General features: G+C 34.7%; 1 protein-coding gene across 1 annotated transcript; it reads right to left on the bottom strand.

Annotated features, from left to right (window-relative positions):
- Positions 1-4,099: 4,099 nt before the first annotated feature.
- Positions 4,100-40,825, bottom strand: LOC143224029 (pseudouridine-5'-phosphate glycosidase-like). The gene is made up of 10 exons (XM_076452492.1): positions 40,730-40,825; positions 39,733-39,853; positions 38,861-38,972; positions 38,622-38,707; positions 20,707-20,795; positions 16,252-16,363; positions 8,679-8,786; positions 5,510-5,553; positions 4,925-4,987; positions 4,100-4,270 (listed from the first exon to the last, which is right to left on the bottom strand). Exons 3-10 carry the CDS (start codon positions 38,881-38,883, stop codon positions 4,100-4,102), a joined length of 696 nt encoding a protein of 231 aa, XP_076308607.1. The 5' UTR covers positions 38,884-38,972; positions 39,733-39,853; positions 40,730-40,825.
- Between the last annotated feature and the right edge of the window lie 22,900 nt (positions 40,826-63,725).

Here is a 63,725-nt window from a genome sequence, read left to right as displayed (position 1 = left end):
TCTCCCATTATTCCATTTTTCATGGAGGGTTGACAATAATCCACAAGGCAGAGATCATTTCCCTATACTTTGAGAGATACTGTCCATGGTCGATGCCACCAAATCCACGCGTCTCGGTGGAAGCTGGATCAGGCAGACTGGTCCACTTTACTGCTCTTCCAGAACTTGATCCTGTCATCATCTGTCAGCCATCAATAGATGAGTGTGTGGCAGCAGAAACTGACTGTATTATACAAGGAGCTGTTCGATGTTTTCCAAAAACCTTGACACATTTTCCACTATATCCTTGTCCGTAGTGGAATCCTACCTGCTACATGGCATGGAAGGCTCAAAATGGGCCTGGGATACTTTCTGTAGATATCTCACACTTTCAAACCACATTGCTTTCCAGCAGGCCCGTGCACATGCTAGGTGGTTAAGACATCAAAGCCAAAAGGAATCTCAGATCAAGTTCACAACTGGCATATCTTCTAACACCAGTTCCAAAGTCATATGGAACAGGGTTCCAAAGGTCAGTGGGTACTACAATTTTGTCCACCTCTTGATCTTACTCTCTGATGGCCAATAAGTAACTGATATCTGGAGCATCGCCGATACTATAAATGAGAGCTTTTGCTGGGTATCTAGCACTTCTGCTTGTTCCTCCACCTTCTTGGCCATGAAGACTCGAGCAAAGCATTCACCTCTTCTCTTTCAAACTGACTCTCTCTCTGACTATAATCTTCCCTTTACACTGGTGGAACTGAAACTGGCCCTTCATCAGGCTGGCAGTACATCTGTTGGACCAGATGATGTACACTATGACATTCTGCACCACCTCTCTCCTGATTCTCTTGATATTCTTCAAATTGTTTTTAACCAGATCTGGCAGGAGAATGATTTTCCTAATGCTTGGCACCAGGCTATTATCTTACCTTTCTTTAAGCCTGAGAAAGATCCCAAAATTCCTTCAAACTACCATCTAATTGCTTTGATGAGCTGTCTCTGTAAAACCTTAGAAAGAATAGTAAATGCTCATCTTGTTTGGTTCCTCAAATCAAACAACCTCCTCTCACCCATCCAGTGTGGGTTCTAATGATAGGACTTTACCACGGACCACTTGATTCAACTTAAAACGTCAATCAGAGAAGCCTCTCTCATACAACAACATCTTGTATCAATATTCTTTCACATTGAGAAGGCTTATGACACAACATGGACGTATAGCATTTACCCATTTTTATTAAACTTATTTTAATGGACAAGGAATTCCAAGTTCGTGTCAGTTCGACACTTTCCCGTACTTTTCTACATGAACATGGCATTCCTCAGGGCTGTGTTTTGAGTGTCACACATTTCAGTATAAAGATTAATGCCATCACTGAACAATTCTCTCTCACTGTTGCAAACGGGCTCTATGTCGATGACTTTCACATCTCATGTCAGTCGTCGAACATGAGATATATTGAGTGGCAACTACAAACTGCCCTCAATCGTATACTGAAGTGGACCATAACAAACGGCTTTAATTTCTCTCTCTCTAAAATTTTTTACATGCACCTTGCTGCCAAATGAGGTATTCACCCTGATCCTGAACTGTATCAGTGAAGTTTTGCTGCATGTGGTCCATGAGACCAAGTTCTTGGGGCTTATCTTTGGCAAGCTGACCTTTATACCACACATTAAGCAGCTACAGGTCAAATGCAGAAGAGCACTGAACATCCTCCGTGTCCTCTCTACCACCAGTTGGGGAGCAGATCGATGTTCTGTGTTAAAGATATATTGTTCTCTAATTCAATCAAAATTGACTATGGATCACTGGTCTATGGCTCTGCCAGACCCTTGGTCTTAAAAAATGTTGGACCCTATTCATCATCAAGGACTTTGACTCTGCACTGGGGCTTTTTGCACCTCCCCAGTTCAGAGCTTATATGTAGAATCTCATGAACCTTCTTTGCACCTTCGCCATTTACAATTGTCTTTACTGTATTCTTCGAAACTTCGTTCCTTACTAAAGCATCCCACCTGGGTTGTGTTTTCCTTCCTCAGTGGGCCATGCTTTTCCCGAACATACAGTCTGCCATTGCTCCTTTTGGCCTTTGTATCCAGGCACAGTTGGATGAATTTAGTCTGTCCTTGGATAACATTGCTGAATCCACTGGTCAGCCCATCCCACCATGACTTCCTACAGTCCCCAAATGTGACTTTTCTTCAAGTCATTTGAGAAAAGAAGATACTCCTGATTGGAAGTACTGTCTTTTATTTACTGAACATTTTTCTAAGGATCTTTCCATTCCAATTTATATGGATGGTTCCAAACCCAGTGACTCTGTGGGCTCTGCCATGGTTTGTTGTGGTACAGCAGTTGCGCACAGAATCCCCTCTGCAGATTCTGTGTTCACTGCTGAACTGTATGCAATTTCGCTTGCCCTGGATCATATTGAAGCTAAGCAGTACTCCAACTGCACTATTTATACTAACTTGCTTAGTTCTCTACTGGACCTGGAATTGCTTCACATTGGTTCACACCCTGTTTTTACTGATATTCAAAACCAACTGGCCCGTTTCTCATTAACATCTACTTATATCCAGTTTTTCTGGATACCAGGTCATGTTGGTATTCACGTGAACGAGCTCGCGGACACTGCAGCTAAGTCTATCTGCTCTGGCACTATCGCAACTATGTCTATTCCATACATGGACTACAGTCCTGTATTTAAGGTTCGGCTCCATGCCAGCTGGCAGTCGACTTGGAGTTAGCAACGCAAAAACAAGCTTTTCCAAATAAAAACCCTATATTGGATTTTGGCTGTCTTGCTTCCGTAAGGATCAGAAGGAGGAAGTTGTTCTAACTAGTCTATGCATTAGTCACAGTTTTTTAACTCATTGTTTTCTTTTATCTGAAACTGATGCACCAATGTGTAGTCTATGTAACACTCGGATCACTATAAGTCACATATTACTTTCCTGCCATCATTGAGAGTCGCATCGACGGGACCATTTTAAATACGTTCTGTCCCAAGGTTTGTCCATAACGTTAGACAGTGTTATTGGTGATCGTGACACTGTCTCCCTTGATAAAGTTTTAGTTTCTTAAAGGCCATTAATCTTTTTAATGTCATTTAAGTGTTTTAAATTTATATATTAAACCTTTTTTTAATGTAGTTCCCTTGTAAGAATCACAATCCCTCTAGTTTGATTTGAAATTAGAAAATGGCCGTAACATTAAATAACTGAACACCAGTACTGTAAAGGCCAAGTTCAAGTGATTCATACTGGTATTTAAACTATCCGTTTGAACTACCCTTTAGTCATCCTGAGAGTTATTATTACAATTTTGCTGCATATCTTTTAAAACTTTTATTGCTTTACTTTTAGAAAATGGCCACAATGACACATAACCTGGAACCAGGAGTGGAAAGGCCAACTTGTAGTGACTAAGGATGGTTCTTGTACTTACCTGTTAGTCTTCCTGGTGGGTTATGATAGTTACCATTATGTTACAGAAAGTTCTTTACAACTTTTCTTGCTGTGGTTTCTCTCTTAACATTGTAGACTGGATGTCAACATTGGTTTTATGCGATTTAGGTTTTTAAATGCTGTTTTGTTTCACCTTCATTTCCTTTTATGAATTTCACTACATTTACTTTTACCTTTTTACTGGATGTTTGGTGCAGATAGCCTAGCTGCAAGTGTGCCATTAAACACTAAATAAACCACCCAACCAACTTATTTTCAGGCTTTGAAAGTGGATGCATTCATTTCATCATGATAGGATATGATTACAACTTTATGCCTTCCCTTGGTCCAGGACTCCTTGTATTTGAATTTTGATGAGAAACACAAGACACCACCATAGAATTGTCAGAGTGAAGCCTGAAAATATTCTCCTTAATAATCCCACATCATGAGGAATTGTCTGCTGAAAAGGAAGAAGGACCAAAACTTAATTATCTGTGCACATACCCTGGAAATCCCGACTACTGGTTTATGCACTTGTGAAAAGATGGATGAGGTGTCAGTAGAAAAAACCCATACACAGTAGCATCCATACTTAAACTCTCAAGATATTGAAGAATAATCCTGACTATGGAAACTAAGGAATTCAATAAATCTATGCTTATGGTTCCTTGATCACATAAAAACCATTGAGAGGATCTCTTGCACCCTCATCCCAAAGACATGAGGGATTCAGATGATGTCTGCATTCCAAGAAGAAAAAGAAGAGGTGAGTAGAAGTTGGAGGTCCCAGTCCACAGCATTGAGCTGGATGGGAATCAGCTGAGCCCAACTGAGAGATGACAGGAAAAATAAAAAATATCCAAATTGATTATACACTGAACTGGAGCAAGAATAGATGTTTCAGCCCTGAAAATGAAGCCTGCCTTGATTGTTACTGAAAGTAGATGATGACAACTGATGAGATGGTGCCAACAGAAATCAGTTATCCATAGAATGGTATGTGCATAAAGCAATGGAAGCAACACAACCCTCTCGCTACCTCAAAACCAACAATGGAAGTAAAACAGCCCTCTCACTACCTCAAAACCATTATAAGGTATTATATAGCCTTAAAACTAAGTTCTAAATCCCAATTATCTGCAGGAGGTGGAAAACCTTCAAGTGCATACTAACAATAGATCCAACTTGTCATAAAGGAAGCTGATGATCCTGAGAGTCTTTTAACAAACTGAGGTGAATGGAAAACAAAATGATGTATTTTAAGAGTTGTAAATCCATAAATTTATCCTGTTCCATTAGAAGACATTCATCTAGTAAGGTTATCTTCACCCCACCTCAGAAATCTGAAAATCTAGAAGTAATTGTATTATTTTAGAGTCAAAAAATGCCTACATTTGGAAGCAGTAGGCTAAATCATGAAGTTCTGACAACATCTCAGACAAGATATAACTATCCCTTCAGGTAACTGAGTAATAAACCTTACAGCATGAACCATGATATCTCTGGATGGAGTGAAAACTAAAACATTCATTCCCAGACCTTTCAACTATCAAGTAAGGTGCAGAATCAAAATCAACCAAGGAAAGGCCAAAAACATTACACACTCTTGATGAACCAGGCCTGGCATGGCCAAGCATGTTAAGGTGTGAGACTCGTAATCTGAGGGTCATGGGTTCGCATCCCCATCGCACCAAACATACTTGCCCTCCCAGCCATGGGGGCGTTATAATTGACGGTCAATCCCACTATTCGTTGGTAAAAGAGTAGCCCAAGAGTTGGTGGTGGGTGGTGATGACTAGCTGCCTTCCCTCTAGTCTTACACTACTAAATTAGGGACGGCTAGCACAGATAGCCCTCAAGTAGCTTTGTGCAAAATTCAAAAACAAACAAACAAATGAACCAACAGAAAAGGTATTAACCCAAAGTGGCTTCTCTCTTTTTTTTTTTTATAGGTCATTTAAAAATTGTTAATTACTGTTGACTGGAGCAATGTTTTGTTAAATAAATTTGTTTTGTTAGAGCAAAGCAACATTTGGTCATCTGCCACGTCCACCAGAAATAAACAAACTCTGGACCACAGTACTGCAAATTCACCATTATCCCACAGAGATACTGAAAAGCCAAAAGACATTAAAAAAGCACAGGAAAAGGTGAAACTAAATTATCTTCAGATTGTCTAGGTTCAATTTCAATTACAGCTTCAGAACCCCCCCAGAGAACCACCACAAAACCAAATATGTGGCTCCACTTTAACTAAGAATAAAATCACTGATTGTCTCAACTTAGAATAATTTCCTCTCCCCTGTTATTGTGCAATATTAGATATCAGAGGTAGGATAGATGATTTGTTACTGCACTGAAAATAATCATCCATGGATTTATACACTAAATTGGCTTGCCAATTGGAATTAAAAAAAAATCTTTTAATTATTACGAAAATCAACCACATAACACCGATAACCTTTAAAGTATCTCTGAACAACTGTAATACTGTGAAACACATCAGTGATACTTTATGGAAAAATCTGAATAAGAAGCTTGTATATAGTACCACAAAAGAAGGCATTCCAACATAGTGTACCACAAGATGAATATCACTGTGGGTAATTGAGTGGGGTATAAAAGATTGGAGCGAGCAAGGAAAAAACCAGACCAATACTCAATGTGGCAAAAGAGAAAAAAAAATCCTTGTAATAAAGTAAAAGCTATCAGTATGAGAAGAGATAAGCATGTTTTGGAATATCCTTACATTTCATTTTTTTATATTCATTACTGGGTACGTGACAGAAATATGAGATATAAACATTAATCTAGTTTTTATTATTACTAGCTTTGGAATAATATGACAAGACCACTGCAACTGCCACAGCTATGAACATGAAAATGTCATAGAATATCTACCCAGTTGTTTGGTTTTTTTTTTAACAGCAAAATTCTAAATATAAACTCAGAGAATTACAACTCACAAGTATAGCAATCTACACTGGCAGAGTTCAGACTTTGCCTCATTTAGTCAACCTGTTTAAACTTTTAACATGTTTGCTGCCACCAATCACACTAATAATTCTTTTCCCAGTGTTGAACAAACATTTTTTTTACTTAACCAAGGTGTATAATATATATGGGTAACTATACTAAGTTTAATTGGTTCATTGAAGCCACTTGTAATATGTGATTCTTTCGTGTTGCATGGTCCAAATCTTAAAGTCGGTTGTGAATCACTTGCAGGACACATGGAAGCCAACGTGTTCAGCATTTTTCCCACTTTACCAAGTCATCAACATGCATTTCTATACATGTTTTCATCTTTCACAAAAGTACTTTCTGTACTTCAACCTTCCAAACTGAACATTGTTTTTCTGGTGATCCATGGCCTATTTTTAATCATTATGGGAAATTCCTATAATTTTTAAAATGATGTTCAACAATGCATCTGTGTGCATTTTAATCCAATTCAGTTTATGTTTGTTTGTCATTGTCTTAACTTGCTGTTCATTCAAACTGTTTGTATAATGCTAAGTAACACACAAGACACTAAATAAAGTTATATGAAAACCCTGAATTATCTGAAGCATGTGAATAGCAGGGGTGATTACCAAAGTGCAACAAATATTCACATCTCAATGAACAAATGATACAACTTTGGGTCACATTATTTTTGTGTTTATTCAAATTAATATAAAAAGATTATGCACATTCCAAGAGTATCATCTATTCCAAAGTTTACAGAACTATCTTGATGGAAAAGAGCTTGGAACATATGAAGATGTCAAAACTTCACTATCTACATTCTTTTCCTCCAAACCCCAAGAATTTTATAGAAGTGACATTCAGAAGCTTGTGAATCATTGGCAGGAAGTAATTAATAATGATGGAACATTCATTATTTATTAAATAACATTAAAAGTGTTTGAAATCCTTTCTCTTTTTCTGAACCTGAAATTGGACATTACTTAAGGGATGACCTGATATAAAGTTACTGTAGAAGAGTCACAGAAAATTATACATGGATTATTGAGCATTTAACATTTTTATTAGTTGGTTATCTTTAGGACAATGTAATCAGGATTTAGATTTACTGACTGTTGGAATAATTAAAATAATAATCCTAAACATTAATTTTTATGAGTTAGTTCCCATAACCCTGTCTGTGTAATATTTGCTCATAAGTAGTTTATTAAACCACCCAACTGTAGAAGCAAGTGTTCCATAGATTGCATAAAACACACTGATATTAATGTTGAGTTTTATGTATATAGTACAGTCAAAAGGTCATTATGGAATAACAATCAAGTGTTATACGCACAATACAGAGTAGGCACACTGACACAAATATAGTTGTCAAAGTCATTATGTGGAAAAATTACTGTTATGTATACAGTACAGTCATAATGACATTGTTATGGGTTATCATCCAAGTCACAATGTTATCCGAAAATAGTTCAGCATAATATGAACAGGGCATGAAGGTTTTAAAAGCATTAATAAAAGAGAACTGTCAGAGCTGTACAGAAACTGTATACACATCAATTATAAGTAAAATTAAGTAAAATCCTCAGTACCAAATGCCGTGTTATATACTATGTATTCAAGTTGAGGTAAATGACAATCTTTCAAGTTTAATGAACTTAATATTCAGATGATAATTTGATGTTTACACACATTTATGTTGTATATTAAGCTTAACTCCTGTCAGAAAGGAAACTATCATCTCTTTTTGTAGACCATATAACTCAATTATTTCATTAAAACTGACATACTTGTATGAATATTCATTTTAAAGTTCAAGTACATCATAAAGAAAAAATATTATAAAAAAATCACTATCTTTTCTAGAATGATTATAGTTTCAATATAAGCAAATGAAGAAATGGACAAATATATGTACGTGTTCATCAGTATAATCAAATTATTTATACACACAGCTAAAACTAGATTAAATGTTAATTAACTATATATATATACCATTCACCTGGGTAATATTGATATGTTCAATAAAAAGCTTCAAGGAGACAAAAGAATAACAAAAATTCAGTTGGATATATCAACATGTTTACTAGAAGGTCCAAATCTTAATAATTCACATTTTAATGAAATCACTAGTATCTTTTAAAAAATAATATTTAGTCACTATGACTTAAAAGATAAGCATGATAAAAATCTAAAAAGAGTGACAAGGAGTTTTAATCACAAAAGTAAACTAAGTTTTAAGCCCACAAATAAGTAAAGTCTCTAACCAAATATTCCAATGTCTTCTCTATGTCTAAGATAGATTTCACCCCCTCCTGAGACAACAGTTAAAGGTGTACGACTTAGCTCTGTTAGGTCAGCACTTACGTCCATACCTAAAGATGATAATAAAGCAGCCACGGTTGAATAAAGTAGACAAATAGAAGATGGCTTAATGTCCTTACTTAAGGATTATAACAAAGCAAGTATTTATAAATAAAGCAGATACAACTATGATGGCTTAACCTCTATACCTAAGAATGATAAAAAAGCTACTTCTCCTGAACAGCAAAGACACATGTAAAAACACCTTGTAAGGTTAAAACAAAGTTCACATGCTATAAAAAACTGGTCATAACTATGTGTAATACAAACCTTCAATAGCCATAGCAGAGCAAAATATTCTAGTGCTATTTCATCAACAAACAATCGTGTCTCAGACATTAACTACTTATCCAAAAAATAGTCGAACAGATTACAAAGCAGCTGTAATCCCGGTAAGTAGTTGCAAAAAATAACTACTGCACCAACATACAGCCATAAAGTTATAAACGTGATATGCAGGTATATCGTGTATTTTCTAACTTCTATATTGATACAGAATTTGATAACTTTATTTTTTGTTTCTGCTACAAATTATCTAGAAAGATATTACTTTTACTTTATTCTGGTTGATTTGTTTCTTTTTTTCTTAGTGGATGACATGTTTTCTGCCTAAAAGGATATTTCAGCATCTTATGAAGTGTTTGGAGATTAAACACATTGGCACTGAAATATCCTGGTTTATTATGATTGACTGATGCTGTCAGAGAACTGAAGGCATGATGTGATGTCAACCATGGGACAACGAAAGTGAGTTCTTTGTTCAGTTATACTTGGTTTTCACTATGCTTGAAATATGGGAAGATGGAGAGCTGTTCATTGCTCCAGTAGAACGGACCATCCACTTGTCTATGTAGTTACACATACAGTTTCTATGTCATGTCTAAATAAAGACTGCTTTCACAGTCCTTTAACTTTATCCAATCAGTATATTTCTCATGCCATTTAAAGTTCAATCAAGTTATGAACTATAGAACTCTTCCCCTATTTTCTGATAGAATCTGTTGTTATTGCAAGTTTACTTGTTTGATACTTAGTGGGAAATTTGTTTTATCTGAAATTACTACAAGTAGAGAGGATAAAGAAATCCTGATGCCATGACATCTCAATTTATTGTGGAGTTTCTGGATAGATGGCATGTGTACTTGCTCAAGCTTGTTATTTTGAGTTTAAGGGAATTATTTTACTGAAACAGTGGCTTATTCTATAGATAGAAGTACCTACTATGACCAAGAAGAAGAGTTCAGAGAACCAACAACTAAGGTTTCTCAATGTGGACTTTGGGACTTGTTGAGACATGGACTACTTCAAGAAGTCTCCACATTACTCTCAGGCTATTTCCAACCAGAGAAATTCATCCCAGGTCTGGTTCTGACCATAGATAATCAGCCAAGAAGAGCTGGACATGCTGTTCATACATTGCCTTTACCTTTTAGAATTTGTTTCCACAGACAATGGACACCTATGAAACACAGCTAAGATAGTCACATAGTTGCAAGACTTCCAACAGAAAAAAAGTGTAATGACTTTATCTTTCCAATACCCATATAGTAATAAAAAACACCATGTATTTACTGTAATACATAGTTACTGTTTGATCTTCAAAGCTAGAGTGGTCAGATAATTAAAATATTTCTGATGGGGTTGTGACACTATTTCTTTTTTCTGAGCCATTGGACAGAGGCAAAATACACTGTATACATTACACTATAGAGTTTGCATTTGATCATTAAAGGTAGTGATTGTTGAGTACCTGAAGAATAGAAGGAAATGGCATTCCTTGCTTTCCAAGATAAAGTGATGCACATTACAATGTATGCACTACACTGCGTGATTTCCACTTGATTAAGAGTTAAAAAGACCATGAGAGTGAAAAATCAGAGGTTGAAAGAGTATTGTAATCCCTAACTCTAATTTTGGAGAGAATCACCCTCATAATCTAGTGGTAAGACCTCTATAAAGTATGCCGTTCTGGACTAACTAAAGTTTAGCACTTGTTTATCCTGGAAGTATGTCTGAGCCGAGAGCTATGAGGGGGAAGAACACAACAATCATCAGCAAAGTCTGGAGAAAGATTACATCTTAACATTAAGAACTGATGAGCATCAGATCAACTATAACATTTGATCTGGAAGTTATTACTGGAAATTACAGTTTACTAGTTTATTTGTACTAATAGCAGTAAGAGAAGATTTCAATTTTTACACTGGAACGTTCAGCAACTAGAGAAATGTCCACAAAAGAAATAAAAGTAAAGGTAATAAAGGCTTGACTACAGTTAGAAATAAAATCATAATTATATCTTGGTTTATTTAAAACACTGTTTTATCTGATGGTTCCAGCAAAATGCTTTTACACGCTATTTCTCTTAATGTAGTATAGAAAATGTTCGACTTGATTGAGTTGAAATATTTATGGGAAGATGAAATTATCAGGGATCCATGATAATTAAGCACTTGTTTACAGTTGTTTAGATATCAATAACAAGTATATACACGTGATGCACACAGTGTTGTGTTTTGTTGCAATAGGAACATCCTCACTCAAGTGAATTGAATACTTAACATGTAAACAATTTTACTTAACATTTTCTGAACTTTGTTCCATTATAAAATACAGTTTTAAGGCACAAAAATGTTGAATGTAGTTTCAAAAGGAGGAGGCAGCAGGTACCATCCACATAGTAAGACCTTGTAACTCATCCCACAGCTGTTAAGTTACTTGCAAAACAAAGGAAATCTCTAAGAAACCTTGACAAAAGCTAGTTGTCAAAACTGTGATTAGCATCACCTAACTTGAGCAAACACTACATTGTAGGTCTCGAGCAGTTTCAACATGCATGCCTCCCTCTTGATATTTGACAGTATTTATGACAATCAGGTAGAAAGTTAGAGACGAGGCTAGGTCAGATGGTCTGGCATGCAAGTGCTAGCTAACTAAAATGGGAATATCAGTGGGCAGTACAGCCACAGGCAACAGGTTGAATGGAAGCCCAAAAATCAGGAAGTTCAAGTTCCTTGTGCAAATGTTCTACAAACAAAGAAGTGAGTATATATTAACTCTTTCAACATGAGCTCAGTCCTAGGGATCAACCTCGTGATTATTGTGTCTGTTACAGTTCTCATGCTATAACTTTTAAATTGTGTTCTATGTTTCCACCAGATTTAAACATTACAAGAAGTTCATTTACAAAACAGATTTTATTACCAAGTTTGTTTATCCTGTTTGCATCTTGGCTATACAACATGCAAAATAATTTTGATTTTAAGATTAAAAATACTTTTATGCATCAGAAAATCTTCAAATTTAACATGCAAAATCTTTATACCATACAGATAATCAAATGCTTTTTAAGAAAACACTGTATTTTATCTGTTATTTTCCTTACTGAATCTCTACAAGTTTTGGTCAAGTCTACCAAATCTATTCAACCACCATAAAAAGTTAGGAAATGAATACAAACTGTTTTTTTGTTCCAGAAAGGCAAGAAATTATAACACAAAAAATGTAACTGTTTAGTCAAAATATCTTAACTCTCATAACATTATACATTTATTATTTTTATTGTAGTGACCTTTCAGCCATGATACAGGGAATATGTGCAAAAATATAAGACTGACCTTTACATACAAAGTGACCTGTCTTGGTTGTGTTTTAGTGAACTAGTATTTTGTAATTCAGTCATATTTCAACTACAACATATTATATACATAATGACTATTTACAACTAAGTTTAAGCACCTATTTTTCTTCAAACAAAAAAATGTAAGTAAATAACTACAGTAAAGAATAATATCTTACAGTTATGAAGTTTCTATTCATTTCCTTTTTGCTGTAGGTTGCTAAGCCTTATCAAATTTGCACGTGGAGGATGTGTAAGAAATAATTTAAGTTTTACAATATGCATTCTGAAATAACAATATTTCAATAAATCACTATTAATATCATAGAATTACATTATAATTTATTACACTTATTAAGTAAGCTGTACGTGTCTAAATAAATATGAAATTTCAAACTCACAACAGTTTACCTCAGCTTTTTGAATCCAGACTTTAAAAAAATGAGTTTGGCACCTGAATAATTCAATTACTCTGAGAAAGCTACTGGGGAGATACTGAGCTAAACTAATTATTCACATGCATCTTCGTATGGCTGGTATGGGTATTAACACTTTTACTGATAAGGAGAGAACACTGTTTTGACCTTCCCAGCTCATCATTCTTAACCTGAAGATGGCCTCAGAAGGTCGAAACATTCTTCTCTTCTTATCAAATAAAAGTGTTAATACCCATACCAGCTGTTCCGAGATACATTTTTTATTTCAAATGGGTTTCTCGTCATCAAGAATAGTTATTCACCTGTCATAGACTGAAATAAGTTTACCTAAGTATGTCTTTCCAAAAATGGAAAAAGAATCATTGCATTCGATTCAGTAAATGAAATATCATCTCAAACAGAAAAAACAGAAGGTTTCTGTTTGATATTCTAGCACGTCATAAGAAACAACACAGACTTTGTATTTGAGTATCACAAACATATAATCTGAACCAATGCTGCATTCAACATACCAAGTGACACATAAAAATCAATATTTAAGTGGGTTCTTTTAATTTTAAATTAAAAAAATTAACTAATGTATAATACTAAAATTTAAAGTGTAATCTACAATTTGATATCACACTTATTGATATAAATTCATAAAATAGTGGTTCAATAAAATTTTGAATACAACTCAATAAATGCCATGCATGACACGGATAGGGTTAGACTCGTAGACAAGTTGCTATACCAGAGCCTACTTTATAGGTGTTAACAACGTGCAAAGATCCACTTTAGTCTATACATTCAAATGAACTTTCCACCAAAGAAATTTCCCTAACCTTAAATTAGAATCTGAGCTTTTGTATGAAGGATCAAGTTGTGGATACTTCAAGCTATCTTTGTGTTGAACTAGCCAGTAGTTTCTCTATTCCTTGTTTCTGATTATTCCCAAAGCCTAATTGCTTAATAGACAACAAGCAAAATTATTATACCACTCCCCAATGTAAGCTGTGCAAGAATATTTGTTTTATATTTTTAATCTATTTTTTTTAAGCTTCAATGCATACATGTAGATACTTTAATGAAACATTCTCTGGTCTATATGTACATATGGATGTATAATTATTTTGCTTAAGGTTTGTTTTTGTTTAGGTAAATGGTTTCATTTTGCCAGTCACTGGAAAGAGTTTCACTTTATGTATCTTAGTGGTAAATGGTTTCACTCTCTTTAATTTTGAATAAAATTTCTTTGCTTATTTGTGAATCAGTGTTAAAAGGTGTTTTTCCTTTTATTATGTCAAATCTTGATTTATCATTATGCAATATTCATTGTTAAAAGTTTTCACTTATTATCCAAGCATATGTATAAAATGCCTGTATAATATGTTTCACTACACAAGTTTAAAAGAGTTAAGTGTTCATTGTTAAATGTTTTTTTATTATTTGTTTCAACATTAACATACCTTTCTTTGGTTCTATCTTCTTATCTTCATTAAAAGTGTTATTGCCTCTGCAAGTGTTTATCTGTGAATTCCTTGTTATTTGTTAAAGGTTTGAACTGGTGCATGCATGTTTTAGAAATAAATTAATGTTAGCATGCCCCTCAGTAACATCATAAGTTAGATGATTGGCTTCAATGTTAAATTTAATTGTAAGCCTTAGAGCAAGTCTCAGAGAGTATATCACATGTTTTATACCTTAAATAATGATGTAGAAGAGGTCTTACATTACTAATTGTTTAGTTTCTGCACTATGATACAAATAGTTAAGAAAGTCGTTACTTTTTTATAATCCCTATTGATAATTTTAAGTTAAACAATTTTTAATTATCATCTTTGTTTAAGTTTATGTCCATTTTTGGAAAATACATGCATATGTATTCAGTTGAATGTTCAACAGTTTACTGCTACATTGGTTCTTTTTACACACAACAATTATTTACTAAGCCAGGTGGTTTTGTTCCCAGTGTTTGAAGTAAAAACCTATTTAACAAGTGTTTGAGTACAAAAGTAAGCCACTCACAAGCAACATTGCATATATTATGTATTTATAGCCACATAAATTAACTTTCACTGAAAAATAATCTTTTTAAAGAGGTCATAGACATTTGCAGCATTTCATATAATATATCTATTTAGGCTTTGGTGCAAAATATCCAGTTGATTTTCCCACAGGCTTGTGAAACAAAAATAATAAAATATAACTACGATATACACAATGTCAGCAAAGTATGAAACTCATTAAAACAACTCACAAGAGTAGAGAAATCTACTTTGGTCATCATGTACTATTAAGAAAACTCCCTGAAATAGCCACAGAAAACCATGTACAACAGCAAACTTAAGAAATGATAAATCCTCAAAGTGGAGGTTCCCAATTAATGCACTATAAAGTAATAGAAATTATTTTTCAATTAATGAGCATGAATAAAACACTGAATATTTTTAAGAGTGGAGAGAAATTCTTCAGAATGGAAAAAATGAAGGCATTTGAATCAGTTTCAAAACCAGAGGGCTAGGTAGCTAAGAAAGCCCATGATTGAGCCTAAAAATGTGTGTACTAAAAGCCTTAGATAGCTTTCAAAACTGACACTGTGCAAGAGTTATACTTGCTATATCCACATAATCAAATGACAACTTGAATTGAAGACAGTTGACTGATATCTCACTTCCAATAGTTATTAACCACCTAGATAAATTACTGAAAATTAACAGTTATGTTAACAGAGTAAATAAGCATATTCTTTATGTTTTTCCAGCATCTGAGTGAATTCTTGTTATGTAAAGTTCCTTGAATTGGTGGCTTGCATACTCATGACTGCTTATCTTAGTATTAAGTAAATATCATGTATGCAAGCCACCAATTCAAGGAACTTTACATAACAAGAATTCACTGACAAACCTGCCAGACATTATGTGGATGCCCTTTACAATCATATATATTAAACCTTGAAATGTCCTATTCAGAACTTTCAATCTTGTGCATAATTATGGAAGTTAAACACCAGATTATATTTGAATAGCATTTAAGGAAAGAACTGGTATGTCAAAAGTGAGAAGAAAAACATAACTTAGAAACATGCAGTTAAATAACAACACAAAAATACTTGAAATGCTTATTGCATGTTTGTTGTCTGCAACCACACTGACAAAAAAAACACAAAAACAAACAAGATAATGTAAAAGTTTATAAATTATATTCAGCGTTTGTTTATAATTGTTGTACATTCTGAAATCCTCAAATTACAAGAAAAACAGAAATGTAACCACTGTTTCCTAACAGTTGCTTGAGAAAGAATTATAGCTGAAAGAATTTCAAACTACATAAAACTCAGAAAAATCAATGTATATCTGTAGAAAGTAATATGTAATAATAACTCGGCTGCTGTTTGGAAAAGTTTATTAAACGAGTCACAAATAGTTTCTCAAACCATACTTTTTTCACTGCCTCGATGCACTCCACCAATCCCTCCTGTCACAAACACAGGAATTCCAGCCTGGTGAGCAATAACCATTGTTCCTGCAACTGTAGTACCACCAGTCAATCTCTAGGGAAAACAACAACGACAAAAGAAATATTCACACTAGTCATTTACCTTAAAGTTCTCAGTCTCAAGTCTATAGAGCAAAACATAATATAAACCTGCATTTTATGATGTTTTACATGATAAGAAACAGTGTTAATAAAAATTAAGCAAAAAATTTGCATTTGAAGATACAAGAAAATACAATGGTGCATCACAAATACAGCTACTTAAGTGGGTGAACACACAGTAGAACAAAGTTTTCTTCATTTCAGACATGATTAGTAATGTTACAAGATCCTTCCTTGTAACTTATGAATAACTCTATAGTTGGTAATCATCATGTACGCAAGCTTCAGGTGTTAGAAAATAAAGGGTGTTGAAACATGTATAAATTTTTGTAATTACTTTGCAGTCACTAACCACCAACAGAAATATGTTGGTGAATGTGAGTGGTTGAATCTTGTTTGGAATGAGCTAGTAGGAGCCAATCATACATGTAATGATGAAATCACATCCACAATGTATGAATAGGATGAGTAAAAACCTGAAAAATGCAGAAAAATACATATAGAGCTGAAGCAAGCCCTAAAGGATGTCCCCAAAATTGGCAAACAACACAGAGATAAATTAGCCAACAATAAGATTTAAATTGGAATATGGAGGTAGGCACTAAAGACATCCAGTTTTGTCACCCACAACACTGGGGAAAATTGCCATCTTGGGACAAGAAAGAAATCCATAGTGAACTTGGGGAGTGTAATGAAGCAGTGGAGGCAAGATAAATTGATGATTAGCCTACAATCCCCAGTTTTCTTGGGACTAACAAAAAGACATGAAAAAAAAGCTTTACATGAAGGTGAACTAGTTTAATAAAAACACCAGATGCTCGCATGGCGTGGGAAGGAGGAAAGGAAGCGAGGTGAGGAGAAACAGGAGGTGAAGAAAGAATCTTAGCAGCAATACTCTTTCAAAGACCTTATGTCATCCAATGATAGCTAACAAAGGAAAGCCAGTGAGGAAGAAAATCCAAGAGTCGAAATATAAATGGACCCTAACCCACCAGGTAGTCACCAATACCACTGGTGATAGTTGATAGACTGTCAATGACCTTGATGAAAGGAAGAACTTGGATTTGAAGGAATGGGTAATGTGATGTAAGGATGAAAAACAAGAATAAGTGACATGGAAGGCTCTGATGGAGACAAACAGGCCACAAAAGTTGAAATACTGAACTGGTGGCAGGCTGATATTATCTACAGTTCGATATTGTCAAAAATGGTATCAAAAACTTAATGTCTAAGAAAAGGAGCAACATGCAAGTCTTTGATATAAGTGGAGGGTAAATTGACAAGAGCCAAAACTGAGTCCCTACCTATAATGTTCCACGACAAAGAAACCATTTATATAATGCCATTGCCAAGGATGACATACAGACTAATGTGAAGTCCAGAAGGTGAAGGGTATATGTAGAAAATACAGATTTCTGTGGACAGCCTCCAAGAGCAGATATATGGAAGAAAGATACCCGAGAAGGGTAGTAAGGGTATCATGAAAACAAGAATATTAGGCATGTTTGTGACTGACATTAGAGTCAGAAACAGCCTACCAAATTTATAAGGAAGCCAACAATTGTTGATCCAAAAATCAATAGTCCAATGTATTGTAAGAAAGGGCATACTGATTCCTTCACTTACTTGAGATAGAAAGTGATCTGCATGGGCACAAATATCAGGAGAGAGAGGAAATACCATAAATGGTCAAGAAGAATGCTTGTCTAATAATGAAGATGAGGGGAGTAGAAAATAGGAAAAGAAAAAAAGACAAAACATCAAAAATGGAGATACAAAATATGCCATGTCCCCCACTGGTACAGCAGTAAATCTGCTGTGGCTCTGACACACACACAAAATATGTGAAGGCCAAGAAAAGCCAAAATAAATCTTCAAGCTGGAATTTGGAAATGGAAGAGATCAAAATCCTTGTCATTCTGAATAATGTCAACAGAATGAGCCTGGATTAAGTCAGGAGACAAAGGTTGACTTGTGTAACATTTAATCTCCCAATGTACAATACCAAAAAAATCCTCCATGAAGTCACCTACAACTGAGGCCCGAGACAAAACTTTTATCACTGGTGTGAACCCCAAAGTGGTAATGTTGATTTCAGAATTCATAACTTAAAATCTGAACCAAAATATCAAGTGCAGAAATAAAGGAAAATAATAAACTTGGAAAAAATATTTGAAAGTATAAAACCAAAGAACCACTCCAAGCAAAAATTAAATTATGCATTACATGGGAAGCACTAGGCACAAAGGAGAACACCTGTACCCAAACTGCCAAACAAAAAGTGAAGGTTTAGTGGAACAGTGTAGAGCAAGTCCTATGCAACATATGAACATGCTATAACACTACTGGTTAACTCTTTCACAGCAGATAGTTCTAATTGTGCATGTCATGGTCTTTTAGTGATTTATTTTTTATAAATTTAATAAGTAATATTACTCTATATCAATAAAATTGGTATCTAATATGTAGTTTATATTTCACATTTTAACGTTATGTATGCTTTAATTTTTCATACGAAAAGAAATATGTATACATAAAAAAGTTAAACATCGATCTGTTTCACAAAGAACCTCTTCATGTCTTGTTGCTCGATGTGCACACATGCTTTTTACATCTACTATACATATCTACAGTTAATTGATAAATTATAAAACATGAATTTTAGATACTTGCAAGCTAGAATGTAAACTTAGAACCTCTTACTACTTTGATCTGCTGAAAAATAAATATATCTAACAAATCAACTGCAGTGCCACCTATCCTACTCTATTCAATCCTTGTTTTCTTAAGAGTGTTTTTACAATCAATAGACAGGACAAGATGTATTTCACGTGAATATTACAATTGTTTTTGAAGAGAGCTTGGAAGATAATATAATTTTAACAAGATTGTTGAATGGTGGTGAACAAATTATTTGTTGGTCTGAATATCAATTTTTTTAAACACATACATGCGCATAAACCTGAGCAAATTACAGATGTTTTGGGTGTACTAATAGAGTAATATAATATATTCTTTCTTTCTAAAATGAATATTTTAAGCCAACAAAAATTATATACCTTCAACCTCCACTTTAAAAAAATAACAAGTCTTAGCAATATAGACACACATGAGCAGAATACATTCCTGTCACCATAACTTTGTGTATGTACTGTAAATCACAGTTTTGTATGCAATTTGCACCTACTGTTCCATGTTTTAAGAAAAATAACTAAAATTTAAGCATTTAAGAGTAAATACAGATATGTATGTAATGTATATTAATGTGCATTTTGCAAAACACTGGTATTACAGTTAGATTTCTACTTGTAGGGCTATGTAGTCAGGCCAAACAAGTTTGTGTTTTTTAATTGTACAAACTAGATAAAGTAAAAGCAAACAACGCAACAACTATACAACTTATATTTACTCAGAACATTTAGAAACGTACAGTAAAAGAAAGCATTCAAAACTTGCACAACTTAGTCTGTGTAAACATATGCAAATGGTTATTTATAATGTACATTCAAAAACTGAAACAAAGGTAGCGTTATGCAAACGTTGTTTACACATCTGACCAGATTGTATACAATTGTTCACAAATGTGAACAATTTTCAAAAAACAGATAAACAAAAGTAATAAATGAATACTAATCTAAGTAAGAATGTTTTCCAAAGAAGACTACACTTATAACGCTTGCAAAACTAAACTAGTGTGATAGGTGATACAGAAACCTGAGCTTTTATTGGTTGAAGAAAAGTGCTAAAAAGGGAAGTAGGATTTTATAAGAATGTACTAAAATAACATCTTTGTAGACTAATACTACTAACTTCTAAGCATTCCAATATTCAAATAATTGCTATTTTTATTGTAATGGCATTGATCCACATAATAAAAGTTTTAATAAGTTCAAAGTGCAGTGTTGTTACTTAAAGTCTTGTTGGGAATGCTGTATAATATATATTCACACATAAGTTGACAAATTACACATCCTGTTGTCAGCATAAACATTTTCACTGATTCTAAGTGCAGTGTGATTACTCCGAATTTTCCACAAAAACATTTCAGCATACATAATCCAATTCATTAGATATTCTGTTCTCAGAGCAGGGGTCATGTTAGTATTTTTTTGTGCATTCTTTTTTTAGAGTATCGTATTATGGTGGTTTCATGTAAACTGTTTAGTGAAACAAGTGGCAATTTACTATATAATAGCTTTTATTTACGAGTGTGTTGTCTTCTTTTCAAATGTTTTTACGAACAAGTTACTGAAAACTGAAAAAAGGCACAAAAATCATGCCATTATTATAACTTACCTTACTTAAAACATATGGCAAATCTCTCCTTGATGTCTTGTATGTTCCTCTTGTTTCTGCTAACTCTTTTAATTCTGTCTTATTCATACCTAAAACAACAAAAGAAAACAAAATTTATCAAAGCAGAAGAACTAATAAATTATCAGAAACTACCAAACTAACCAACTTCTAATAGAATTGCTTAAAACAATTTGTATCTATTGACAAAATCAAACTTTTGTTATCTTGCTGTTGAGTTTTTAAAAATAAATTTTAATCAGTCTAACAAATGAAATGGAAAAGTTATTTCATAAAATAGATCTTCATTACAATTTTCTATGTGAACACAAATTCTATAACATATTTAATGATATACATTTGAGAATAAATAGAACTTACTCTACAGATACCCAGAGACACAAATTACCTTGTAAATATGGCCAATAAAATGTGAACATGAGCATATTACTCTCTAAAACATGTCTACAACTATATGAATCTACGTGATAACCCTTCTATGAGAAACTAATCCAAAAAACGTGTAAACATTATTCATTGAGATTTGAAAATTAGCAGAAATTAAACTGTAACAAAAACAAACTAAAGCAATAGGTTTAAGCATTTGGATTATGTTTTAACATTAATTTTAGTATTGTTTAAACAGTAATGTTCCTTTTGAAGATTTAGTTTCATTGTTACCCAAGTTGTAATGTCAATCCAAGTTTTACATGCATTTGTTCTTAATTTAACTTTCACCAAAATAAGAAAAATATTCATCCTGGTCTTATCAGTTTAGATACCACAGAACACTTTCCCTTGATTTGTTTTATGCAAGTTCCTCAATTGTGTTTATTTTTGTAAATAAAGATTTTTCATTTAATTGTGAAACTACTGGTTTTTGGGTCTTTCTTCTAGATGATTCTGGATGGAAGTTTGAGAGAATATTATACTCTGTATTTGGATATTAAATGAACCTTCAGTTAGCAAGCCTATCTGACCACTAAGAAGAAAAAACAGTTTTACAAGGAAAACCACAATTTTAAACTGCCTGTTATGAAGAAATAATTACAAAGAAATTAAAAGTTACAGTCAAATAACTTAGTTTCTATCAAAGAGATCCAATGTTTCAGTTTTAAGCTTTAACATACATGTTGGAAATTATTCCCGTGTAAAAAATGTTCAGCAACTTATTCACAAAAATTTATACTATATAAACAGCAACTTTAAAAATGTAATGTAATACCTCCCAGGTTCGAATCCCCATCACACCAAACATGTTCTCGGTTTCAGCAGTGGGGGAGAGGTATAATGTGACAGACAATCCCACTATTCAGTGGTAAAAAAGTAGCCCAAATGTTGGCAGTGGGTGGTGATGACTAGCTGCCTTCCCTCTAGTGTTACATTGCTAAATTAAGGACATCTAGCACAGATGGCCCTCGAGTAGCTTTGAATGAAATTCAAAAACATACAAAACATACAAAATTGATATTTATTGCTGTATCTATTTATACAATGCACATAATTATAGAATCTCTCACAATTCAATTAACACATTTACTCTCATTAGATATAGATGTAAATCCAAAAGTATCTGAGTTGCATGCATTCATGGTATTGAGAGTCACCTATAATACTGAGGCACATGCATTTAACTGGAAACAGCATGCATTAGAAATCAGTTGTGCCATGACAATACTTGCATGAGTACATCTGCATGTAGAAATTTTGCTTGATTGCAAATATTTAATTATTAACATCTATCTGCCACCTAGACACAGGTAAACTTTTAAAAGTTTACTCGTCTTTTTTTGCATCATTGCAGCAACATGTGCTGAAAATGTGACCACCCCCCTCCACCAGATGAAAGAAATGCAACCACCTGGAGAAGAAAAACATTTTGGTAGAGTGAAGAAATGAGGGAGTTCCATGGGGCAATTCTATAAAGAGCAACAGTGGAAAGAGACAAGCCTTGAATAAATAAGCAGATGAAAACCCGAGACAGGTGAATAACAGAAGTACAGGATGAACAGAAGCTGTGGTAATAAAGAACAAAGACTGAAAAAACACTTGTGCCTCTAGTACACAGAAGAGAAAGATCAAAAGGTGTGAGGCAATAAAAGATACAACACAAGGGGTGAGTCCCTGAGCTGAGACATGGAAACAAACAAAAGACACACAAAGTAGAGTGACACTGGAAAGAAGAATGACCAACCACAGTGGACAGAGGAGTACACAGAGAAAGTGGCAGTGTCTGTTGCTCCATATAGGCCAGACCAGAGAAAACTATACTGGAGCTGGTCAGCCTAGAGCAATCAACATAAAACAAGAAGGAAGGGTCTAGATAAAAGAAAAGACACACAAAAAGAGGAATCTGAATAAAAGCCAGACATAGGGGGCAAGCACCTAAGCTGAGGAACATAATTAGTCAAAAGTCACTCTGAAAGAATGAGTGTGGAGATGTTTGAATTGAAAAATGTCCCCTTGGGAATGACTGAGGAGCAAATAGGACAGAAAAAAAATGATAAAGTGTGATGCTCCAGTAAGGGATAGAGCAGAGAAATCACATCCGAGTGGCCAATACAAAAGAGTCACCACCACAAAAATGTTTGATCTGGATAAGAAAGAATACCCAGAAGATGAGTATGCATACAGGTAAAAACTCCTCTAATTTTGATTGAAAGCATCTATCTCTGCAGTTGAAGGATGAGGAATTGAAGACTAGAAGGATGAAAGCGTGGCATAATAGTGAATGGGAAACACATACAAATATGAAGTGTTCCTGTTGAGAACATACCCACAAAAAAATGTTGGATAAAAAGAGATGATTCTATATTCAACCTGCTGAGGATGCAATAAGAGATTGGCCACCAGAATCAAAACCTGGGGAACATGGCCCACCAGAATAGTCATGTGAAGGTTATTAGCCAAATACACGAAATCCAGAATCTGACCAAGTAAAAATAATTATGTGGTTCCCCCTTTTCACATGATAAAGCTGACAATGGTGGAAATGCAGAAATGACCAAAACTATTTTCCCCTGAAGTGAAGGATACAGAGCTCAATAAACTGCCAAAGTACCAGGATTTTAATAGGGAGAGCAGCCTTTAATCAACCAACCCCCAAAAAAAAAAAATTTCGAAGAATGAAGGAACATGAGAGGGTTCAAGGGATTGTGAGGGAAATTTCACTGGTCTAAAAATATCCAATCATTGGAATAGATGTATCTGAGCCAAGAGGATGAGCACTTCCAAGTAAGACCACATCCAGAAAGAAAGAAAACCTCATTAATGAAGAACTTCTCTCAGCAGAAAAAAAATCACCTGAGAAGTTTCTTGAAGGAAGAAGAGAGTGTGAGTGAATGACTGACAAGGCATAGGAAGAGGTGAAAACAGACATATCTTCCATGGAATGACAGTCTGAAAGCCCAATGAGTAAAGATTAAAGATGATTTGCAAAAACATACAACTCCATGAAACACATACATAACTGAAGGAAGACAGCCTGTGATCACCCACAACAAGGCAAAACTCACCTTGAGGAGCCAAAGAAAAGAACATAACAATGAGGCATAAAATACCACTAAAGCGAGAGGTAGGACTCCACTGTAACGTGAGACTACTGCAAATAAGTACACAGACAGGGCAAATTGAGAATGAACTTTAAACTCCTGTTTACAGGGAGATGAAGAAGGATGGAAGAAAACTCCTGGTTAAGTGGTCTCCACACCTTAGATTAGTTCCATTGTATAGTGGAAAGTAAACACACTGAATAAGTTGCTGTTGTTGTTTGGCATTTTATGGCATAAAGCAACTAGGCTATCTACATCAAACAACCAGTAAAAACCAAAAAAAATAATGTGCAAGTATGATAAATTGTAAAGGGAAATTAAGTCCAAATAAAAGCAGTAACCCAACACCAGATAAAAACTTAAATAGAATTAAAAAGGCCAACAGTCCTTAAAAAATTAAAAAAACATTTGTAAGGTGGACAGTGCCACCATTGCCAATGACGTTGTCCAACAACAGGATAAATCTATGGTAAAAAAATGTCTAAAGTGATGCTGTTGTTCACAGTTGTAATGATAGTATGACAGTGAAGTGTGGACTATTCTGACTTAAGTGTCATACAGACCACACATTGGTGCATCAGTCCCAGATAAAATAAATAAGTTAAAAAACTGTGACCAACATGTAGCCTAGTTCCTTCTTCTTTCCTTCTTCCAATCCTTAAGGAAACAAGATTGCCAAAGTCCAGTAGAAGGTTTTATATGGAAAAGCTTGTTATTACATTGTTCACTCCATACGGACTGCCAATTGGCATGTAGCCAAGCCTACAATACAGCATCATAGTCCATATACAGAACAGACATGGCAGTGATAGCACCAGAGCAAACAGATTCAGCTGTGGTGTCACCAAGCTCATTCCTAAGAATACCAACACAGCCTAGTATCCAGAAAAGAAGGATAGAAATAAACGATAAAGAGAAATCGCCAGTCAGTTTTGAATATTGACGAGAATAGGGTGAAAAGTAATGTGAAGCAATTCCAGTTCCAGTAGAGAGCTAAGAGAGTTGGTATAAATACTAAAGTTCGTGTACTGCATAGCTTCTACATAATTCAGAGCAAGAGAAATGCCTTGAATTCAGCAGTGAACACAGAAACTGTGGAGGGATCCTGTGTTAAACCACTAAATCACAACAAACTATCACAGAGCCCACAGAGTCACCCAATTTCAAACCACCCATATAAATGGGAGTAGAAGGATTGTTTGAAAGATATTCAGGAAATATAAGACCTTACTTCCAAGTAACTCAAAGAAAGGTTACACTTGGGGATGGAAATAAGCCATGGTAGGATGAGCTGACTTGTGGAGACAGCAATGTCATCCAAGGACAGACCCAATTTAGCCAACTGTGCCTGGATACCAAAGTCAAAAGGAACAATGGAAGACCCTTTATTCTGAAAAAGCATGGCTCACTGTGGAAAGAAAACACTACCCCAGATGGGATGCACTATGGTAAGGATTGAAGTTTTGAATCACACAGTAAAGACAGCTGCAAAGAGCAGAGGTGTAGAGGAGGTTCTTCAGATTCTCTGGACAAGAGAAGTGCAGAAAGTCCCCATGCTGAGCCAAAGCCCCAGATGGTGAACAGTATTCAACATCTTCAAGGTCAAGGTTCTGGCAAAGACATTGACCAGAGACCCATAGTCCAGTGTCTATGAAATGAGGGCACAACAGATCTTGAGCACAGAACATTAATCTGCTCCCCAAGAGGTAAAAGAGGGGACACAGAGGATGTTCTGTGTCTTTATATGCTTGATGCATATATGTTTGATGTGCGGAACAAAAGTCAGGTTATGGTCAAATATAAGCCCCAGGCACCACAGGTATCACAACTTCTCTGAGAAGGAGCTTGAGATTGGAGTGAATACCCTGTTGGTGGTAAAAGTACATGCAGATGGTTTTAGAGAGAGAAGAAATAAAACCGCTTGTCGTGGTCCACTTTAGTAAATTGAGGACAGTCTGCATCTGCTGTTCAATAAACCTCATGCTCAACAATTGATACAAAATGTGGAAGTTGTCAACATAGAGACTGCTTGGAACGGTATGGGGGGTATCCAGTAATGGAATTAATGTTTATAATGAAAAGAGTCACATTCAAGAAATGGCCAAGGAACTACATAGTCCTGTGGGAAAGAACGGGAAAATTTTGAACCCACACAAACTTGGAATCACTGGTCCATTAAAAAAAGAGAAAAAGAAATATGGGCAAATAACTATGCAACCCATACGAACAGATGTCTTGCAAAATGCCATACCTCAACATGGTAATCATAAGCTTTCTCACAATAAAAAACAAAACAGAAACAAGATGTCACTGCTTTAGGGCTTCACTGATTGATATTTCAAGTCAAATGAGGTGGTACATGGTGGAGCACTGTTGTCAAAACCCACACTGCATGGGTGAGAGGAGTGTTTGATTTGAGGAAACAAACATGACAAGCTTTATCCATCCTCTCTCAGGTCTTACAGAGAAAGCTTATCAAATAACTGGATAGTTGTTTGAAGGAATCTCGAGATCCTTCCTGGGCTTAAAAAAAAAAAAAAAAGAGAGGACAAAAGCCAGGCACCAAGCATCAGGAAAAGCATTCTCCTACCAGATCCACTTAAAAACAACTAGAAAGTAGCAAGAGATCTAGGAGAAAGATAGTGCAGAATCTCATAATGAATATTATGAAGTCTAAATGATGTACTGTCAGACTAATGAAGAGCAAACTTGAGTTCTACCAGTGTAAAAGTGTAAAGAGGCAATTGCAGTCACAGAGATGATCAGTCTGAAAGGAAAGAGGCAATCACTGCTTGAATCGTAAGGTGGAGGATAAAGCAGAAGTGCTAGTTGCACAAGAAAAGCTTTCATGAATAGCTCCAGCAACTTCCTGGTCATCAGAGTACAAGATTGAAAGTGGTCAGAAGTATACAACCCAACAACTTTGAAACTGGTGGTTGAAGAGATGCTATTTGTGTACTTAATCTAAAATTACTTCTGGCTTTAACATTTAAACTGCCCATCATGTGTACAGGCCTGCTGATATGTGGTATAAAAGTGTGGGATCCTTACAAAAGTTATCCTAGGCCCAGTTTTGAGCCTTCTGTGCCATGTGGCAGACAGGATTCTACCAAAGACAAGAATATTGTGGAAAACATATCGAATACACTGAGCAGTTACCACTTGGACAATACAGCCAGTTACTACTGCCATGTAGTCATTTATGGATGGATTACATAAAATTAAAGGATCAAATTCCCAGAAAGAAATGAATGAGGGCCAATTGGCTTCGTCCAACTTCAATTGAGGCATGGGGGTTAGATGGTATCTACCATAACCAGTCTCTCTCAACATGATAGGAAAATGATTACTACCTGATGGGTTAGTGTCAACCCTCATAGAAATGTAAGAGAAAAGTGAAGGGGAACAGATAGATCAGGGGTGTGCAACATTTTTCGTCGGTGGGCCATATAACCAACTTCATCAATCAAGCGGGGCCACTTAAAAAACAAGCTTATTCGTGTACATGCACAATAAATTTAAAAAAATTCTCAAAATGCAAGCAATAATATTTTATATTTTTGCATGAGTGATCATTTTAGTGCGACACTTGAAATTTAGAGTCCTTGCAGAGCTTGTCAATATCAGCTTTGACAGAAGTGGTTGCCACTCTTAACTGACTGGTCAAATGTTCATCAGTCAGCTGACTTCTACATTTGGTTTTGATGAGCTTCATTTTGGAGAAAAATTGCTCACAGCAGTAGGTGCTACAAAAGGGAGGCAATTCTTTGTGCATGACGGGACAAATTGGGAAACTTTTCACGTACACAGAGTTTGTAAAGTCTAGCAAACTGTTTTCAGAGAATTTCCTTTTAGTGTCCATGTCAGCCTGCAGTTCAATGAGTTCCATTTGGCAATCATCAGGACTGTCTTCCACTGCCAAATCAAAAGGTTGAGCGAACAATTTCAATCTAATTTCAGTTTGTCTGAAATCTGGAAATCTGTTTGCAAACTCATCACGCAGCTTTTGTACACTGGTTCCATATTTGGTGCAATCCAGATTAGGAAATTCCAGTTTCCTGGTTGCAAGACATGTAAAATGGGTCAATATGGCTCTTCTCAACTGAACCTGGAAAAGTTCCAATTTCTTCTCAAAAGCACAAATATGCTCAAACAACTTATTCACAAGTTGACTTTTCCCTTGTAGTTTTAAGTTTAAATCAGACAGATGCTGTGTAATGTCTGTGAGGAATGCTAAGTCATTCAGCCAGTTCTCATTGCTCAAGAAGTCCACATTCTGACGTTTGCTCTCCATGAAGAACTTAATCTCCTCTCGCAGATTCCAGAATCTCTTCAAAGTAGCAGCTCTACTAAGCCAACGTACAGCAGAGAAGTACAAAACATCTGAATACTCACTGTCCAGCTCATCTAAAAAAGTTTTAAATTGTCGATGATTTAATCCTCATGTTCGAATATAATTTACGCATTGGACGACATTTTTCATGACTTCTGCAAAATCCAGAACTTTGGTGCACAAGCTCTCTTGGTGAATAATGCAATGGCTTACAACTACGTCTTGTGCTCCAATTGCAGTTAGAAATTTCTTGGTGAATCCATTTGTCCTACCTGTCATGGAAGGAGCACCATCTGTTGTAACACCACATAATTTATAAGGATTCAGTTCAAACTTTTCTACAACCTTAAGCACTTGTTCACAAATATCCTGTCCTGTGGTTGTGGAGGAAAGGCTTGCCATATCTAAAACTCTTCGAAAACATCAAAGCCTGCAGTAACAGCTCTGATGAAAATGACAAGTTGGGATGTGTCATTGATATCAGTGCTTTCATCCAAAGCCAGACTGAAAGCTTCACACGAATTCAATCTCTCTTTCAAAGTTTCTTTGATGTCCTCTGAAAGATCTTTTGTCCCATGTGAGACAGTAAAGCGGAAAGGCTAGTTTGCTCCACCAAATATTTTTTCTCTGGACATGCATATTCTGTGAATATTGTTAAACAATTTTTAATAAATTCTCCATCACTGAAAGGCTTTCCCTTTTCTGCCATACATTCACAAAGCTTAAAACTCAGTTTTGTCACCAGTTCTGAATTTTTCTTGAAAGTGGTAAAACACCTTGTTGCTTTTCAATGGATGTTTTAAATGTTCAATTTTGTCCTTTCGTGCCTGACCAACAATTTCATCAAACTGGGAGGAGTGCTTAGTTGCGTAATGTCGCTTAATATTGTACTCTTTCATGACTGCAATTGTAGTTTGACAGACGAGGCAGACAACACCTTGATTATGTGGGACAACAAGATATTTTGTGCACCATTCACTGTTGAATAACCTTCCCTCATCATCAATTTTTCGTTTCTTAACTGCTGACATTTTACTAGCCCTGAAATCAAAACAAAATTATTCTCACGAAAATAGCAAAGTAGAAAAAACATAGAATTTATTTACACATGGAACCTCTTATGGACAGAAACACACGTTTCTAAATTGGCATCCCGATCATAGCCTTCCGGTACTTAAATTAATTGAGAATTGCAAAATACAGTGTGACCTCGCCTATTCGCGGTTCGCCATTCGCGGCCCCGCATATTCGCGGGTTATGCGCGAACTGCGTTTTGTAGGTCACAGAGACTGAAAGGGCTTTTCGAGGAGATTTCTGTTGTATTTACTCAATCAAGCCGTTTTTATCAATTGTCGTCTTCACCAAACAAGATTGGACTGCTATTGGCTGACTGCCTCAGCTTCCCCAACAACGCAAACGGCAAAGCACAGCCCGGTAACGCACGGTACAATTTAGTGAAATACATAACAGTATGCAATATTGCTACATTATTACTGCATCAATGAGTATAAGTATCATTAGTGTTTGGGAAGCATTTCATATAGTATATAATCGCATACATATACGTTTTAAAACTGCGTCCAATATTCGCGGTTTTCGCTATTCGCGGGAGGGTAAAGAACGTAACCCCGCGAATAACGAGGTCACACTGTACATAGAATCAGATGCATCTGAAAGCAAAATTTTAATAAATTCAGTAAAGTCACAACAATATGCTAAATAATAATCAATTTACCTTCAATCTCTTGTAGTAACTGTAAAAGGTAATAAAATTTTCACCAATAATGAATGACGGACAGCAGAGGTTAGGGAAAATTGTCGCCAGCGGGCGAAGGCGAGGTTCAGGACATGACGTTGAGTCGTAGACAATAGTGCTAGTGCACGTCACCTATTCATGCCCTAAGGAGGCCGACCAATCGAATTCGGCCTGCTCCTCTCTAGCAAAGATAATTTTAGAAGTTTGTCGAGTCGAAGCCTGGGAATCCCGTAGGATCGATGCTTTTAAAATATTCCATTTGCGTTGGATTACAGATCAGGCCACATGGTTAGATTACAACAACTAGGGCCACACTAAATGGCTTGGCGGGCCGGGTTGTGGCCCGCGGGCCGCCTGTTGCACACCCCTGAGATAGATCAATAACAGTAAGACTAAGCAACACATGAAAATAAGTATATGACTGATCATAGGTCTCTCCAGGATCCAGGTAGGGAGAAAAACAGTGATGGTATGACCCAAGGAAACACAGATGGCTCAGCCTCCAAGAGTGTATCAAGTAGCAAATACAGGCTGGGCACATGCTGATTGACCAGCAGTGCTGCCCCTCCATCACACAATCTGTCATTTCTGCAAAAGAAAACTGCCAAAAGAAGACTGCATCAACAGATCTCAGAAATGATTTTGTAAAGAGAGACACACAGGATGATAAGAATTGATCAAATCCTCAATATCATCTACATTCGATGAAAACCAACAGTTTCACTGTATCAAAGTAGCCATTTGTATTTATGTGGAGGAGAACAGGGCAGGAAGCCCTTCAGATTTTGACTATGTCTTTTTTTTTTTATTGGACAGAAGTCTATTGACCTCCATGGATCCTGTCCTAGGTCAAGTAGGCAGGTCTCTATCTGTGGACAAAGTTTCCAGCACTGAGGATGTAAACAAATAATTGTTTTGCATCTCAGAACTGGAGAAAATGAACCCTAGGAAATGCCCAAACATGAAGCCAAAGGAAGTAGACTCAGGCAGCCACCAGGAGTGACAGAGACAGAGATGGAAGTAAACAAAGAATCATTAACTATTTTAACCATGGAGGGCAAAAGACTCTTCAAATGTTTTGCGAACAACTCTGCTGAAGGCATGGAGAGATCTGTCTGCACTCCCACAGTGGCAATGGAAAAGAATGCATAAGCACATGTCTGAGATGGAGTTGGGGACAATAACTTCTGAGCCTCTGGGATAGGAGATATTGTTCACAGTCTTCAAGCATTGCACCTCTTTGTCCTCCACTCACTTGGAGCAAGAATTAGAAAAAAGAGGGGGTGTCAACCACTACAGTTAACACAGTGTAGTTCCAGTTCACAATTGTATGCATCATGGTCTTTGCCACCACAACAAGCACATATTAAAGAACCACAACATGATGTCTTGGATTGACCAAACTGCTGACACTGGAAACATCCAAGAGGGTTAGGAAGATATGGTCATACCTTACAGTTTAGATAGCCTGCTTTGACTATGGCAAGTGGACAGTGTGATGTAAACATCAAAATCAGAACATTAGTGGGCATCATAATTTCATCTTTGTGAGTGGAGATCTGGCACACTGCAGAAATGCCTCGGCTGGAAAAAACCCAGCAAGGATCTCTGACTCAGGAAGTTTTTTAAAGTCTTTCTTAACAATAACTCCTCTTCAGAAATTCAGGATATCATGGGAAGTAACCTAGATGGATATATTACCAATGCTCTTCAAACTCAGGAGTTGGGTGTGTTGTAATGAAGATGTTTAAGATATGTCCTGAGTATAGCTTCCTAACTGACTTGGAAGAGCCAGCAAGCTCCTCTAATCTCTTTTGAATGGAAAAGGAGGACATCTGCCCAAAAGATTTTTCAGACAATGAATGCAAATGAGAAATCTTGGTGTAGAGTCAGACTTTGATGTTAACTGTATAAACAGAGTTGTTCATGCATGGTCATTTACTGATTATATGTTTTTTCATTTTTATTTTATTTTTTCATGAATGGGGGTATCCATAATATAATAAGAAAATTCAGTGCCACTGTCCCAATCACCATGGAAACCCCATGAGGAGAGGCACTGTGATGCCAAACAAGAACAATACAGCAATGCCAGGGTTTCATGAGCACTATACCCATACACCAGCATCTCAAACAATGTCCACAACACCTGTTGAGAATGTCTAACACTGATACTTGATTAATCATACTCAAAGTAAACCATCCAACTGATCCTGTGGAGGGGCTATCCCAATATTGCCCATCTAGAGGAATTCAAGGCCAAATTGGTGTGTTACAGTTAAGCTCCTCAACCACCAGGATCCTCTCCTTCCCTTCACAGGTTGCCACATACAGCAAATACATGGGTGGATGTTAATACCCCAGAGGAGGTAAACTGAAATTACAGAACCTTCTCTATCAGGTCCCCTCACCATATACAAGAATGCACCTTGAGGGAACTGAGTCAGATGACTAGACAAAGTATGATCCTCAGAAGGAGGGGAGGAGATCTGAGAACAAAACAGAATTCAGAAACTCTCAAAGAGAAACCTTAAAAAGAATGAAAATTGGCATGAAGTGGAAGCAAAATGACACATAAGCTAAAGAAATTTGAGAAAGTACACAGAACTAATGAAATAACAGAACATTAGAAACAAGTGGTCTACACTCCAGGTCGACTGCCAACTGGTGTATAGTTGGGTTTCGATAACTGGACCATAGTTCATGTATGGAACAGGGATGGTGATAGAGCCATAGCAGATGGACTTTGCTGCTCTGTCACCTAGTTCATTCCCACAAATACCAACATGACCTGATATCCAAAAAAACTGGACAGAGATAGATGATAGAGAGAGATGGGCCAATTTGTTTTGAATATTGATAAGAATAGCATGGTAACTAACATGGAATGATGTCAGGGCCAATAGACAACTAAGTAAATTAGTACAGATCGTACAATTCACATATTGCATAGTTTCAATGCGATTCAGGTAAGAGATATGGCATACAATTCAGCAGTGAACACAGAAACTGCAGAGGGGATTCTGTGTGCTGCAACTGAACTGTAACAAACCATGGCAGAACCTACAGAGTCACCTGATTTTGAACTATATGTATATATGGGAATGGATGGATTCTTTGAAAGATGTTCAGCAAATAAAGAACGATATATCCAATTGGGAGTATTGGCTTTCCTCAGATGACTCAAAGATAAGTCACAGTTGGTGATAGTAATTAGCCATGGGGAAGAGGCCGAACTGTTCAAACTGCTATGCTATTCAAAGATATATCAATTTTGCTGATTGTGCCCAAATATGAAGGCTAAAAGAAACAATGGCAGATTTTCTATTATAGAAATGTGTGACCCACTGAGGATGGAAACTACAACCTCAAGTAGGATGCTATGGTAAAGAGTGAGGTTTGGAAATATACCCCAAGATTAAATAGAGAGTTGGTAGTTGCTCAATGAAGGCATCAAGGTCTGATGGATGATAATTTTTCAGGGGGAAGTGAGGTACAGAGAGCAAACAGTGATGGTACGATCCAAGGAGATACGGATAGCTACAGCCTCCTAGGGCATATTCAAAGACAAGGACCAGGTGGGCACATGTTGAACAACCAGCAGTGCTACTCCCCCATCTCCTTGTCCTACACATGACCTGCCACTTTGGTATAAGGATTATTGTCAAATTGTGACTGTATTAGTAGTTTTAAAAATGTTTTCTGCAAAGGAAAACATTTGGGATGATAAAGGTCAAACAATTCCTTGATGTCATTCACATCTGATGAAAACCTCAACAGTTCCATTGGATTAGTGTGGCCATTTGTTTTTATTTGGAAGAGAATATGGCATGGAGACCTTCCAGTTGCGAACACGCTTTTTCTCTTTACTGGATGTGAGTCGGTCAACCTCTAGCAATCCTGCTTTGGATCGAGTACCACAGCAAGATGTTTGAGTGAATAAATTGTTGACAGTGAAAACATCTAACAGGGTTAGAATATAAGGCTGTACCTTACAATTCAGATATCCTGCCTTGATTGTGGTAGGAAGACGTGATGTTGTAAATGTTAATATTAGAATATTTGTCAGCTTCATAATCCTGTCTCTAAGAGAAAAATTTAGTGCATGGCTGTAACACCTTGGATGGTGAAACCTGTAAGAATCTCTGACTCTGGAATGGTTTTTAAATCCCTCTCAATTATAACTCCTCTGGAAGAATTCAAAGTAGAATTAAGAGTAACCTCAATAGGTATATCTCCAATGGCCTTTGACTTCAAGAGGAGTTTGGAATGTTGTGATGAAGCTGTTTCCACTAAAATATCCCCTAACTGTAATTTTTTTTTTAACTATTTTAGGAGAGACAGCAAGCTCTTCTAAACCCTTCTGAATAAAAATGGAGACATCTGCCCTAAAGGTTTTTCAGTTAAAGAATGTATAATTAAAAACATGGGACAGATTAAGTTGTTTGTTTGACAGTACAGAGTCATCAATGCACAGTCGTTTGCCAATAGTCAGATTTTTCTCTGTGCTGTCATGCTTGTTTATTTTTTTTATTTGAAGGGTATCTATAATAAAAAAAAAAGAATACTTCAGTGCCCACTGACCCCACCTACCATGGAGCCCTATGAGGGGATGCACTACAGTGCCATATGAGGTCACTGCAACAATGCCAGGATTCCGTGAGCTCTCTACCAAAACACCAGTACCAGACATAATATCCACTACACCTGTTGAGGATATCCTACTGTGGCACTTAGTTGACCCTGACCTAAATGAACTTGATGATGGGGTACCTCAGGACTGGACAGTCCTGGAATTCAAGGCCAAAGTGGTGCATTGGAGTTGGACCCCTCAAGGATCAGGATCCTCTCCTCCCCTTCACAGGTCACCACACACAGCAAACATGCAGGTGGATGTTTAGGTCCCAGAGGAGGTAAATTGAAAGTACAAAACCTTCTCTGGGAGGTCCTCTCACCACATACAAGAATCCACATTCAAGGGCCAATATTCACAAACAGTCCAAAGACAACATCTTAATTTACTTTACCAACTAACTTAAATATTAGTACATACATTATTTATTCACCAGAGGAAAATGAAAGTCACAATAAAGAAGCAGAGTAGCAATGAATAACACTAATAGTTTAAGTTTCTTCCTTATTCACATTAATATTCCTCAGAATTAAATTCCACTTAATAATGTTTTAATAAATGACTATCCTTTTGAAAACACAACAGCAACTTGTTGAATACATCAACCATAATTTTATCACCAGGAGCTAATCTACCTTAAAAGTATTGTATTAATTGTTTTCTGTATGCATAAAATTAATATTCTGAGTAACACTATTCTAGGTTTGTTTAGGCCTTAATTATGGCCAATTTAATTTTGTACTTATAAACTTCAGAAAGTCATTAAATCCATAAACCCAATTTTTAAATTTACCTTCAAGGTTTGTATCTAGGTTTTACCAATTTCATGGCAAAGCCTTTATTTCTGTATTATTCTAAGTGCAAACAAGTTTTTCTCATCATAAATAAATTATTACTAATGAATTCTATATAAAAATAAACTAAGTAGATCAAATTATAAAAGTTACTAAACATTAAATCCTATATTGTACAGTTAGTACAAGTAGTATTAAGCAATTTATACATAAAAGTCTTCATTGATTAAAGTGCACTGATTCATTGATTGGGTACCAATGTTAGTAAATCTTTAAACCCAAACAAGTGCTTACAGAAAATCCCAATTTATCCTTTGGACGGTATATGATAACTGATCCAAAACATGTTATTACCCATCTGTTTAAACACGGAACAGAAATTTTATAAAAGGTATGAAAATTATGAAACAATTTTGGCAAAACAAGTAAAAGTTTAAGTTAATAATATATTTAGCCATAATCCCAAAGTTTAGCAATTCCTGTTATAAACATAAAAGAACAATGTTTAGAGTAACAGAATGTTTGATGAATCTCAGCTGTCCCATCCTCTAAACTAGACTAGAAGCATTTACAAAATCTTAAAGTCAGCCTTTATCATTCATAGTTTCTAACCTTTCTCGTAAACTCACCTAAATTTACTGCCTCCACAACACCTGAAGGCAACCCTTTCCAGAGATCAACCATCCTGTTTAAAAAATAGAACTGTCTTAGTTGAAGAGGACTCCTGTCTTGCCAAAAGTTATATTTATGTTCCCTAGTCCTACTATTCTTATTATTAATTATGAAAAATGATGAATTAATACTATTTAATCCCCTTTTATAATCTTAAACACCTCAACCAGATCACCTCTAACTCTTTTTCAAGAAAAATTTTAAAGATTTTAATCTCTCATCATACAGCAACCACTTTATCCCAGGCACCATTCTAGCAACCCTTCCTCTGAACACTTTCCAATAATTCAATGTTCTTCCTAAGACAAGGAGCCCAATATTAAAGATAATACTCCAAATGTGGTCTAATCAATGACCTATATAACAAAATTACAACCTCTTTAGACCTATGTTCAATATTTCTGTAGATACAACCTAAAATATTATTTACCCTACCACTAACAACAGCACACTGCTTGGATGGCTTAAAGGACTGGTCAACCATTATACCACAATCTCCCTTTCTTTCAAGACACTATTAAGGCTATTCCCATCCAAATTCTACTTATAATTTAAACTATAATAATCTACATACATTATCTTGTACTTACTATAATTAAACCCCATCTGTCATTTATTTACCCAACTAATTAAATGATCTAAATCCTTTTGTATATCAGCAGCATTCTCTTCACAACAACCAGCAGCCATGACCTTACATCACTTGGAAATTTAAATAATTTATTGATTATACATTCAACCACGTCACTGACGGAAATTAAAAAGAGGAAAGGTCCTCGGAATGAACCCTGAGGTACCCTACTTGTAATATTAATCCAATTTTATTCAAGTCCATTTGTAACAACTCTTTGTGTTCTTCTGTCCAATCACTCTATCATATTTACTAACTTATCCACCACACAGAGATATTTTTTTACAAGCCCTTTACATGGTACCTTGTCAAAGGCTTTATGGAAATCTTTATACAATAAATGTACACCCTTACCTTTATCTATATAAACAATAACCTTGCAAAGGATGTAAAAATATTTTTCCCTTAATAAGATCATGTTAACTATCCAACTAAATTTTGAACTTTGTTAAATGACTCTGCTAAGCATCTTTTATCAGACTTTGATGAACTATAAAAGGTTATGATTTCATAAACTAGTTTTCTAAAAGTTCTCAAACAAGGATAAATATAAAGTTAATATATTTTTTATTAGAAGCAATACATTATCAAATGTATTATTTGATAGAACACTCATCACAGGAAGAAATATGAACCATACTTCAAAGACTGGCAAAGATATTTTTCCCTTAATGAGATCATGTTAACTATCCAACAAAATTTTGAACTTTGTTTTATCATACTTTGCAAAATGTTTCCCACAACTGATGCAATGCTAATAACTAATGAACTATAAAAAGTTATGATTTGATAAACTAGTTTTCTAAAAGTTCTCAAACAAGGATAAAATAGCCATCCACATTCTTGAAAAATAGTCATGTAAAATGCAACAGCCTATTGTAGTCACCATTATAAGTAGTTTACCATAACCAAAACTACATACCTGTTCATTCATTTGACTCACTTAACCAGGAAATTATAAAAAGACATAGATACAGTCTACACCTTTTATTATAAGGTTATTCCACCCAAGCACTCTCAATAATAATTATAAAAAATACAAGTACTTGATGTTCAATCTCATTTGTTTTTAGTAAAAAACTTATCTTCATCTTGTTTAAAACTTGCAACAGTTTTGACCATTAGTATGAGATAACACAATCCATGAGACCTAAACATAAGCAGAATTTCTAGGTAACATGCACCTTGAAACATAATCAAAGATCTCATTATGGTCAAAACCATCCCTACTGTTTTGCAGAAGTGTGTACAGAAGTAGTTATGAAAGTATAAATCAGCTGCTTTTATCTATCAGTGTTATGTTACATTAGCCTCAAACACGTCAGTGAGATGTAAAAATGAAAAAAAAAAAAAATACTATCACGTACATACCATCAAGTCAATGTAACCAACAAAATTATTTTCCTTTAAATATTCCAAAATATCTTAATCTAGTATGGTTTATTTTAAAAATTAAGCATAAAACTGTACAATGGGTTATCTGTGCTCTGTCCACCATGGGTATCAAAACCCAGTTTTATTACAAGTGAAAACTATCTCAAAACTAACCAACACAGATTTTCCCATTCATAATAGCTATTGTTGCTGGAACAGCTCCTTGATTGGTTACAATGTCTTCAACAGCTATGGCAGTCCTAGAACAGCAAAATTAAAAGATGGGGTTAACATTTTCTGAACAAAAAAAACACAACTTTTTTTAAATTTCTGTACTTTTAATGAACAAACCATTGTTGCTTATATGCGAGACATAGGATTAAATCTTCTAAACAAGTAAAATATAAACTCACTTTAGATTTGCTGGATAGGGCATTCCATGGGTAATAATCGTAGACTCCAATGCTACAACAGGTTTTCCCAATTTCACTGCTGCTGCCACATCCTCGGAAAATTTAAATAGGTCTGTAAATTAAAAAGTCATTCATATTATAGCTAGTCTTCACGTAAACATTTTCCCACTTAATAGATCACTCCCACATAGTTTAATAGCAGAGAAATAAATCCTTATATAAAGTTAATATATTTTTTATTAGAAGCAATACATTATCAAATGTATTATTTGATTGAACACTTATCACAGGAAATATGAACCATACTTCAATGACTGGCAAAACCTGTATGTTTGAAGTCAAACTATGAAATAACTGCTTAAAGTGAGTAAAATTTATAGAGAAATTACTTTATTTCTTCACAAATCATATTACTATGATGTGACAGCTTACATTTCTATTTCCTTTAGGCTTCAATCTAAAAATTTATATTTTATGGGTGTCATGTTCAAAAGGTTGCTTTAAAAGGTGTCACATGACTTCAAGCAAAAGTTAACTGAATTACCACTTTGAAATTCTATTACACTGAATGTTATTTTATATACTAATTAAAGATGGTAATATTATTTCACTGGAAGTTTGCTAACAAAATATAAATCAAAACATTTCAGTGTAAAAGTGTCATGTGCAATGTTTTATGAAAATGTTTTGTTTACAATATTTAATACTAAAAAATAAAAATACCAATACACCAAAATTAGTGATCAAGTCGAAATACTGAAGATTCCTCAATTTCAGGCATCAAGATTTTAATAGAGGCTGACTTATTACTCATTAATGTTCCTTACTGAAAGTAACTTTACTTTGCAAAAGAGATGATTTTTTTCCCTCACCTTTTGACAAGGTCCATTTTCTCTGGCCAGTTTGAGTAAACAGTCATACTGCAAGACACCACTAACTTTGGAAAGATTTAGAACTACCTTTCTGTATTGCAGCAAAGCCATTGAAAATCTTCTAAACAGAATAACATTAAATAACACAATATTACTAAGGAGCATTGCTTCTTTCATCATGCATTAGACTAATTTTATAAATTCTTCTGTTAAATTTAATATATAGTGAACGACTCAAAAATACAACTTAGCAACAAGTGTACATACGCTTCTGAGCTCCTATAAATGGTTACTACATATTTGAACAGTCTCCATATCAGTTATTTTTATTATATTAATTATAACAAAATTTTATTGCTTTAACAACGCCAGTGACATTTTCAGCAGTATTGTAAAACAACAAATATGACATAAGAAATACCAAGACGAAAGTATAATGTGGAAAATATACTAGAACTCTCTCATGTGCAAAAACGAATAAACACTGTTGTAAGCATTTTTAGAAACGTTCCGATTTGTTAACTAGTACGATATCAAATAATTATAACATTTTTTCCTAAGAATGTTGCACTTTGATACTGAACCTCCACATGACATAACTGAATTAAACCTACTTAACTCTTTGTTAAAACAGAAACTTTATTTGCTCTTATAAAAACATTTTTAAATAAAAACATAATAAGCTATAAAAAGACGGTAAAAGTAGGAAAAAAAAAAAGAGTTCATAAAAACTTTACAATATGTAAAGTTATCTGTTTCAAGATTAACTAGCTACATGACAGTAAATCAAGTATTCAAATATAATTACTAGGAAAACGATATGCAGTGTGGTACACACTTAACTGTGACATAACAGCATAAAACTATGAGTTATCATTAATTAAGAGAGTTAAGCAGCAGTCGCGTTCTTATACTTCTAATTTTCATCTTCAGTCATTAGATAAGAATTTTAAAAACATATTTATAATAAAAGTTCATAATTTATGTTAATACTTACTTCTGTACAACATTCAAAAAGAAAGTATGTGTAACATATATTCCAACTTCTGGACATCCAAAAAAATCACGTGAAAAATTAAGGAATAAACTTGCCTGGAGCGACACTTTTTGAGTATAAAAACCTTTTGCTGCTGATTAAATTAAATACAAATAAATAAAGTGATTAATATTTACTTTTGATATACATACAAAACTGTTACAAACAATCGTGATAAATACAAGTACATAAAACACTTCTATATGTCAGTAATAAACAAAGTCTAAATATTTATGTTTATTGTTTTAATCTCTGACTGATAATAAGACGATTAACTCACGAGAACCTCCCAATGGTTGAGCGGTATGACTTTTTTACTTACAGATACCACATTTCGCTACTCGAAGCTATGTAGCTTTGTTCTTAATTTCAAAATAACCAACTAAATCCGAAGAAATGCTACTAAATAATTCATGTATGACATTTATGGTGCATTTTATTTTCTATAATATATGACTGATTTATTAAACAACTCAAAGAACTGTAATTTTTTAAACTATTAGTAACATTTATTTTGGGTCGTCCTTTTCCTTTTCTTAAATAAGTTTGGCTACGTAATAAGCTAATAATGAAAAGATAAGCTAACGTTTTACGTCTAGTTTCCTGTGGTGTTAATTATGTTATTTCCTTCGTTTCTATATGACGAATTACGCATGAAATCTAAAATATTGCTGCCTTTTAAAGTTGAGCAAAAATCTCCACAGTGGTTTGTCTGTGCTATACCCACCACAGCTATCGAAACATGGTTTCTTGTGTTGTAAGTCTGTAATCAAACCATTGTGCAACTAACTGGAAGGTGTGCTGCCTTTGTTTTTGTCATTGAATGAAGAATACTTTCAACTGGGTATAAGTAGCGACAGCTAGTACAAGTATTTACCCCAACTCGAATGAAGGTGTTAATAACAATGTTTCAGGGTTAACTCTGAAATACTGGCCTTATATGCATTTAGTATTTCAATAAGATATGTGATTTAATGTATTTTATGTATAATTAAAACGTATAATAATTTAGCCTTTTGCCTTTATTGAAATAAGCTTCAGTATAGCACAGATGTTGGTGTGGTTTGAATAGCTATTACCTAGAAGTGCTATTAATTGCGGGGAAAAAAAAAAAGATGCGTCAGAGTCTAACATGTTAACACAAGTGCACGGGCTTTATTGATTTTGACCGTCTCTTGTTTAATATATACTAAAGCATCATCGGATTATCTTCTGTGTCCACACAGGGAAAGTCTTTTGTGGCAACTGAACCCGGATCTTCATACTCATAGTGGGACACGGAAAACATTGTTTGGGACTCGGCTCTTCATATGACATTACCTGTTTCACAAACACTTGTTAAACATAGTTTACCGTCAAAAGATGTTATGGCACTTACCATATAAATCACATCAGTGATCACTTTAATATTCACTCAAATCCACTTCAATATTTTAAGTATTTCAAGATAAATATATGCAAATACTCCAACAATTTTGTTTTTGTTTTTTTTTATTTTTGAAGCATATGTTATTTCCTTCGTTTCTATATGGCGAAATACGCATGGAATATAAAGCTGGAGTAACCGTAAATTCATTAATAATGAAAGGTTATCTTAAGACATTAAAAGTTGCTTCTTTTATTTGTAATTAGAAAAAAAAAAGTCCATTCAAAATGCAAAACTGAAAATTTTCATATAGCTCCGATGGACTTAATACACCTCCATGCCAAAATTGGTGAAAGTCCATCAAAATGGGGCGAAGTAGTGGTAAAAAAACCCTAAAAAAAACTATAAAAAATCGCAAAACAGAAAATTTATATGTATCATTCTATGGATTCATTAAGGTTCCAAACCGAATGTGATGACGATCCATCAAAGGAGGGAAGTAGTGGTGAAGAAAAAAACTGAAAATCTGTACCTTCCTCTTCAAGGACCCAATGAATCTCAATAAGAAACTTCATATCTTGCGAAGTAGTTACACGAACATAAAAAAGGCAATAGTATTATATTTATATAGATTCTTCGCAGATTTTCTTATTGTATTTAAAAATCAGTATAAGGGTTTACTTAGTCAGTAACATCCAAACTAATAAACAGTACTTTACAGTTTCAGTACGTTAAAATATATCAAATAAAAAGATATACCTGATTAAAATTCAAACTACACTGAGCAATAATTTATTAAATAGCCTCCTCCCCAGTGGCACAGCAACACGTATGCAAACTTACAATGCTAGAAACCGGTTTTTTATACCTGTGGTGGGCAGAACACATATAGCCCATTGTGTAGTTTTGTGCTTGACTACAAGCAAATGAACTGAATAAAGATTTGTTTCTTCAGAGATCGGGAACGTCAGAAACTTTCATCTTACTAGACTTTTTGGCTTGGCATGGCCAGGTGGGTTAAGGCGTGCGACTCGTAATCTGAGGGTCGCGGGTTCGCATCCTCGTCGCGCCAAACATGCTCGCCATTTCAGCCGTGGGAGCGTTATACAGTGACAGTCAATCCCCCTATTCGTTGGTAAAAGAGTAGCCCAAGAGTTGGCGGCCGGTGGTGATGACTAGCTGCCTTCCTTCTAGTCTCACACTGCTAAATTAGAGACAGCTAGCACAGATAGCCCTCGAGTAGCTTTGTGCGAAATTCAAAAAACAAACAAACTAGACATTTTCTTTTTTTTAACGAAAATACTGTATTATCAGGCAATGTGTTAAAATGTCAAGAAGTCTTTATCTCGGCGATTACAGAAAAAAATCGTTATTGGAAAGTGCTATTCTATCATCATTAATATCTAATCAAAACATTGTTTTTAATTAAATTACTAATCCATCTTAAATGTTTGACGACTTCTGCCTTTAGCTTATTATTGTGAAATAACGTTGTGTTTTCAAACACGGCTGTATCCAATTTTAAAACCAAAATATACTAGTTTTTTTTTTTTTTTGCCAAGTATGGCCAGGTGGGTTAAGGCGTTCGAATCCTGGTCGCACCAGACATGCTCGCCCTTTCAGCCGTGGGGGCGTTATAATATGATGGTCAATCCCATTATTCGTTGGTAAAAAAGTAGCCCAAGAGTTGACGGTGGGTGGTGATGACTAGCTGCCTTCCCTCCAGTCTTATACTGCCAAATTAGAGAGGGGTAGCGCAGGTAGCCCTCGAGTAGCTTTGCGCGAAATTAAAAAAACAAACAAACAATACTTGTTGTTGGATGGATGGGATGGGAAATGTCAATTGAGAGATTGTTTCCCGACAGTAGCTTATGATACAAAGAAAGTGTTTACGTTTGATACAAAGTGAAATGCAATATTATTGTTTTCCATTGTGAAACAAATATCAAGGAAATGTTCAACGGTTGAATTGGAAACATATCAGGCGGTTTCTACTTTTTATTTTGATGTACAGTTTTCAAAACCTTTTTGCTTATTCCGAATTACCACAGTTTTTGCATAACACGTGGCCCAGAAAGTTCTTAAACTTATTTCGTTAAACATGCCTTTATTATTCTGGTTTGTTTTTGATTTCGTATAAAGTTACACGAGGGCTATCTGCGCTAGCCGTCCTTAACTTAGCAGTGATAAATCAGAAGAAAGGCAGCCAGTGAATATCACCCAGCGCCCACTCTTGGGCTACTCTTTTACCAACGAATAGTCAGATTTACTGTCATCCTATAATGCCATCACGGCTGAAAGGGCAAGCATGTGTGATGGGACAGTGATTCGAACCCGCATATTGCAAGTCGAGTGCTTTAACTACCTTGTTTAACTAAGCCGCTTTCTTTGGAAACAATGTCTAATCTACTCGTGGTCATGGTCACACTGTTTTAGTGCTTCATATTGATAGCAGTGTCCTTCAGTGGTACGCTGGATTGTATATCAAGGTTGCGGCCTCTCCTTTGTTAAATGAGGATAATCAGTCGTGTGTGGAACATTATTCTAATTACTGTAAGCAGATCTCACGTTTATCATTAAATGATAAGAGTTAAAAATAAACATTCATGCACAAAACCTGAATAATGTTGTTGACGGGAAAACAACTTGAAGGGAGAAAAACAGCTGAGCAATTCACAAGACCAAAGAAAGTCGACCATCTACAAATCATTCAAGCACACTGTGTTTATGTCCTTTAATAAATAAATATTACAAGCACACTGTGTTTATGTCCTTTAAAAGATAAATATTATTTTATTTTTTGGTTCACACATTGCGTTCGATTCATGTTCAAACAGTTTAGTTAGTTAGGTTCATGTTCAAACAGTTTAGCAAGGTTCATATTCAAAAAGTTTAGTTAGTTAGATTCGTGTTCAAATAATTTACTTAGTTAGGTTCATGTTCAAACAGTTTGGTTACATAGATTCATGTTCAAAGAGTTTAGTTAGGTTCATGTTCAAACACTTCAGTTAGTCAGGTTTATGTTCAAACATTTTAGGTAGGTTCATATTCAAACACTTCAGTTAGTTAGGATCATGTTCAAAAAGTTTAGTAAGTTAGGGTCATGTTCAAAAAATTTAGTTAGTGAGATTTTTGTTAAAACAGTTTAGTTAGGTTCATGATCAAACAGATTAGTCAGTTAGATTCATTTTCAAACAGATTAGTTAGTTAGGGTCATGTTTAAACAGTTTAGTTAGTTAAATTCATGAACAAAGAGTTTAGTTAGTTAGGGTCATGTTTAAACAGTTTAGTTAGTTAAATTCATGAACAAAGAGTTTAGTTAGTTAGGGTCATGTTTAAACAGTTTAGTTAGTTAAATTCATGTTCAAACAGTTTAGTTAGTTAGGTTCATATTCAAAAACCCTATTTAGTTAGGTTCATGTTCAAACATATTAGTTTGGTTCATGTTCAAACATATTAGTTTGGTTCATGTTCAAACAGTTTAATTACTTAAATTTATGTTCAAACGGTTTAGTTAGTTAGATTCATGTTCAAACAGCTTAACTTTTCATATTCAAACAGTTTAGTCAGTTAAATCTATGTTCAAACAGTTTCGATAGATTCATCTTCAAACAGTTTAGTTGGATAGATTCATGTTCAAACAGTTTAGTTAGTTTCATATTCAAACAGTCTACATAGTTAGGTTCATGTTCAACACTTCAGTTAGTTAGGTTGAGGTTGAAAAGTTTAGTTAGTTTCATGTTCAAACTGTTTAGTTTGGTTCAGTTTCAAAGAGATTAGTTAGTTAGATTAATGTTTAAACAGTTTAATTAGGTTTATATTCAAACAGTTTAGTTAGATTCATCTTAAAACAGTTCAGTTAGTAGGGTTAATATTCAAACAGTTTAATTAGGTTCATATTCAAACACTTCAGTTAGTTAGGTTCATATTCAAAAAGTTTAGTTGGTTAGGGTAATGTTCAAAAAATTTAGTTAGGTAGGTTCATGTTCAAACAGTTTTGTTAGGTTGATGTTCAAACAGTTTAGTTAGTTAGATTCATGTTCAAACACTTCAGTATGTTAGGTTCATGTTCAAACAGTTTAGTTAGGTTTTATATTCAAACACATTAGTTATTTAGGTTCATTGTCAAACAGTCTAGTTAGTTAGATTCATGTTCGAAGAGTTTAGTTAGTTAGATTCATGTTCAAACAGTTTAGTTAGTTAGATTTTTGTTCAAACAGTTTAGTTAGTTAGATTTTTGTTCAAACAGTTTAGTTAGTTAGATTTTTGTTCAAACAGTTTAGTTAGGCTCATACTCAAACAGTTCAGTTAGTTACATTCATGTTAAAACAGTTTCGTCAGTTGGGCTCATGTTCAAACAGTTTAGTTAGTTAGGTTCATGATCAAACACTTCAGATAGTTACGTTCATGTTTAAATGTTTAGTTAGGTTCATATTCAAACAGTCTACTTAGATAGGTTATTATTCAAACAGTTTAGTCAGGTTCATGCTCAAACAGTTTAGTTAGTTAGGTTCAGTTCCAAACAGTTTAATTAGGCTCATATTCACACAGTTCAGTTAGTTAGATTCATGTTCAAACTGTTTTGTAAATTAGCTTAATGTTCAAATAGTTTAGTTAGTTAGATTCATGTTCAAACAGTTTAGTTAGGTTCACGTTCAAAACGTTAAGTTAATTAGATTTCTGTTGAATCAGTTTAGTTAGATTCATGTTCAAACAGTTTTCTTAGTTAGGTTCATGTTCAAACAGTTTACTTAGTTAGATTCATGTTCAAACAGTTTACTTAGTTAGGTTCATGTTCAAACAGTTTAGTTAGTTAGATTCATGTTCAAACAAATTAGTATGGTTGACGTCAAAACAATTTAGTTACTTAGGTTCATGCTCAAAGAGTTTACTTAATAAGGTTCATGTTGAAACAGTTTAGTAAGTTAGAATAACGTTCAAAGAGTTTAGTTAGGTACTTGTTCAAACTGTTTAGTGAGGTTCATTATCACACAGTTTACTTTGTTAGATTCACGTTCAAACAGTTTAATTAAATTCATATTCAAACAGTTTAAAGAGTTAAGTTTATGTTCAGTCAGTTTAGTTAGATTCATCTTCAAATAGTTTATTTAGTTAGGTTCATTTTCAAACAGTTTAGTTAGGTTCATTTTCAAACAGTTTAGTTAGGTTCATATTCAATCAGTCAACTCATTAAAGTTCATGTTCAAACACTACAGTTCGTTAGGTTCATGTTCAAAACGTTTAGTTAGTTAAATTCATGTTCAAACAGTTTAGATAATTTGGTTCAATTTCAAACACTTCAGTTAGTTAGGTTCATATTCAAACAGTCAACTTAGTTAGGTTCGTGTTCAAACAGTTTAGTTAGATTCATCTACAAACAATTTAGTTAGTTAGGTTCATATTCAAACAGTTTAGTTAGGTTCATGTTCAAACACTTTAGATAGTTAGATTCATGATCAAACAGTTTAGTTAGTTAGATTCATGTTCAAACAGTTTAGTTAGTTAGGTTCATATTGAAACACTTGAGTTAGTTACGTTCATGTTCAAACAATTTAGTTAGTTAGATACATGTTCAAACAAATTAGTTAGGATCATGTACAAACAGTTTAGTTACTAAGGTTCATGTTGAAACAGTTTAGTTAGTCAGGTTCATGTTCAAACAGTTTACTTAATAAGGTTCTTTTTCAAACTGTTTAGTTAGTTAGATTCACGTTTAAAGAGATTAGTTAGTTTCTTGTTCAAACTGTTTAGTGAGGTTCATCATCACACAGTTTAGTTAGTTGATTCATGTTCAAACAGTTTAATTAAATTCATATTCAAACAGTTTAGTAACTTAAATTTATGTTCAAACAGTTTAGTTAGATTCGTCTTCAAATAGTTTAGTTAATTAGGTTCATGCTCAAACAGTTTAGTTATTTAAATAAATGTTCAAACAGTTTAGTTAGGTTCATGTTCAAACAATTTAGTTAGATTCATGCTCAAACACTTTAGTTATTTAGGTTCATGTCCAAACAGTTTACTTAGTCAGGTTCATGTTTACACAATTTAGTTAGGTTCGTATTCAAACAGTTTAGTTAGTTAGATTTATGTTTAAACAGTTTAGGTAGGTTCATGTTCAAACAATTTAGTTACTTTGGTTCATGTTGAAACAGTTTTGTTAATTAGGTCATATTCAAGCAGTTTAGCTATTTAGATTCATGTTCAAACACTTCAGTTAGTTAAGTTCATGTTCAAAAGATTAGTTAATTAGGTTCATGTTCAAACAGTTTAGTTAGGTTAACGCTCAAAGAGTTTAGTTGGTTAGGTTCACGTCCAAACAGTTTAGTTAGGCTCATATTCAAACAGTTTTGTTAGTTGGATTCTTGTTCAAACAGTTTAGTTATTTAGATAAATGATCAAACAGTTTACTAAGGTTCATGTTCAAACAATTTATTTAGTTAGATTCATGTTCAAACAATTTAGTTAGATTCATGCTCAAACAGTTTAGTTGGTTAGATTCAGGTTCAAACAGTTTAGTTGGTTAAGTTCATGTTCAAACACTTCAGTTAATTAGGTTCATGTTCAAACGCTTCAGTATGTTAGGTTCATGTTCAAACAGTTTAATTAGGTTGATATTCAAACAGATTATTTAGTTAGGTTCATTGTCAAACAGTCTAGTTAGTTAGGTTCATGTTCAAACAGTTTAGTTCGATTCATGTTGAATCGGTTTAGTTAGGTTCTTGTTCAAACAGTTTAGTTAGATTCATCTACAAACAATTTAGTTAGTTAGGTTCATATTCAAACAGTTTAGTTAGGTTCATGTTCAAACACTTTAGATAGTTAGATTCATGATCAAACAGTTTAGTTAGTTAGATTCATGTTCAAACAGTTTAGTTAGTTAGGTTCATATTGAAACACTTGAGTTAGTTACGTTCATGTTCAAACAATTTAGTTAGTTAGATACATGTTCAAACAAATTAGTTAGGATCATGTACAAACAGTTTAGTTACTAAGGTTCATGTTGAAACAGTTTAGTTAGTCAGGTTCATGTTCAAACAGTTTACTTAATAAGGTTCTTTTTCAAACTGTTTAGTTAGTTAGATTCACGTTTAAAGAGATTAGTTAGTTTCTTGTTCAAACTGTTTAGTGAGGTTCATCATCACACAGTTTAGTTAGATTCATGTTCAAACAGTTTAATTATGCTCATATTCAAACAGTTTAGTTAGGTTCATGTTAAAACAGTTTATTTAGTTAAGTTTATGTTCATAAAGTTTAATAAGTTAGTATCTTGTTCAAACTGTTCAGTTATTTAGGTAAATGTTCAAACAGTTTATTAAGCTACGTTCATGTTCAAGTAGTTTAGTTAATTAGGTTCATCTTCAAACAGTTAATTAGTTAAGTTCATTATCAAACGGTTTAGTTAGTTATATTCATGTTCAAACAGTTTAGTTAGTTATATTCATGTTCATAACAGTTTAGTTATTTAGATTCATGTTTAAACTGTTTAGCTAGTTAGTTCATGTTCAAATAGTTTAGTTAATTAGATTCATGTTAGAAATGTATAGTTAGTTAGGTTCATGTTCAAACAGGTTATTTAGTTAGATTCATGTTCAAACAGTTTAGTTAGTTAGATTCATGTTAAAACAATTTAGTTTGGTTCATGCTCAAACATATTAGTTAGTTAGGTTCATGTCGAAACAGTTTACTAGTTTGGTTCATGTTCAAACAATTGAATTAGGTTCATATTCAAACAATTTAATTACTTCGGTCCATTTTCAAACTGTTCAGTTAGTTAAATTTATGTTCAAACAGTTTAGATATGTTCACTTTCAAAAGTTTAGTTACTTAGGCTCATGTTGAAACGGTTTAGTTAATTAGGTTCTTGTTGAAACAGTTTAGTTAGTTAGGTTCATGTTCAAACAGTTTCGATAGATAGATCCACGTTCAAAAACTTTAGTTAGATTCATGTTCAAACTGTTCAGTTAGGTTAATTACCAAACAGATCAGTTTGTTATATTGATGTTAAAACAGTTTAATTAGGTTAATATTCAAACACTTCAGTTAGTTAGATTTATGTTCAAATAGTTGAGTTTGGTTCATATTCAAACAGTCTACTTAGATAGGTTCATGTTCAAACGGTTTAATTAGGCTCATATTCAAAGAGTTTATTTAGTTAGATTCATGTTCAAACTGTTTACTAAATTAGATTCATGTTCAAACAGTTTAGTTAGTTAGATTCATGTTCAAACAGTTTAGTTAGTTAGATTTATGTTGAATCAGTTTAGTTAGGTTCATGTTCAAATAGCTTAGTTTGGTTCATATTCAAACAGTCTACTTAGATAGGTTCAGATCCAAACAGTTTAATTAGGCTCATATTCAAAGAGTTTATTTAGTTAAATTAATGTTCAAACTGTTTAGTAAATTAGATTCATGTTCAAACAGTTTAGTTAGTTAGATTCATGTTCAAACAGTTCAGTTAGTTAGATTTATGTTCAATCAGTTTAGTTAGGTTCATGTTCAAACAGTTTAGTAAGTTAGATTGATGTTCAAACAGTTATGTTAGGTTCATGTTCAAGCAGTTCAGTATACTTAGGTTCATGTTCAAACAGTTTACTTAGTTAGATTCATGTTCAAACAGTTTACTTAGTTAGATTCATGTTCAAAGATTTCAGTTACATTCATGTTTAAACTGTTTTGTTAGGTTCATTATCAAACAGTTTAGTTAGTTAGATTCATTTTCATACAGCTTAATTAGGTTCATATTCAAACAGTTTAGTTTGTGAAATTTATGTTCAAATAGTTTAGTTGGATACATCTTCAAACAGTTTAGTTAGTTCGGTTCATATTCAAACTGTTTAGTTAGATGAATTCATGTTCAAACAGTGTTGTTAGGTTCATATTCAAATAGTTTAGTTAGATAGATTTATTATCAGACAGTTTAGTTAGATTCATATATAAACAGTTGAGTTAGTTTTGTCATGTTCAAACAGTTTAGTTAGTAAGGTTCATGTTCAAACAGTTTAATTTTTTTAGGTTCATGTTCACACAGTCTTGTTAGTTAGGCTCATGTTCAAAGAGTTTAGTTAGTTATATTCATTTTCAAACAGTTTAGTTAGTTAGGTTTATGTTCAAACACTTCAATTAGTTAGGTTCATGTTCGAAAAGTTTAGTTAATGAGGTTCATGTTCAAACAGTTTAGTTATGTAGATTCATTCATGGCTTTCGTGTAGCTTTGCACGAAATTTAAAACATACAAATTGATATAAAGTGATTAGTTATTTTAAAGTTATATTGCATTATTTTGAATAAATATTATCATCACACCTCAACAGTTTTATAACTTAAGATATTCCTGTAATAAAATGTAAATAACAAATTAAGGAATGATTGTTAGTTCGTCTGATTGAAGTTAAGCAAAAGGTACACAATAAGCTGTCTGCCTACCACGGGAATCGAAACCCGCTTTCTAGCATTGTAAGTCCGCAGACATGTCGCTTTGCTACTGGGTGCGGTGTAAGTTATAGAAGACTTTCCAAAAAAGCCCGAATGTACCAGAAATTGTAGTGTTGTAACTGTCTAATGGCGATTGGTTACTATCATCACCATTAGATCAAACTTGGTGTAAGAAAGCCTAACCTATAGGTAATTCATTTTCTTCTCATATCGTGTCAGATGGAATACCTTGGCTGATCTTTCTCCATGTTTTACGGAACCCAAGCCTTTGTCTATTTAATGACCATTTTCTGACAGTGCCTTTTCATAATTAGAATATGTTAGATTATGGAGTAGCGTGTCATCGCCTTTTGTGGTTTGTTCATGAGTACTACTCATCATCCTCTGTGAGTGGTTGTGATATATCTTTGAATGATCCCTCACTTACTACGACTGTGTATGTTATACTTGAATAGTCAATGGTTAATGTTCCTGTCTCGACTTAAAAGCTTCCTCGTTGATGGCTAGAACTGGACCAATAGTCAGCTCATCCGTCTGAATAGCCATTGCAATATTCCAGTCTGAAAATTTCCCGGAGATCACCCTACCTCTATTTCTTCGAGAATTAGCATCCTTTATAATGCAACCAGTACTAAAAAGCTTTTTTTGTTTGGCTTCACGACGTAGGAATTCCAATAGGACAAGGCACTGGACTCCACTATTACACAAGCTTTGTCTCCTCCTTCCTTGGTGTCAGGAGTGGCAAAAATGAAGGGTACTCTAGAATCATGACTGCAATAGAAATAATTGGATCCTTGATTGCAATGATGCTGTTCCCCTCAGTCCTAGTTGGATCTTCCACTATTAAAGATGGTAGTGCAGTCTCTGGAGACGAAAGGGACCACAAAACCACAGATACTGCAACTTTTTTATATATCAAATGTGTCCGCTAGCAATGCATCCTCATACTTGGTAAATGAAACCAAGCTTGGAAATTTCAGCCTTGGGAGTTTTGCTGCTTTTCGTACACGTGGAAAGTTATTGTACTTTCAATATAAACTTTACGGCTTCAAATCTGGAAGACCTTCAAGGAGCCATAACTTAGTAAGAAAAAGACATTACATTAGGAACAATGGAAAGGAATGAAGGTAACAATTAGGCAATTGTTGAAGAAAGAAACCAGCTGTAACTAAAAAGTGGTCTTAAATATTGAAAGTCTGGATCGAAAAGCAAATATTGACCGATTCTTAATTGGTCAAAGGTTTAGTTGAATGCATAGTGCAAAGCACTCATAATGCTCAATTATAACCATAAGTTAATTTGATTTGTTTGAAGTAAAGCATAAAGCTACACTGTACTCTGCCCACCACGGGTATTGTAACCTGGATTCTAAAGTTGTAAGTCCGCAGACATAAGGTTATGCCACCTTAAGTTAAGTGAAGGATAAGTGGCACATCTATAAGCTTAACATATACCATATCCCTATTTTCCACTAGATTATGCATCCAAGAACTTGATGACTTTTCTAGCTATCCTTGGTTTTTTTATTCAATACGCTATCCATGGTCATGATGCCATCTGCTGCTTTAGTCAACCAACAGAGACACACATTTAAATTTATGTGGTTTCAATCATACCTTACTGTCTATTTGTCACACAGCCGGAACTTGGTTCCAATAGGAAATATTGTGGTTGAGAATGCTCAGGTAATACGCAGTTGAACTGGATCAGACAATTCCACATCTGACTTTGCAAATTATTTTAGTATTATTCCTTTGATGCTTTTTCCATTTACAAATATTGTAACAGTTATTGCACAAGTAACAAAATGTAGCCAAACAAATGTTGCCTTCCACCTGCATTTTCATGCTTCAAAACAAGGTGGAGAAACAAATTAAAAAAAAAAATTCAATAATTCCTACTTGTTAGAAATAGTTCAATCTACATGAATGAAAATGTTCCAACCACAGTCAAGTAAAACATTGGGTAAACTATACGTGTACAGTCATGTAAAAAACTTTGGACACCCTATGAAAGCCTGTGTATTTTTGTAACATTTTTGGATATATAGATATTTAATCTCAATTTCAACAATACTGAGATATTATAGAATATAACTAAACAACTAAAACTGAAGAAAAGACTTTTCAAGATCTTCTGTAAATGTAATTCTACAAAATGCATATTCTAACTGAGGAAAAAGTTAGAACACCCTACCCCCTAATAGCTAGTGTTACCTCCTTTGGCTGAAATAACTGCAGTGAGACGCTTCTTGTAGCTATCTACCACTCTCTGACATAGGTCTGAAGGAAGTTTGCCCCCACTTTTCAATGCAGAATTCTTTCAGCTGTGAGATGTTTGAGGGTTTCTTGCATGTACAGCCCGTTTCAAGTCACCCCACAGCAGCTCAATGGGATTAAGATCTGGGCTTTGACTCGGCCATTCCAGTACTCTCCATTTCTTAGTTTTCAGCCAGTACTTGGTGAATTTACTGGTATGTTTTGGGTCATTGTTGTGTTGCAGGGTCCAGTTCCGCTTCAGCTTTAATTTTCGTACAGATGGTCTCACATAATCCTCAAGCACCCTTTGATACACAGTATAATTCATGGTGGATTCTATGATTGTAAGCTTTCCAGGTTCTACTGCAGCAAAGCAGCCTTAAACCATGACACTTCCACCTCCATGCTTCACAGTTGGTATGAGGTTCTTATCCTGGAATGCTGTATTTGATTTACGCCAAACATGTCCTCTGTTCTGGTGTCCAAATAATTTAATTTTGGACTCATCTGTCCAAATAACATTATTCCAGAAGTCCTGGTCTTTGTCTACATTCTCTTTGGCAAACTTCAGTCTGGCCTTGTTGTTTCTCTTAGAGAGCAAAGGTTTCCTCCTTGCACACCTCCCATGCAGTCTTTTGTACAGTCTCTTTCTGATTGTAGAGGCATGCACTTTCACATCAACAGTAGTCAGAGCCTGCTGTAGGTCCCGTGATGACATGTTAGGGTGTTTGGAGACCTCTTTTAGCATCTTGCGGTCTGCTCTCGGGTGAACTTGCTTCGACGACCAGTCCTAGGCATGTTGGCAGTTGTTTTGAAAGCCCTCCACTTGTTGACTATTTTCCGGACAGTAGAATGGCTGATTTCAAAATCTTTTGGGATCTTTTAAAATCCCTTGCCAGACTCATAAGCTACTACAATTTTCTTTCTGAAGGCCTCAGACAGCTCTTTTGCTCTCACCATGGTGCTCACTCTCACTTCAACAGTCAGGAGCACACCAAACTAAGTGCCTGAGGTTTAAATAGAGCAAGCCTCATTCAAAATGCTGAGTAACAATCTTCTAATCATGTGCACCTAGTGTGATACACCTGTGTTGAGGTGAGCCATTTTAAGTGGGAATAAATGTGGGGGTGTCCTAACTTTTCCTCAGTTAGAATATGCATTTTTGTAGAATTACATTTACAGAAGATTTTGAAAAGTCTTTTCTTCAGTTTTAATTGTTTATTTATATTCCTATAATCTCTCAGTATTGTTAAAATTGAGATTAAATATCTATATATCCAAAATGTCACAAAAATACACAGGCTTTCATCGGGTGTCCTAACTTTCTCACGTGACTGTATATTTGTCATATTATCTAAGTGAGTATCTGTGAAGTTCTTGTACTACTGACAATTTTTCTTACTCATCAACTTTTTCCACTCTGGGTAGAATTCGATGGATTAAATTGACCTTGTAACTTTAAAGTAACTTTTTTAGTTTCCATGCTATAACTTTTAATATGAACATTGTATTTGTCGATTTTCACCTGCTTTAACAGTAAACAAGGAAACCTACTTCCTTCTAACGATTGATTGTACAAATTAATTATTGTTTTATTTTTCATGATCAATGTGGCATATACACCGTGCTTCTAATGGAGTTTGATGACTTAGAAACTAAAGAGTCTGATAACTTAAGGGAATCGAAGTCGGGTTTTAGTGTTGTGAGTCCTTAGACTTGCTACTGTCCTATCAGTGTACTGGTTGGTGTATTTTCACAAAATTTGGGAAGCATTTAGTAAATATTACAATTATTATGTACACAGAAAAGTGAATTTAGTTGAGTAAGAATTTTTACTGAATATTTGACCGTCAGTATGTGGAGTCAAAGCGTTAACTGCTGCAAGTGCAAATTAATTTGTGTGCTAAGATTAAAACTACTTTCTTCACCTGAAAAAATTCAAATTTGGTTTGCGTAATCTTTAACACTTAAAAAAGTGGGACCTAATAGGCCCCAGAGCAACTTGAAAGGTTATTAATATTTATATTAATATAAATTTTGTATTTAAATGAAATTGCCATTTAAATCCATTAATGAATGGATTAACGAGATTCCCACTGTCCCTATCTACTATCTAGCGAAACCACAGCCAGGGGAACGGGCTTGGAGAAAACAGGACTAGAAACGTCTTTTCGTAGGAGTGTTAAAACCTCTTAAATAAATATCAAACGCTCTTTCCTTCCAGTTTAAAATTATTTTATCTGTTTTTTCTCTCCACCCTAACTCTACATAGTCGATTTAACGGATCTTGTAAACCAACAATAAATGAAGTAAATACAAATTACCATTATTTTCTTTCTATAAGGACTGGAAATTGTAACAGAAAGCTACATCTCTTTATCTTGAGGCTCAGTACTGTATATGTCTGTTTATGCCGAAGTTTATTGTTTTGTTGTTGTTCTTTGATGACCTGTAACTAATATCCCTGTACTGTCATACAAGTTGTAAATACACTCGGACATGGTCTTTCAGCACGACGTAATGTATGAGCTACTAGTGAGCATACCTTGTAGGAAATTATTGTTGTTATTTCTATTACCTTACTTAAGCTAACCCTGATAAGATTCTGTTTTTATTGTTGTTACTTTTATGACAATAAATAAAAAATATGCATGAAAAATATAGTATTTGCTGTTGGTTGTTGATGAATGTTAAGCCTACCTTTTTCATACTGATGATGCTAGTGCATTAAATAATGCACGTAAGAAAACAGAATAACAAAGCATACATAGCAAATACCGTCCCGTAATCATTATAATTTAACTGGCTATCTAACCGTAGCACAAGAGCCTTAAAATAATTTCTTAACATCTTTGTATGAACAATGTGAAAGAAACTTTCAAAGTGAAAACGAAACAGACAATACTTCGTACTGAAAGAAAAGTCATATAATATTCTTTATTTAATAGATTGCAGAGTTGTCTTTCTATTGTTTATAAATTTATTTAGTACGAAATTTCAGAGAGAATTATTGGTAATTTGTGAAAGAGAGAGAGAAATAGGTGACTGTGGTAAGTAGGTCTGGCTTTTCAATTTATGTCAGAAAACAAAGAAGATTAAGGGCTTTACGAATTAGTGATATCTCCATTTATGTTAAACTCACTGCTTTTAGGGAGGAGTGGTAAATATAGTAGAGAAGATGTGAGATCCAAGATGTGAGATCCAAGATGTGAGATCCAGAGAAGAAATGTTACGATTTTCGTACAAGAGAAGGTTGTGGATTTTTTTAGATATTTTCTTTTAAAATTAACAAATTAAATCTTATATAATATTAAAGCTTGATTTATTAACTACCTTTTGATGCCAATTGTATTTGTATACATTGATAAAGTCGTTTAATTAAATTTTGAATGTAACGCTGTAAAAGATCGTGACACGTGCACGTTGACCTATCCATCATGAGAAGGTTAATACTTCAACGTGATTAAGTTAAAATATATTTGTAAAACTGTGTTATGATTAACATGTAAAATTATGTTCTTGTTTTTAAAACTTCGGGTGAAATCGTGTTTTAACTCTCTCACTACAAGCTAGGCCCGGCATGGCCAAACGTGTTAAGGCGTGCGACTCCTAATCTGAGGGTCGCGGGTTCGCATCCCCATCGCGCCAAACATGCTCGCCCTTTCAGCCGTGGTGGCGTTATAATGTGACGGTCAATCCCACTATTTGTTGGTAAAAGAGTAGCCCAAGAGTTGGCGGTGGGTGGTGATAACTAGCTGCCTTCCCTCTAGTCTTACACTACTAAATTAGGGACGGCTAGCACAGATAGCCCTCGAGTAGCTTTGTGCGAAATTCAAAAACAAACAAACACTACAAGCTGTGCTTCCTTGCTTTTATCACAGAAAAACTCACCATCTTCAGAATATCTTAATGTAGAAGTTTAAAGTCTTTCTACAGTAATGAAAATCATAGGTACGTCGTATTTCTCAACGATGCTTTTCGAGTTTTTAATTGCAATTAACCTTATATTCATCAGTTCTTAACGTCCAGATCAAATCCTTTGTAATCATGGTTTCTTACCAACATCTTGTCATTTTATTATTCTTTACCATTCTCTCTGTGTGAGTGCTTCAGTTATCATAGTTTGGTTGAAACATCTATTTGGAGGTCTTCATTATGTTTTCAACATTCATGAGATGCAAGAATGACGCACCTGTTTACGAACATATATTGCTATATGTCTATTTCACCACTAAGTTTCATCGAGTACTCCAGTACATTTCATATTTTTACTCCAACTAACACAGGGACTATTCAAGCAATGTTCAAGTTACACATTGAAGCTTATGCTCAGTAGAAGCAGTAACGGCAATAAGGGGTCATCAGGTTCAACTTATTTATACTTCAGTCTTTGAGTCTTCAGTCTTCCAATGATTGGTTCCACAAATTAATGATTATTGTATTTTTATGATCAGTGTAGCATATACACTGTGCTTCTAATACAATTGAATGACTCAAAAACCAATGAGTCTTAATGACTTTCGAGCTTCTATTTTACAGATGCTTAACCTTCACTGCTTTGATAATCTAGTAGTAGTCCAAAATGTAATCATACTTTAAGGTCAGAAGACAAAGGATAGTACTTTTTGAAATCATTGTCTGCACAAACAAATAGTTGTCTTGGTTTTAATGACTGTGTAGGAGTCAAGAATTGTAATACGTACAATCATTTGAATATTTACCGCTTGATGGTTCAGAATTCAGAGAATATTGCTTCTATTCTATTGTTAGTTGCACAAACTAATGATTGTTTTTAGCTTGAACGACCAATGATTATTACTACCCATACTGATCCAGACATTAATGCTGGTATTTCATTTGGTGGTTGGAGCTGATACCATTACTATTTTCAGCAGCTCTTCTTCTGGTTCTTTAAATACAGCCATATAAGTAACTGCAGCTTACTTTCCCTCGTCAAGCTAGTCGAGATGACTTTTCACTGTTTGCTTGTCACTGTGACTCATAAGTTTCTCTTTTGGCTCCTCCTAAAGTCAGTGTGCCAAAGGTTTATCTGTGATGTATAAACAGAGCTTGTTATCAATGTATTATAGATGCTTCTATACACCTGACGTCTACTGTGGCTCACACATTAAAAGTATCAGAGTATCAAGTAAAGGCCAATCCAGCCAAATCTAGTTGTTTTTTTGCATCTGGAATGTAACTCAACCACACCCAGTCGCCATATTAGAACATCTATTTTCTTCACAATTCATATCTTCTGTGCCAATGATAATTTAAACACGTATATACTTTTGGTACATAGAGAAACATCAGATCACGGTGCAGGACCACACAACACTTTCACAAGAAGTAACACTTCCCTTTCCAAGTACGAATATATTCAGTATATAACCTGTTGGTTCCTGTTCTCTTGCTCTATACTCCATCGTCGGGTATGGCAAATGAAAATTCTAGTTGATTACGTTGAGATTCGGAAACTTTCGAACACTACAAACATCCACTTGGTAATATGTATTACTCATTTTCCTATCAGATTACGAGTGGTAAGGTGACACACGAGTGTTCACCCAACCTAATAATTTACACTAACAGTGAACAGTTGACTGTCAAGTGTTATTTTCCTGGTCCATGTGGATTCCATGTTGATGAAGAGATGTACATGGTAATGACCTCTTGTTATCTCTTGGAATGGACTAACAATATTCAGGAATATCCTCGACAGAGGAGGTACAATAACTCTGTGTAGGTGTTTGCTCTGTTTTGACCTGTTTTCTTCTTAGTAACATACACTACATTATTCACAACAGTGATAAATATCTTGATTCACTTGTGGCCAGATCTACTATCGAATGTTAGCACAAGTGCAGCTTATATCTTGGTGCTCTTCAGTCTTTGTTTAGTGCAAAGTCCCGAGTAGTTATTGCCACAGACTTTAGGAACTACTAGTTGTTACGTTGTCAGAGCACCAAATCTCATGAAATGATAACAACATTTCAGCACAACTTATTGCATTTGTAACTACTTTTAAATGTACCACAGACTATGTATGTTTCTGCTATACTCATTTACTATATTAATGCTAGTAAGGTTTAACCTTGCTGTATAGCAAAAAGCATAACACAACCATGTTAGGTCAGGATCTTTCAGCTGCATTTTCTGGAGCATTAACTTGGTCATTTATTAAGCAGTTGAGTCCTCTACCTCGTGCTTTTCATTTTATGGCTTAAACATCTATCGTTTCAATTCCCACACAGTGATCAGAATGTTCCACAAACAGGCAATGTCTTACCACGTGGTGAGAAATTCCAGTAAAACTTCCATATTACAGGCCTGGATAATGAACTATTACAAAGTTATATTAGTGCAGTACCATTATTCAATATACTATCATCCCTAATAGACTTTTTAAAAAAATTACTTACCATTTCATCGAAGCATGGTCCATCCAGTTGGTGACCTTTCTACGATACAAGAAGTTGAAATAGAACTTGACAGAAGCATCCAATGAAAGAGCTCTTTATCATATCGTGTTCAGGAGGTATGAGAAACACAACTAGCACACATGTTTACACATTCTAACACAACTAGCACACATGTTTACACATTCTATTTTGTTCCACAGTTGCAAAAAAATTGTCCTAATTCTGTTGTCACTATCATCAATGTCAAGTAAAATCCATAGTCATCAAGAATAGACCAGCACTAGAGCATTCACTAAATAATTTCTTTTAGGAATTATAAGGTTCGGTTACATTCTCCACTCCATACATAATGAACTTCTACTTTCAAGGGTGGTGATAATTGTACTGCTACCTTTGAGAACATAACTACAATAACACGGCAACTGTAAAGTTTATTTCTTTGTCACAGGTTGAAACCAATTCTTCGCCACAGCAACTTAGCCAAGTCCATCAAAAGACCCTATCTCCTCATAGTGTGATCGAGAAACTCTACAATCATTCACATTGAGTTTCGATCCTGCTTTTTATATGCACTGAAATATTATCATTATATTGTACGGGTCTGCGTCGTTGTTTTGAAATTTGTACACATTCCACAGTAATTTTGTACACTGAATGATATCATTTTTTCCATTATGTACAGATTTTACACAAGACGTCACATGCACTTTTATATAAGTAAATTATTTTCACTGAAATCGGGTCACATTTTGTCATGTTTAAAATGTTGGCAACCACTAGCTATAGATTTCTTTAGACCAATCGCGACATAATCCTAATCGATCGTTTAGAGCCCAGACAAAACACACAACTAGTGTATAAACGGTTAATGTTAATTTTGAATAGTATTTGTTTGCCTTTTTTTTTCCCCTTCCAATGTTACTTATTCGTCGCTGTGGTAACCAGAAGTTGTGTAAATGACTGAAACATATCTGTTAGATTTGTGGTAAATTTGATCTAAGTGACAGTTTGTCTTCCCGATTTGTAACAAATCCTTACGTGACAGAGAAAAAATGAATATTATTTTCAAAATATGCGTAGCTGGATTATGGAAAATCCGTTGTTAAGACCAAAACAACTTTTATGGAGTTTTAATTCACAGGCTTGTGATATTAAACACACAATATTTTTCTGTAAGTTTTCGTTATTAATATTGACTTTCAAAATTCATGTGCTACACCAATGAAGGTATTCTGACACGTTCAGAAAGTCACCTGTTTGTGGTAAAGGAAATGCGTCGACTTCAGTCACTACATAGAACCTTGGCATACCGTCCATTTTTCTAACTATAACTACTAGTGATACCTTAACACTTTCCAAAGCCTTTATCACACCATCCTGTATTTTCTGATGTATATTAGTGCTCGTGACTTCTCCTGTGCACTAAGGTTTGGTTTATTTTGAATTTCGCGCAAAGCTACACGAGGGCTATCTGAGCTAGTCGTCCCTAATTTAGCAATGTCAGACTAGAGGAAAGGTAGCTAGTCATCACCACCCACCCCCTGCTCTTGAGCTACTCTTTTACCAGCGAACAGTGAGATTGACCGTAACTTTATAACACCCCTACGGCTACGGAAGCCAGTGAAATGGCTGCTTTATCAGACACCATTGTTCAACCCATATAACGATCTGGTTCCACAATATACCTAAATATTAAACTAAATTGTCGGAGTTATTTTGTCCCCTGCTGGAACATCGGTAAGTCTTCGGAGTTACAACGCTAAAATAAGGTGTTTGATAAGAAAACACACACACACAGAGTTGTTTTTACTGTATTTTGTTCATACTATCAGTGAAATCATCAATCAAATGTCTCGGGTATGTTGGTAGTACCATATTTGCTTTCAGACAGAGAAATGGATGCAACTATAGTATTATCACTAGTATCATTTACTTCACTTCACTCACCCAACAATGTACAGAGTTTCTTTTGCTGTATTTAGTTTATACTCTCAGTGCATTCGTAAGTCAAGTCTCTTGTACGTGTTGGTAGAACCATATTTGATTTCACATGAAAAGTAATGGTTGCAACCCGAGTATTACCACTACTATCACTTACCTTAACTTCACACGCTGTGCCTGTGACCATTTCAGTATTTGGCTGAGTAGGTAATAATCGGCAATTTCAAAGCATTACTGAGATTTCATTCCTTGATGGACAAAATACTGCCCATACCAATGTCAACTGCCTGTTTGTATAGGATACAATTTATTTCATGTGTGGCTTCTATGACAATTTTACATGGTATTGATAAGTTAGACTTTGTTTGGATAAAATCACAGAACACCACTTATGCATATGGAGGTACTATAATTCTATTTGGTATATACACTTTTGCAATCCACTGTACCTGGGCTCTGTCCATGTGGCTTCAGATGTATTTCTTACAAAATATCAGCTCATCCATTGCACACTTAAAACTGGTGGACAAACTCCAAAGTATGTCTGTTTCCAAGATGCCGATTTCAGATATGAGACAAGAAGTGACTAATAACATTTTGTGGGCAACAATTTCTAGACGAAGCCAAACGGAAGATTCCATCAATTCATTTTGTGTGGAGGCCATTCACAAGGATCCCGACACCTCAATGGTTAAATGGTCCCTGGTCTAGGGTTAACAGGGCTATGAACTACTTCAAGTGTCTCATTTCACAACCTTGCATGACTCAAGTATTGCAAGCTGCCATTAGTGTCATGGGGAAATTTTCTATCATCAAAGAACCTTTCACCCTTATGGTTATGGTCTTTACCCATGGGCGGCTGTTTAATCATCTTCTGGAGAGAGATCTCTGACTAGCTAAAATTATATCATGGACTTTCACAGCACTGATTAAAGTCCTATGTCTAGGGGATATCTTCTGGACTCAACATCTTTCTTGTATAACTTTCTCACTCTCTTAGTAAACTATTTTCTCAGATATGAGTACTTCTACATCTAGAGAATACCATTCTTTTTGGAAAAAGTATTCCTTTAAACTCGATAGATCAAGTATAAGCTAATAATACATCTCATATTTTCAGAAACTCCACAATAAATCCTGATTATATGGTGCCAAAATTTCTTTTCCCTACCTACTTGAGGTGTTTTCAGATAAATACAAATTTTGACAAACAGATGGGGAATACTTCTCTATTTAATAATGTAACTGTGTATTTTAAATATGTAAAAAAATAATGGCAACGGTTAAAGCTGGCAAAATGAAACTTATTATTTGACAAATGAAAAATAAAATTGATTGTTCGCACTTGGTCACGTAAAAACACAATTGCTTCGACTAGGCTGTATTCAGTCACACAGCATTAACTCTCCTGATACCGAGTTTTGTAAAACTAAAATACAACGATTTTCAAGTAAGACCTTTACTTAATGATCTATGTAAAACTGGTTAAAGAAATATTTCTGAATTCAACAGGTAAATAAATTTCTTTGTTCAATCAA

This window comes from Tachypleus tridentatus, chromosome 8 (genome assembly GCF_004210375.1).
Source record: "Tachypleus tridentatus isolate NWPU-2018 chromosome 8, ASM421037v1, whole genome shotgun sequence".
NCBI classification, from domain to species: Eukaryota; Metazoa; Arthropoda; class Merostomata; order Xiphosura; family Limulidae; genus Tachypleus; species Tachypleus tridentatus.
This window is presented reverse-complemented; position numbering and strand designations above follow the sequence as displayed.

Excerpts from the sequence above, each read along its gene's own strand:
- LOC143224029 (XM_076452492.1), bottom strand. The coding sequence starts at position 38,883 with ATGCCCTATCCAGCAAATCTAAA. Across the intron at positions 16,364-20,706 it reads TGCCATATGTTTTAAGTAAG|AGATTGACTGGTGGTACTAC; the intron begins GTAAGTTATAAT and ends TGTTTTCCCTAG. Across the intron at positions 4,271-4,924 it reads GAGATATCATGGTTCATGCT|TTGGGCTCAGCTGATTCCCA; the intron begins GTAAGGTTTATT and ends GTCATCTCTCAG.